The sequence below is a fragment of the Chiloscyllium punctatum genome, chromosome 30, assembly GCF_047496795.1.
Source record: "Chiloscyllium punctatum isolate Juve2018m chromosome 30, sChiPun1.3, whole genome shotgun sequence".
NCBI lineage: Eukaryota > Metazoa > Chordata > Chondrichthyes > Orectolobiformes > Hemiscylliidae > Chiloscyllium > Chiloscyllium punctatum.
In genome coordinates, this window is record NC_092768.1 from 34,030,419 (window position 1) to 34,102,013 (window position 71,595).

A 71,595-nucleotide genomic window follows, 5' to 3' on the forward strand; every position below is an offset into this window, starting at 1 on the left:
ACTGAGTTCTGTAGGCGTTCTCTATTCTGTTCTCTGTGATTCATTGTGAAATTTTGTGAATAATTTTTTACCTGTTTTCAACCCTAGTAGTCAACCTTGCTAACTTACACCTGGTCACTTTCACTGTACATGATGGAAACAATTTGCAAAGTTACAGTCTGGGCTGCTTCCTTAAGAATGTTTTGAGTGTTCTGGCCGAGTCCATAATAAATGCAAATTAAACCCTGCAAACTTAGCACATTGCATAATTAAAAAGTTAGCGGCAAGGGCTCTGTGTCGGTATGCTCCTGCTCCAAAAGCCACCTACATTCTTTTTTTGGGGGTGGGGGGTGGGGGGTGGATTTTGTGGTGTTTTTTCGTTCCTGTTTTGTGTCAAAGTTCACCTTTTCTGAGGCTGCTGTGGAAGAAGATGGTTGCCAACGCCAACTGTAACACTAGCAACGTGGTGGAACCCGACATCTGTTGTTTATGACCACAGTGGCTGTGGTTTTATCGAAGGCTTCATGGTCAGTTGGTCTGGTTCACTCCTCCTGGTGGCGGTTTTAGTAGAAGCTATACTGTTGTGGTGGCTGTACAGTTGCAGTAGCTGTAATGTTGCTGCAAAGTGGGTCCTGGTCACTCCTCATGGCTCTGTCATCAATATTGCACCTTCAGATGGTGACTGAGGTCGTGAGTGCAAATTGGTGGGTCCACTGTGTCCCTCCTTTATAATTTCAGAAATTAACATGGCTAGAATTGTGCCAATTTTTACACACCTCTCTGTATTTTCATAAATACAAGCGATAATAAATTGCTACTCTAATCTTTTGCATCAGGGTCCTTCTTTCAGATCATTTTGCAATAGGAGCCTGAAAACAGTGACTCCAATTGAAGGGCTGTGCGTTAGCTACTTTATATTTATTTCCAGTGGATCGCTGAAAAATTGAGCTCTGTCTCCCACAGATGTGGTACAAATTCCCATTTTAAAGCAACTCCAAAGCCCAGCCAAGCCCCCTTCAGTCATAGTGTCACAGAGATGTATGGCATGGACACAGACTCTTCAGTCCAACTTATCCATGCTGAGCAGATTCTGAGATTAATCTCATCCCATCTGCCAGCAGTTGGCCCATATTCGTCGAAGCCCTCCCTATTCATATACCTATTCAGATGCCTTTTAAATGTTGTAATTGTACCAGCCTCCACCACTTCCTCTGGAGCTCGTTCCATACATGCACTACCCTCTATGTGAAAAGGTTGCCCCTTCAGTCCCTTTCTAATCTTTCCCCTCTCACCCTAAACTTATGCCCTCTAATTCTGGACTCCACCACGTTAGGGAAATGAACTTGTCAATTTACCCTATCCATGCCCCCCCATGATTTTATAAACATCTATAATGTCACTACTCAGCCTCCAATACTCCAGGGAAAATAGCCACAGGCTATTCAAACTCTCTTGAGAGCTCAAACCCTCCAACCCTGGCAACCTTCTTGCAAATGTCTTCTGAACCCATTCAAGTTTCACAACATCCTTCCGATAGGAGGGAGACCAGAATTGCACTCAATATTCCAAATGTGGCCTAATCAATGTCATGTTCAGCCGCAACATGACCTCCCAACTCCTGCATTCAAATCTCTGAACAATTAGGGAAAGCATGCTAAATGCCTTCTTCACTTACCTGTCTCCCTGAGACTCCACTTTAATGGAATTACGAACCTACACTCCGAGGTCTCTTTGTTCACCAATACTCCCCAGTACCTTACCATTAATTATATAAGTCCTGCACTGATTTGCTTTTCCAAAGTTCAGCACCTCGTATTTATTTAATTTAAGTTTCATCTGCTTCTCCTCAGCACATTGACCCATCTGATCAAGATTCTGTTGCACTCTGAGGTAACCATCTTCGCTGTCTACTACACTTCCAATTTTGGTGTAATCTGCAAACTTACTAACAATACCTGCAATGTCCACATCCAAATCATTTATATAAATGATGAAAAGCACTGGACCCAGCACTGATCCATGTGGCACACTACTGGTCACAGTCCTCCAGGCTGAAAAGCAACGCTCGACCACCACCACCACCACCACCCTCTGTCTTCTGCCTTCAAGCCAGTTCTGTATCCAAATGGCTAATTCTTCCTGTACTCCCTGTGAGCTAACCTTGCTAACCAGTCTACCATGAGGAAACTTGTCGAACACCTTACTGAAGTCCACATAGATCACATACATCCCTTTCCCTCATCAATCTTCTGTCACTTCCTTCATTCTTCAAATTTCTGCAGCACGTTAATGTAAAATAGTTTCTTCTTAATATGGTGGGCATAGCCAATATTATACGTTGAAGGAATATTTCACTTTGAATTCAGATAAAGAGCCTTATGCTTTGGCTTTTCACCATTTTTAATTACTCTGCTTCTAGTTTCTACTGCTCTCTTCAGTTTATATTTTCTATCCCTTCCTGATTATTGTTCACCTCTTCACCACCCTGCACCTCTAACATCTCAACTGTTATTTCATTTTTTCAACTTCCTTTCAATTGAACCCTCCCCTTGCGAATTAGTGTAAAAATCTATTAAGCTTGTTATGTAATTGGCCAGGACACTGGTCCCCCCATTGCCTCAAATGAAACCCATTCCAATGGAACAGTCCCCTCATTCCTGGTACTGTGATTAATGCCTGTGATGTAACCCACACTTCTGACACCAATCTTTGAGCCACGTATTTACCTCTTTAACTTTATTCAACCTGTGCTAAACTACTCATAATCCTTCATAAAACCTCTATCCAAATCCTGCAGTTGTCATTCTTACATATCTAGACAAGAATTACTGGATTTTTCTTCTCCCATTTTAAGTCCTTCTCTTGCTCAGAAGAAATTTGCATAATCTGGGTCAATGCAGCCTTTGCAGCCTTCTGTCTTTGCTACAGAGCACAGTATTGATTGTCCTAATGATGCAACACCTGATTAGGGTGGCACAGTGGCTCAGTTGTTAGCAATGCTACCTCACAGCACCAGGAATCCAGAAACTGTTCCTGCCTTGTGTGTCTGTCTATGTGGAGTTTGCGCATTCTCCCTGTGTCTGTGTGGCTTCCCTCCCACATTTCAAAAGGTGTGCAGGTCAGGTCAATTAGCCATGCTAAAGTGACCATAGTGTTAGGTGCATTAGTCAGGGGGAAATGACAATAGACAATAGGAGTAGGAGTAGGCCATTCTGCCCTTCGAGCCTGCACCACCATTCAATATGATCATGGCTGATCATCCTTAATCAGTATCCTGCTCCTGCCTTATCTCCATAACCCTTGATTCCACTATCCTTGAGAGTTCTATCCAACTCTTTCTTAAATGAATCCAGAGACTGGCCCTCCACTGCCCTCTGGGGCAGAGCATTCCGCACAGCCACCACTCTCTGGATGAAGAAGTTTCTCCTCATCTCTGTCCTAAATGGCCTACCCCATATTTTTAAGCTGTGTCCTCTGGTTCGGCACTCACCCATCAGCGGAAACATGTTTCCTGCCTCCAGAGTGTGCAATCCTTTAATAATCTTATTTGACTCAATCAGATCCCCTCTCAGTCTTCTAAACTCAGGGGTATACAAGCCCAGTCGCTCCAGTCTTTCAGCGTAAGGAAGTCCCGCCCTTCCAGGAATTGAACTCGTGAACCTACGCTGCACTCCCTCAATATCCAGAATGTCTTTCCTCAAATTTGGAGACCAGAACTATACACAATACTCCAGGTGTGGTCTCACCAGGGCCCTGTACAGCTGCAGAAGAATCTCTTTGCTTCTATACACAATCCCTCTTGTTATGAAAGCCAGCATGCTATTAGCCTTATTCACTACCTGCTGTACCTGCATGCTTACCTTCATTGACTGGTGTACAAGGACACCCAGATCTCTTTGTACTGCCCCTTTACCTAAATTGATTCCATTTAGGTCGTAATCTGTTCTTACCACCAGTCTGGGTGAGTTACTCTTCGGAGGATCGGTGTGGACTTGTTGGGCTAAAGGAATCAGTTTCCACACTGTAGGGAATCTAATCTCATTCCTTTCTTCTCTTTTATCCAGCCACTTGCCAGTAACATGGTGCATCAGTTTTTCATCTTCCTCTGCAATGTGTGCCTGGTTCCACATAGGGTTCAATAACTTCACTCAGATTTCACAAGGGTATTGATTGAATCTCCTCCAATGCTAAACATTAGATTCCCATACCCGTCTCACTCACAATCATATCCTCTTTTTCATGACCACTTTTGTTATAGTTCATCTATGTGGTTGAGCTGTGAGGTAGCATTAAACAGCATTCAGATAACTCTCCCCGTTGCTTGATGTGTCACAGTGCCTGTAGCTGAGACTCCAGCCCATGAATCTGAGCGGAAAATAGTCAAGCAGCCAATACTCTTGCGGATAAGTTCCGAAAGAACTGCCGGTCCTGGGCATCAAAACCAAAAACAGAAATTGCTGGAAATGATCAGCAGGGCCGGTAGAACCTGTGGAGAGAAATCAGAGTTAAGGATTCGGGACCAATGACCCTTCCTCAGATTTTCCTGTAGATTTTCAACTTGGAACACATTTGCATGCCTCAGCTGCAAAATTCTACAACTGCAACGCATCACCTTCTGGATTAGTGGTGCTGGAAGAGCACAGCAGTTCAGGCAGCATCCAAGGAGCTTCGAAATCGACGTTTCGGGCAAAAGCCCTTCATCAGGGCTTTCGCCCGAAACGTCAAATTCGAAGCTCCTTGGATGCTGCCTGAACTGCTGTGCTCTTCCAGCACCACTAATCCAGAATCTGGTTTCCAGCATCTGCAGTCATTGTTTTTACCTCTGCAACACATCACCTGCCCAGCAAAATCTATTCCATATCATGTAGTAATTAAGATGGTGAATACGTTAATCTAAATTTCCCAACTGAATTTCACACCACCTGATATAAACTACAAAGCCTATCATAACATCATGGAATGAACACACACCAGTTGTCTCCTTGCTTCCTGTGAAGTCGTACTTTCTCTATGACAGGTCAGAACAGGCCATTTTCCTCTTTTCCATCCTTGGGCATCTTTTCTATCCTGTGTTAAGCAATTACCAGTGTTCTCTACTCTTGGTTTTGTAATATAGGATCTCCCTTTCTCCTTATTTCTATCTCTCACAGGATAAAATTCTTGTTGGAAGTTATACTTTGCCTTATGCACCAATGTATATTCATGATGAAGGGCTTATGCCTGAAACGTCAATTCACCTGCTTCTCGGATGCTGCCTGATCTGCTCTGATTTTACAGCACCACACTCTCGACAATGTATATTCATGCATCCCGCACCCATCTATCGAAATTACTATGCTTAATTCTTTTGAACTCAACATAAGTCTGATCTGGTTCTTTCTAAATGTTCCTGAACTTCTGTCTATATGCTCCAGTATCAATTCATAAGCACTCAAAATAACCTGCCTGACCTCTTCATAATTGCTTTACCCTTCATCTGGCAGCACTGCAAATATCTCACTGGTTCTGCCTACCAGTTTTGTCTGAACTAGCATTACCCATTGTCCATCGAGAATTCATCTGCCTAGACAATTGTTCAAATGAAATAAAGAAGACTTCAACATTTTTATATAAGGCATACAGTGTTTTAGCTTTTATTAATAGAGGGATCAGGTTCCAGAACCATGAAGTTATGCTGCAGCTGTACAAAACTCTGGTGCGGCTGCACTTGGAATATTGTGTACAGTTCTGGTCACAGCATTAAAAGAAGGATGTGGAAGCTTTGGAAAGGGTGCAGAGGAGATTTGCCAGTATGTTGCCTGGTATGGAGGGAAAGTCTTACAAGGAAAGACTGAGGGACTTGAGGCTGTTTTCGTTAAAGAGAAGAAGGTTGAGAGGTGACTTAATAAGATATATAAGACATATAAGATAATCAGAGGGTTAGATAGGGTGGACAGGAGAGCCTCTTTCCAAGTATGTTGACGGCAGGTACGAGGGGGCATAGCTTTAAATTGAGGGGTGATAGATATAGGACAGATGTCAGAGATAGTTTCTTTACTCAGAGAGTAGTAAGAGTATGGAATGTTTTGCCTGCAACAGTAGTAGATTCGCCAACTTTAAGCACATCTAATTCATCACTGGACAAGCATATGGACATACATGGAATAGTGTAGGTTAGATGGGCTTCATATTGGTATGACAGGTCGGTGCAACATCGAGGGCTGAAGGGCCTGTACTGCACTGTAATGTTCTATGTTCTATATACATCACTACCTTCTCTGCTCATCTCCAACCTATTAACTTGACTTTCCTGACAAAGTCACAACTTCTGAAGTTCAAATTCTCTCTCTTCTCTTTCTTTTCTTTCCTTTGCTCTCTCCCTTTCTGCTCTCTCTCTTTACTTTGCTAAGAACATTCTCTCTATTTATCCTCTCTCTCTGTTTCTCCTCTCTTTCTTTCTCTCTCTCTTGTCTCCCTCCCTTTCCGTTTCTTTCTCCCTTTGTTTATTTTCTAACTCCATTTTCCTCAATTGTAATTGAAGTTTTTTCTAACTCTACTGCACTTGTCTGTTTCTCTGACACACCTATGTGCTTGAATAACTCCCTGACAATTTCAGCTTCACTTTTGTCGTTGGTTAAAACCAATTCTAACCTATTTGCTATATCTAAAAGTAGGGTCTTTTTCTTTCAGTCTAAACATTCTTGGCAATGTTTGGAATCATCAAAACCCAGAACCTCTTTTGCAATTTTAAGAGCCATTTCTCTCACTTTTAATTTACCCAACCACAAGTAACCGAAATTAAACAAACTGTCTCACTTACATCTTATTTAAAGATCTGGGACACTAATCGGCAAATATTTAAATCTGCTGGGAACATTTACCCCAAATCTGTTCAAACCTGCCCAAATCACAGACTGGATCTGTCTAAACCTGTCCAAATCACCGACCTGAGGTGCCAAACTAGTACGACACAGGGGCTAAGCCTTCTGCTAATTAAACCAAACACACATAAAAACGCACTTCACCTTGTAATCCGTTAAAGTAGGGGTGACCAGCAATTACCACTATTTAAAGAAAAAATATTAATTTTATTCTTTAATTCTAAAAGTGAACATTAAACAACAACTGTTTACAACTCGACGCTTCCTTTCTCTTAAAGGTTTGTCATCTATCTCCCACTCTATAATAACATAACGATCCAATAATATCGCCTATTAAAATTACAGCAACTTAATTTTCAAAACCAGACAGTGGCTGTTGTCTCCAGTGACTGTCTTCCTCTGTCTGTAATCTTCTTGGGTCATCTTCGTTCTTCTGCTGCAAAGATGTTCCAAGTGAAAAAGATACCTTTGATAGAGAGTGTTTTTTAGGAAGATTCTCAACGGTAGTTGGCACTCTCTCTCTGGCTAACTCTCAAAATTCCAGCTTATTTATACCCTAAACATCAAATGATCTCATTGGTTCAATGTTGTCAAAACAATGAAATTGAAATTTGATTGAGTTTTTGTATCCTGGGGCATAACTTAAACTGATTGGTTAAATTCAAATGGTAGTCAAAACAATCGAGGTTTCTACTTTACAGCCAAATGTTACATATTTTCCATTTTCCAGTACATTCTGGGATTGCTGCTCAGTCACATGACAGTTGCCTGCAATCTCTCACTGCCAAAACAGCCTCTACTCTCTCTTAAAGGTACAGTACACGCCTTCAACTTCACAACATTTACAAGAGTCGTAACTGGCTGTGTAGGACCCCTACCCAAACAAAATGTAGGAATCAGTGTTTGTTAACAAGAACGGACATGTCGACTAGATTTCCAGAAGCCATTCCATTATGCAATATCACAGCTAGAAGGATTTTAGAGGAGTTATGCAAGGTTTTCACTAGATACAGACTACCTACAGAGATACAATAAGATCAAGAGTCAAATTTTACACCAAAATTGGTCAAGTGGTATCAAACACTAAAAACCATGTTGAGGACTTACAGTCATAACTATCCAGATGATTGGGTTAAGGAAATTCCATGATTTTTTTTCAAACAGAGATGCAGCAAATGAATCAACCAAATTCAGTCCAATTAAATTAGTTTTTGGGCATGAGGTGAGAGGACTGTTAAAATTGATTAAGCAGAAATTGGCAAGTCAGAATCCAGAGATCACATATTTGGACTTTGCATCAAATTTTTGGAACAATTAAATAGAGTGGGGGAGTTGACTAGACAGCATTTAAAAATGTCACAGCATACAATGAAACAGGAAGCAGACATGAAATCAAAAACTCGTAATTTTGCCATTGGAGATAAGGAGTTAGTGTTACTTCCAGCGATAGGTGAACATTTAAAAGCAAGGTTGAATGGACCTTATCAAGTCGAAAGGAAATTGAGAGAGGTGAACTATTTGATAAGGACACCAGACACCAGACTGTGTGGATGGCACAGTGGCACAGTTAGGACTGCTGCCTCACAGCGCCTGAGACCTGGGTTCAATTCCCGCCTCAGGCGACTGACTGTGTGGAGTTTGCACGTTCTCCCTGTGTCTGCGCGGGTTTCCTCCGGGTGCTCCGGTTTCTTCCCATAGTCCAAAGATGTGCAGGTCAGGTGAATTGGCCATGCTAAATTGCCTATAGTGTTAGGTAAGGGGTAAATGTAGGGGCATGGGTGTGGACTTGTTGGGCCGAAGGGCCTGTTTCCATGCTGTAATATAATCTAATCTTTAAAAAAAAGAAATCTCAGAGTGTGTCATCTGAATATCGTCAAAATGTATTTTGACATGGAAGGAAATCCAAGACGGAAATCCAAAGGCTAGTGTGTTATTGGTTACAACACAGAGGGAAGAATCAAGTTCAGAGGATTCTGAATTGGATATTCCTCAAATTAAATTAGACAATAAGGAAGTTGACAAAAATTGGGTTAAATTATTGCGTTACCTCCCACAGGAAAATTGAAATGACCTGAAAGAGATATTACCTAATAACCTAATTATACATAATGTAGATATGGGAGATGCTGTTCCAATTAAGCAACATCCTTACTTGTATAGTTCTATAAAGTTGGCACAAGTTCAAATGAAGATTGAATGCTTCAAGGAGACATAATCGAAGTGAATTACAGTGACTGGAGCTCACCCATGGTGAATGGTGGCAAAATAAGATAGTACCCAACAGTTATGTGTGGGCTATCACAAAGTCAACGCAATTACTAAGACTGATGCATATCTGATTCCACATTTGGAAGACTTGTTAGGAAAATGGGACAAGCAACTTACATTTCTAAGTTGGACTTTCTCAGACTTTACTGGCTGGTACCCCTGTCAGAAAAAGAAAAGGCAATTTTGGCTCTTGTAATGCTGAATGGACTGCATCAATTTAAATTTGTGCCATTTGGTATGAAAAATGCACCATCCACATTTCAGAGATTAACAAATATGGTCATTACTAGATTACCCAACTGTGTTATATGTGTACCTGTAGATGACCTGGTGATTTTGTCACACAGGGAAAGAATATTTGTAACACTTATCAGACTTGTTCGATTGACTTCAGGAGGCAAACTTGGTGATAAACCTGGCTAAAAGTGAATTTGTCAAAGCGTAAGTCAACTTCCTGGGCCATGGAATTGGATATGGACAAATGGACCCACAGAATGCAATAACAAAGGTTATTGTGGAGTTTCCCATGCCATCAACAAAAGGCAAAGTACTATAGTTCCTGGGATTGGGTGGATTGTTTTTGTACAAATGTTAAGCAGCATGTCTGCTCTGCTTACTGAATTGCTGAAGAAAGGCAAAAAGTTTCAGTAGACAGTGGACTGTCAGAAGGCATTTGACAGCCTGAAAGCTGTGTTAACTACTGTCCCAATATTAAATGCACCTAGTTACAGAAAGCCATTCAAGGTGTCTATCACTGTGAGTGTTGTGGGTGTTGGCACTGTGCTCTTGCAGGAAGACGACAAGAAGATAGAAAGACCCAGTGGGTATTTCTCCAGGAAATTGAACATTCATCAGCAGAAATATTTGACAGTTGAAAAAGAGACTTTGAGCCTGGTGTTGGTGTTACAACTTGTCAATGTTCATGTTACCAGTCATGCACCTGAGACAATCACACACTGATCACAACCCATTGAAGTTTTTGGAGAAATTTAAAGACAAAGATATGGGCGGCACGGTGGCATAGCGGTTAGCACTGCTATCTCACAGTGCAAGAGACCCAGTTCAATTCCTGCCACAGGCAACTGTCTGTGTGGAGTTTGCACATTCTCCCCGTGTCTGCATGGGTTTCCTCCGGGTGCTCCAGTTTCCTCCCACAGTCCCAAAATGTGCATGTTAGGTGAATTGCCCATGCTAAATTGCCCATAGTGTTAGGTGAAGGGATAAATGTAGAGGAATGGGTCTGGGTGGGTTGCTCTTCGGAGGGTTGGTGTGGACTTGTTGGGCCGAAGGACCTGTTTCCACACTGTAAGTAATCTCATCTAATCTAAAACTTGTCACAAAGCTAGTCCCTTTCTTTTTCTAAAAGCTGTTCCTTGGCTCAAGGAGACTCTGCCCTTGATTTTTCTCAGATGGGCAATAAACTGGTTTGGTACAGAGATGAAAAGGATTTGAGAGGTCTTTTGTTTTTATGTAAACAGATGAGACTTCAGGCCAAAGTGGTCATGATTTAGAAGTGACCTGTACAATGCAAGGGGAGTGGTCAGCTCTTTAGCTGGGCTGAGCAGTTTTAGTTGAGTTTGAACTGGGAAATTCAATAGGGAGCTGTGTGGAAACTCTCTCTCTTTTCTGTCCTTCAACTTCAACCTGTAAGCATTTGTTCTATTTGTACTTGTTTGTAAAGGGAGTTTGCTTATTGGAACTTTGTGTGTATTCAGAACAGCACAATTAAGTGTAGCTGGATAGGCTGAGTTCTATAGGGGTTTTTTTATTCTGTTTATTGTGTTTCATTGTGTAGTCTTGTGAATAAACGTTTTTGTCCATTTTAAAATCTAGTAGTCAACCTGGTTATCTTACTCTGGGTAATTTTCACTATACACTTACTGAAACAAATTGCAAAGTTAAGTCCAGGGAAGCCTGCTTACGAATGGTTTGAGTGGCCTGGCCTAGTCCGTAACACACTGTTTAGACAGACCATGTTGTTACAGCCATTCAGTTTGACAATTGTGTAAATGGCAGGATGAGAAAACATGTTTGCTGATGCATTGTCGAGACCCGAGTGAGAAACTGAGGTGTTCGGTGGCAGGAGTAAAACAGGCTGAAACAAAATATAGTAGTGCATGCATGCATGATTATCATCAACATAATGTATATGCTTCTTATAGAGTACTAACTGTTCAAAAGTATGGGTTTTACATCTTTGGGTATTGATGGTTCATTTTTTTAAGAGGAGGAGGTGTGGTGATGCTATCCTTTAACAAAGTTATGTTGACATCGGCTGTTTTTTCTGTGAGGTCATAAAAGAAACAGACTCTGAAAAGTTTAAGTTTAATGGGTTTTTGAACCAATTTGATTATGGCTAACGTACACTGCCTCAGAAAAAAGGCTTTCAAATATTTAAAATAAAAACAGTTGTGCAATGAAAGGAGAGTGGGCCAGTTCTCCCAGCTCAGTTTTTCTCTGGTTTGGCTTGGTTAGCAAGCAGTTGTGAAGCTCCTGGACCCAAGAGACACAGGTCCATGAAAGCCATCTCTCTCTCTCTCTCTGACCTCTCTCCTGTAAGACTCTGTGTTGCATTTTACCTTTTATGCCAAGAGGTGTTTATGGGGATTGTTGCAAGTATTTGGAACATTCAGTTGGGATGCTCTGTTGGGTTTTTGGATAGGTTAAGTCATTTGGTGCTCTGTACTCTTTTGTTTTTGTTACATTCAGTAATCTTGTAAATAAATTCTGTTTCGATCAAAACTAAGTGGTTTGACCAGCTACAGCAACTCTGGGATACCCGTGTTACACCTGCTTAAAGCAAAGTTAGGGTCTGGGCTACTTTCTTGAAATGTTTTGAGGGGGTCTGGCCTGGTCCATGACATGTGAATGTCCAGCATTAGCCCTTTCATGCCATGTGAGGGATATAACAGAGTGGAAGAGACATGTAAGGCCATACAGAACAGAGACAGGAACCACTAAAAGCTATTATTTTTTTGCAAAGAAAGAGTTGGACTGGACTTGTAGGGGACAAGTGAAATGCAATAGAGATAAAGAACATCGAATAAAAGTTTCCCAGTATTAAAATAAATGATCACAATTGCTTGTGAACTTTAGCAATAACCTTCATCATTTCCTTGACTTAAATCAGAATATATCACATTTTTTACACAGCTTGCTCTTGTTCCCAAAGGTGAAGAAGAAAGTGTGTCCTTGCTTCATGACTTCCACAGGGAAATCCTAGCTGTAATGAAAGCTTTGTCCGAGCAGGATCAAGTTCACTTCAGGATGCAACATTAGAGACTCACTTCACTATAAAAATACCTCAATAAGTTCTCTTTATTATCATAGTTACATTAGTTGCCTCTATCAGAGCAGAATTTCACAGTACATGGAAAATGTTTTGGATAGAAATGTCTTCGATATTGTTGATATACTATCCAGTCCTTGCTGCAGTTGGAGTGCCTGGTAAGTACTATCTTCTTGCAAAATCTATTCCCAGTTGAGGTATTGTATTGATCATGAAGCCGATAAGCACTGCTCTCATTTAGGCATCTCTACTACTGAATTTGTTTCCACTTTCAGAACATTTGACTTCTCTCTGACAATCTGTTTTGATTGGTGTTGCCTCCTCGCCAAAGAAATACATCCTTTATGTTGTCAACAAAATCAAATCCCCTTATTATTAGTCATTACCCCTCTTCATTTCTGATTTAATCTCAGTAATGTCATCGCTTTTGATCCCCTTCTATACATGTTATAGTCTACTCTCTTACTCCCATTGACTCTTGTATTATTTTCCAACTTACACAATTTTACTATTGGTTTTATCTATTCTTCTGACATCTCTTATCTTGAGTCCTTCTCCTAATACACTGTTTTATATGATGCATCTCACCTTCCCTCCACAACTCACTTTCATCTCCATTGATGCGGTCCCTCTTCCTTTATTCATTTTGCTCATTGCGCTTGTTTTCTTCTCCTTCCTTTTAATCTGGCTCGTATAAACCAAATACTAACTCACCTTACACCATCTGTTGTTGTTTTAGGCTCTCTCCTGCTGCGATTTAGGTTCAGTGCTTTGCCATTTTTCCTTTCCTACCAGATTGGTGTTGGTGAGAGAAGTTTAACCTAGTGGTTCAAATGAAAAGAGCTTCTGATGTCCAAATATCATTCTTCAACCTGTAAAGACTGTGGGCATCAAGAAGAATCATCAGGATCGACCCGGAATCCCTTCTACAGAAACAACTAAAATGCTTTCCCAGTAATCCATACAGCTAGAAACCACTTTGTGCCCTTTGAACTGTGTGTGTGTAAGAGGAACATTATGGTGCGTTTCGTGTTTTAGTTGGTGGTATTAAATGCCAATGTTTAGAACTATTTACTCATAGCAATGTTCTATTTCTTTCTCATAAATAGTTATCATTAAAAAATAGTCTGCGCTTTCTGTATCTAAAGAACGAGGAATGTTGTGAACATATCAAAGTTGCAACATTAACAAAGCCTTCAGGAATAGGGGCTTGATACGAGCACTGCCCCACTAAATCAAGACAAATTCATTCCACCCAAATGGCTAGAACCTCCAGCAGAGAACAGCAGAACACAAAGAGAAAACAGATGCCAATGCCATACCAGTTGACAGGTTATTGGTCACTACAGCAAGTTCTTCTCGTATTTTCTTAGCTATTTCTCACAATGAACCTGGTGGCAATTGTGATTTTGAGTTGTGGGAAATGTGGTCTCTCTCTAAATGCATCACTCATTACCTGGTGGTTATGGCAAAAGCAGACTTCGTGGTGATTGCCTTCAATGTGACATTTCATCAGATTGCTACAACTTATTGGTGGGACTCTGTTACTGTACACGCCGGTTTGTAGGTTTATTCTGTTCCTGTCTCAGACTGCCATCGATATTTCTGTTTGGTTCATGGTTGTTTTTACCTTGGATCATTTTGTCACCATTTGCTGTCAGAAGCTGAAATCCAATTATTGTACAGTGTAAACAGCTGCTGTGGTGATCTTCACATTGATTTTTTTTCTTCTGTTAAAGAACATTCCTTGCGCCTTCTTGTACATTCTTTATGCTCTCATGAATAACAGACCATGGGGATTGCTTCGTATCATCAGTGATTTAGTTTCAATCTGCAGCCATAGCATTTTCTTGGATTGAACAGGTGTTAACACTGACTCTTCCATTCACCTTAATTTTGTTTTTGAACATCCTCACGGTCAGGCATATTTTAGTGGCCAACCAGGCCCGGAGGAACCTCTGGGTCCAGAGCAGCAATAGTGAAAATGATAAAGACCGGAGATGAAGAATTACAGAAGGTCCATTATTTTACTCTTTGCAATATCCGGCAGCTTTATCCTTCTCTAGATAACAACAGTTGCATATTGCTTCCATTATTGAGTTACAAATACTTTTTGTTTCTCATCTCTGTTTAGCCCTTATGAAATTTATGAAAAGACAGGAATGATGCTTCAGCCTCTGAGCTGCTGTACTAACATGGCCATTTATACAGTGACCCAGAGTAAGTTCAGACAGGAGCTGCTGTGCGCTCAAATATCTCTTTACTTTCATTTAGAAGCAAGCTCAATGAAGAAAAGTGCTGCGTTGAGGACCTTTCCTCGACATCCCAGCTCAACTCCATTTCAAATTGACTGTCTCTCAAAGTGAGTCAACCTTGTGAAGAACAATGCTTCTCTTGAAAACACGTCAAAATTAATCAAATCCTGCAACTGAAACACATTTCAATATTTTCAAAATGGCCACAGAGGCTGTACTGGTATGCTCCTGCTCCAATGGCTAGCCACATTATTTTTTTTCCCCTCTTTTGTGGTGTTTCTTCCTTTGTGTCAAAATTCACCTTTTCATTGGCTGCTGTGAAGGAAGACAGTTGCCACAACCTTACAGTCAAAATGCCCAATCAATTTTATCATGTTTGTTTAGGGCCTAACTCCACGTTCACAACTTTTGCATTTTCCTTGAAAGGATTGATTAACAGAAAGTTAGCATATGTGCCCTTAAAGTCACTAATCCATCTAGAATTAATTGACATTGGTGATGAAATCTCTCCTTTCACTGTTCAGATTTGACTTCAATTCTTAATTTCTGTTCTCACACCGTATGCTCCGAATTAGCAGTTTGAAATTTGAAATTGATAAAAACTGATTTTTTTTTTCCCCAAATTGCAACCCTAGTTCATTTAATTTTTGTATTAAATTGCATGCCAGTATAGTTAGAGCTAGTTGAAATGTGGCAAATACCATTTCCTGAGAAGGTGAGACGTGTTCCTTCTGTTTGCACATTATTCCCAGTTATAGCGGTGTCTCCAGAACGTAGATTAACCAGGATGTTGTAGTTGATCAGAAGGACCGAGTCAGAGGCAAAAAAAAATCCAATTTTGCTTTTTGAGAAAAGTTTATTAATCTTGCAGTTCAGTAAGATATTGTATTTGTTGGATACAGGTAGGCTAGAAACAGTCAGGCATTACAGATTGAATGAACTCTTGAATGAAAGTAATTAGAATAGTTTAGTTTATTGCTCCCACTTTGTCACCCCAGGTGCACTCAAGTGTTTTCCCCAATTTGACACCAACCTAGGGATGTGCCAGTATTAAACAGAACTCAAAAAATAATCTACTGAGAGGAAACCACAGAGAGGGGGGCACCATTATCCCCAACATCATTCAGACAGGGGCAAAAGTAAGGGAACATTTTCTCAGTAAAGGCCTCACTGAAGGTGTAGAGATGAGCAAAGTCAGTAGCATTGTAAAAGGACACTTGGCCTCCCTCGTAGTCCAGGTAAATGCCAATCCGACTGGGTGTACCACTCAGGGGTAGGGGAGTGATAGTGGGGGAGGTCAGAGCACAGTACTGCCCTCCGTTGCTCAGGGAAATTGCCAGGTATCCATTCTCTGGCTTCAAAGCGACGTCCCCCTTCCTGTTAATGGATTCTCTGGCCACACCCAGGTCCCATTTGGACTTGCCGCTCACCTCCACCTCCCAGTAGTGCATACCCATTGTGAAACCTTGTGTGGCCAGGACGGACACGCACACGTCAAACCTGGCCGGGCCATCAGGGAGAATCTGCTTGGTTTCAATGACAGTCACACTGGTCAAGTCGTCCGCCAGCAAGAGCCAAGGGTTTGCAGTTTGAGGATCCAGGGTCAGGCTGTGGGGAACTGAACAACAAAAAAAAATGCAAATGAGATGAACCAAGTGGATTATGCATCAGTGGGAGAAGTGTTGTGGTGGCACAGTGATCACTGTATTATAGATATTCCTAATCAAATCAGTTCAGCAATGGCTGGAGTGGGACTTGAACCCAGACCTCCCGACTCCAATAGGGACACTAGCACAAGACACCACTGTGCATTCTTGTCATCACTAATATCATCCAGTCAAAAATCTACACAGTAAAAACAAAAGAATGGAGAGAGAGTCAACTGCAATAGGGCTATCAATGGATCCAGGAAAAGTAAGGACAGGAAATCCTCACTTTAATTAGTGGTAGTGTTGCTGGGGAAAAGACTCCATTTTAAGTGAAGCACATGCTCTCATAGGTATCAATGGAAAAGCCAGTGTAAGGTTCCTGAAGATATTTCTTGCTCAGAAAAGTCAAATGTACAAGTTGAAATACTGTCATTACCAGACTCTCCATTCTGAAGCTACAGCCTATATTTCTCACCCAACTAAGCCAAGAAAAGAAAAAATATTTACTGAACCTGTGTACAGTAGCAGGCAAGCCAGACTGCAATTGTTTCGCTCACCCACAAACAGTCTTCAAAAGTGAAATCAGCTTGCATCAAGAAAATGCTCTTATTTAAGAGAACCACTCAGACCTGGCCTCTTGCTTGCAAAAGGAGAAAATAAACTCTTGCTTTGGATACTGTACAGGCCGTCTTCCCTCTGAACTTTGGCTCTGGGTTTCTTCAAAGAGCAAAATTGCATTTCAAGTAAAACATCCCTTACTACAGGGTGTGGTCAGGGAGAGTTACGTTCAAAGGTTCCAATTTGCAATGTTGCAGTAAAAATGCAAACAACTTGCATAATATGCATGCAGAAGTGAAGAATCACAACTCAGACAAAATGACAAAACGTGGCAAACATACATTCTTTCAGATAAGGGAAAACAAGTTTAGAATTCTATTGATAAAAGGAGTAGAAATGAAGAACTTTTTTGAAAAAAGAAAGTGCGGTTTTGAATGAGGCCAGGTAGAAAATAGGGAGAGCCAGCTGCATATAGATGTGGTGAAGCAACATTAGGTGAGAGGGGATACTGGCAAATTAAAAAGCCATCAAATCTTTCATACACAAATATAAAGTGAAGACTGGCAAAAGGACGATCAGGGACCAAATAGATGTACACGTGGAAGGACAGCACAGTTGAAGTATTAAAATGAAACTTTTCATCTGCTGTGACTAAAGACCTTGGCCATTGTCAAAAAGGACAAAGTCCATAGTTATGGCTATTTAAAATGGAAAAAAGGTGTCTGGACAGTTTGCAAACAACACCAAGACCAGATGGAATGCATCCAAGGACATAGGGAAGAGAGAATTGAGATTGCAGAGACACTAGTAAATTTAGTTTTGTTAGGCTTTGGACAGTACTGTAGGGCTGGAGGATTGCAAATACTATGCCCTTGCTCAAGAACAGGTACAAGAATGAACCAAGAAACCACAGACAAGTCAAACTTCTATTGTTGAGAAACCATGAAAATAATACAGGACAAAATTAAAAAGGCATGAGTTCATGAATGTGAGCAACTGTGGATTTGAAAGATTAAAAAAAGTTTAAATAATTTATGAAAGTTTTTGTAAGAGAAAACAAATGTTGATAAATCAATGCGCTTCCATGGTGCATATGAACTTCCAGACGACATTTAATGAAGAGCTATAAAGACTTGTGAACAAATTTAAAAGATTGTGGAAAGAAAGAAGCAATGACAACATGGACAGAAAAATTGTCCAAGATCAGAAACAGAATGGATGGCTAATTAACATTTTATAAGCTACAGGAATACTTACAGCAAAGATACTAAGGGCTCAGTGTGGAATTCCTCAGTTCCTGACATACATTAATGAACCAGACCTTGAGGTACAGAGCACAAATTTGAAAGCTTGGGGATTAAAGAAAATTCAGGAGCATTGTAAATTGTGAAGTTCTATACTACCCTCAAAAGTGCATAGACAAGTTGATGAAATTGGCAAATTAAAATTCAAAGTGGAGAAGTGAAAAGGCATATAGGTTTTAAAAGCAAGAACATGGAGACTGAATAAAATAAAAAGTAAATTCACAAGAGGTTGCAAGTGCTGAGGCAGCAGGGTGAAAATCATTTTTAATCATCGTACTCCAAGCAGGTGGAGAACTGTTGGCATATACTATATCTTGGGCTTTCATTAATAAACAATGCAGGAGAGCAAAGGTTATTTGAACATTTAGACAGGAGCTTGACTTCAGCTGGGGTATTTTGAAGAGTTCTGGGAGCTGTGCTTTAGCAAGGATGGAAGAACATGAGGTTTCCAAGAAGTTGCCCACGAGGAGGAATTTCATTTACAGAGACAGATGGGGAGAGGTTGGAACTGCCTTAGAAGGCATAGAGGCAGTATATTTCAAGCATTCAAAGTCACAAGTGGACAGGATAGAGCAAAGAGAGAAAGTATTCCAAGTCATGGTAGAGAACAAGGGGATACAGACATAAAGCAATTTAAAAAGTGGGGCAAAAATTATAATGAGAAGAAGATTCTCTCTACAAGCTGTTGGGGATCTGGAATACAGTGCCCTTAAAGTATTTTAGAGGCAGGTTCATAGAATCCTTGAATCTCTACAGTTGCAAAGAGGCCATTTACCCCACTGGATCTGTACCAACCCTTCAACCAGCACCCATTGAGAGTCCCCACCCCAAATAGCCCTGAATTTCCTATGGCTAACCTGTCTAGCCTGCACATCTTTGGACTGTGGGAGGAAACTCACACAAAGGAGCAGAGAGAGGAAATCCACATAGACCCAGGGAGAATGTGCAAACTCCACACAGTCATCCAGCCAAGGGTGGAATCAAACACAGGACCCTTGTGCTATGAGGGAGCAATGCTAACCACTGAGCTACCATGCCACCCCAGTTAAACAAACACATTCAAAGAGGGAACTAGATTACCGTTTACAAAGGACCATATTATGAGAGAAGGAAGAATGGCAATGATTAAAATGTCCGTTTGGAGAACTGTGCAGCTTTCTCTAGTAATAGTTGCAATCAAAGTCTGGATTACTGGAGGTCTCTGGGTAGTGAATAATGAAATGTGAATGGGGGTGGAAAAGGCTAGGGAGTTGATGCATTTATTTTAATTTGCCAAACCGCCCTCGATTCACAAATAGTTGTTTAGAAAGAAGTTTAGAAAGAAATTTAGAAAGTGTGTCTGATTTTTAAAGAGTGGAGGGGGTGACAAAGCAGGAAATGAGAAGCCAATGAATCACTAGATGTTAAACTAAATATTAAAAAAGAAATATCAAGGCACTTACGCAAGGTCAAGGTAATCAGACCCAGTCTTTGTCAGTTATATACATTTCACAAAATATATTGGAATGCTTACACAATGCTGTTGATAAAGGGGAACTGGTTAATATACTTAGGTTATTGCAGAAGATAAAGCTTATGGAATCTGGCGTGAAAAGGGAGTTGGAGGTAGTGTTTTAGCATGGAAGATTGGCTAGCTAACAGGAAGCATGGAGTGTTTCTAAAACAAAAAGGTTGACAGAACATACCAAATGGTGTGCCACTAACAAGTCAAACCAGTGTTGGGACCACAATGGTTTATAATTAACAAGGTTACTTGGCAGAAGGTTTGGTTGCCAAATTTGCTTATGATAGGAAGATATGAGAAAAGCTGCAAAAGAAGATTTACCTGCCTATCTTCTTTTCCACCTATCCACTCCTCCATCTTCTCCTTGACCTATCACCTTCATCCCCACCCCCACTCACCCATTGTACTCTATGCTACTCTCTCCCCACCCCCACCCTCCTCTAGCTTATCTCTCCACGCTTCAGGCTCACTGCCTTTATTCCTGATGAAGGGCCTTTGCCTGAAATGTCGATTTCGAAGCTACTTGAATGCTGCCTGAACTGCTGTGCTCTTCCAGCACCACTAATCCAGAATCTGGTTTCCAGCATCTGCAGTCATTGCTTCAGGTAGGTAAAAACATTTGTCCATTCCTGTTGAACGGGACAGTCAAACATTTACACTAGCTTCCTTGCTTTGGGGAGAATGCTAGTCAATTTTGGGACGTATTAGAGGATTTATTTAAAACTTTGCTGGTCAACAAAGAGAGACTGTGGGGGGTTCAGAAAGAAAACAAACATTCACAACCAGAGTAACTCATGTGGTGGAATGAACTTCCAGAGGAAGAAGTGGTGGGTGTGGGTACAGTGAGATGATACTATGGTATTAAGAGGTATTTTTTCCAGGGAAAAAAGAAAGGTGGAGTCAAAGATGCTGATTAGTCTACTCAGAGGCAACAAAAGTAAACAGGTCGAAGCCTTGTTTTTGAAAGGGTTGAGTAGAAGCCACCTGAATGGGTGGGGTCGAGCTTCCACAGAACCAAGTTTTTCTCCATTTTGGTTTTTCAGTTTGAAAGCTGGTGTATATCTCTCCCCTCTACTATTCCCAACGCACCCCCCCCCAAACCCCTGATCGGAGAATTGCACAAGGGAATCTATTTTCCTTTGCCAAATGTGTGCTTTAAGAATGTTACTATATCAGAAGAGTTAGTGTTTAGTAGTTTAAAATAAAATCACTTAAATTTCCCAATACAGAAGAGTCATTCCAGTTTCTTATTTTTGTTGTATTTTAACTAGTGTCAGAATAAAGTGTACGTTGCACTTCAGACTGGTAGATTGACCAAATTGTATCTGGCGGAAGTGAGGTTGGAGCGCATAGCTGGGCGGGAAGCTAAGTGATTAGTATTTGAGTGGGTTGCACCTGAACCAGAAGGGCACCAATATCCTGGGGGGTAGGTTTGCTAGCACTCTTCGGGGGGGGGGGTTTAAACTAATTTGGCAGGGGGATGGGATCCGGACTTGTAGTGTAGCAAGTAAGCTAGCTGTGTGTCAGGATGCCCAAGACTGTAGGGAGGCTGTGGAGAAGGTAGCACTGACAGAGACTACTTGCAGACACAGAGATGGGCTCAAGTGCGTATACTTCAACGCAAGGAGTATCAGAAATAAGGTGGGTGAACTTAAGGCGTGGATCGGTACCTGGGACTACGATGTTGTGGCCATCACGGAAACATGGATAGATGAGGGACAGGAATGGCTGTTGGAGGTTCCTGGTTACAGATGTTTCAGTCAGATTAGGGACGGTGGTACAAAAGGAGGGGGGGGTGGCATTGCTAATTAGAAATGGTATAACGGCTGCAGAAAGGAAGTTTGAGGGGGATCTGCCTTTGGAGGTAGTATGGGCTGAAGTCAGAAATAGGAAAGGTGCAGTCACCTTGTTGGGTGTTTACTATAGGCCCCCCAATAGCAGCAGAGATGTGGAGAAACAGATTGGGAAACAGATTTTGGAAAGGTGCAGAAGCCACAGGGTCGTAGTCATGGGTGACTTCAACTTCCCAAATATTGATTGGAAGCTCTTTAGATCAAGTAGATTGGATGGGACGGTGTTTGTGCAGTGTGTCCAGTAAGCTTTTCTAACGCAGTATGTACATTGTCCAACCAGAGGGGAGGCCATATTGGATTTGGTACTCTGTAATGAACCGGGACAAGTGATGGGCTTGTTAGTGGGTGAACATTTTGGTGACGGTGACCACAATTCTGTGACTTTCACCTTGGTTACGGAGAGAGATAGGTGCGCACAACAAGGTAGATTTTACAATTGGGGGAAGGGAAATTACGATGCTGTAAGACAGGATTTGAGGAGCATACGTTGGGAGCATAGGCTGTCAGGGAAGGATGTGGTGGAAATGTGGAACTTTTTCAAGGAGCAGATACGACGTGTCCTTAATATGTATGTACCTATCAGGCAGGAAAGAAATGGTCATGTGAGGGAGCCTTGGTTGACGAGGGAGGTTGAATATCTAGTAAAGAGGAAGAAGGAGGCTTACATAAGGTTGAGGAAACAGGGTTCAGACAGAGCAGTGGAGGGATACAGGATAGCCAGAAGGGACCTGAAGAAAGGGATTAGGAGAGCTAAGAGAGGGCATGAAAAATCCTTGGCGGATAGGATCAAGGATAACCCCAAGGCATTTTATGCGTATGTGAGAAACCTGAGAATGATGAGAACGAGGGTAGGTCCGATCAAGGACAGTAGTGGGAGACTGTGTATTGAGTCGGAAGAGATAGGAGAGGTCTTCAACAAGTACTTCTCTTCAGTATTTACGAACGAGAGGGACCGTATTGTTGAAGAGGAGAGTGTGAAACGGACTGTTAAGCTAGAAGAGATACTTGTTAGGAAGGAAGATGTGTTGGACATTTTGAACAACTTGAGGATAGACAAGTCCCCCAGGCCCGACGGGATATATCCTAGGATTATGTGGGAAGCAAGAGAGGAAATTGCAGTACCGTTGGCAATGATCTTCTCGTCTTCACTGGCAACAGGGGTGGTACCAGGGGACTGGAGAGTAGCGAATGTTGTGCCCCTGTTCAAAAAAGGGAATAGGGATAACCCCGGGAATTACAGGCCAGTTAGTCTTACTTCTGTGGTAGGCAAAGTAATGGAAAGGGTACTGAGGGATAGGATTTATGAGTATCTGGAAAGACACTGCTTGATTAGGGACAGCCAGCACGGATTTGTGAAGGGTAGGTCTTGCCTTACAAGTCTTATTGAATTCTTCGAGGAGGTGACCAAGCATGTGGATGAGGGTAGAGCAGTAGATGTAGTGTACATGGATTTTAGTAAGGCATTTGATAAGGTTCCCCATGGTAGGCTTATGCGGAAAGTCAGGAGGCATGGGATAGAGGGAAATTTGGCCAATTGGATAGAAAACTGGCTAACCGGTCGAAGGCAGAGAGAGTGGTGGTAGATGGTAAATATTCAGCCTGGAGCCCAGTTACAAGTGGAGTTCCGCAGGGATCAGTTCTGGGTCCTCTGCTGTTTGTAATTTTTTATTAATGACTTGGATGAGGGAGTCGAAGGGTGGGTCAGTAAATTTGCAGATGATACGAAGATAGGGGGAGTTGTGGACAATGAGGAGGGCATTTGTCGTTTACAAAGGGACTTAGATATGATGCAGAGCTGGGCTAAGGAGTGGCAGATGGAATTCAACCCTGCCAAGTATGAGGTTGTCCATTTCGGAAGAACAAATAAGAATGCGGAATACAGGGTTAATGGTAGGGTTCTTAGTCAGGTGGAGGAACAGAGGGATCTTGGGGTCTATGTACATAGATCTTTGAAAGTTGCCACTCAGGTGGATAGAGTTTGTAAGGAGGCCTATGGAGTATTATCATTCATTAGCAGAGGGATTTAATTCAAGAGTCGTGAAGTGATGTTGCAGTTGTACAGGACTTTGGTTAGGCCACATTTGGAGTACTGTGTGCAGTTCTGGTCGCCTCACTTTAGGAAAGATGTGGAAGCTTTGGAGAGGGTGCAGAGAAGATTTACCAGGATGTTGCCTGGAATGGAGAATAGGTCGTACGTGGATAGGTTGAGAGTTCTCGGCCTTTTCTCGTTGGAACGGCGAAGGATGAGGGGTGACTTGATAGAGGTTTATAAGATGATCAGAGGAATAGATAGAGTAGACAGTCAGAAACTTTTTCCCCGGGTACAACAGATTGTTACAAGGGGACATAAATTTAAGGTGAAGGGTGGAAGGTATAGGGGAGATGTCAGGGGTGGGTTCTTTACCCAGAGAGTGGTGGGGGCATGGAATGCGCTGCCCGTGGGAGTGGTAGAGTCAGAATCATTGGCGACATTTAAGCAGCATTTGGATAGGTACATGGATGGGTGCTTAATCTAGGTTAGAAGTTCGGCACAACATCGTGGGCCGAAGGGCCTGTTCTGTGCTGTATTGTTCTATGTACACAACACCTGGCACTTGCCTTTAAACTATAAAAAGGTTAGAGTATGTTGTGGTTCTGTTCGCCGAGCTGGGAATTTGTGTGTTGCAGACGTTTCCTCCCCTGTCTAGGTGACATCCTCAGTGCTTGGGAGCCTCCTGTGAAGCGCTGCTGTGATCTTTCCTCTGGCATTTGTAGTGGTTTGAATCTGCCACTTCCGGTGTCAGTTCCAGCTGTCCACTGCAGTGGTCGGTATATTGGGTCCAGGTCGATGTGCTCATTGATTGAATCTGTGGATGAGTGCCATGCCTCTAGGAATTCCATGGCTGTTCTGTTTGGCTTGTCCTATAATAGTAATGCTGTCCCAGTCGAATTCATGCTGCTTGTCATCTGCGTGTGGGGCTACTAAGGATAGCTGGTCATGTCGTTTCGTGGCTAGTTGGTGTTCATGGATGCAGATCATTAGCTGTCTTCCTGTTTGTCCTATGTAGTGTTTTGTGCAGTGCTTGCATGGGATTTTATACACTACATTGGTTTTGCTCATGTTGGGTATTGGGTCTTTCATTCTGGTGAGTTGTTGTCAGAGAGTGGTTGTTGGTTTGTGCGCTGTTATGAGTCCTAGTGGTCGCAGTAGTCTGTCAGTTCAGAAATGCTCTTGATGTATGGTAGTGTGGCTAGTCCTTTGGGTTGCGGCATATCCTCATTACGTTGTCTTTCCCTTAGGCATCTGTTGATGAAATTGCACGGGTATCCATTTTGGCGAATACATTGTATAGGTGTTCTTCTTCCTCTTTTTGCAGTTCTGGTGTACTGCAGTGTGTTGTGGCCCTTTTGAATAGTGTCTTGATGCAACTTCTTGTGTGTGTTGGGGTGGTTGCTTTCGTAGTTTAGGACTTGGTCCGTGTGTGTGCCTTTCCTGTATACCTTTGTGGTGAATTCTCCATTTGGTGTTTTCTGTACCATCACGTCTAGGAATGGGAGTTGGTTGTCCTTTTCTTCCTCTCTAGTGAATCGGATTCCTGCAAGTGTGGCATTGATGATCCGGTGTGTGTTCTCTATTTCTGTGTTTTTAATGATCAAAGGTCATCCACATATCTGACCCAGAGTTTGGGTTGAATTTGCGGTAAGACTTTGTTCTAATCTTTGCATCACCGCTTCTGCTATGAGTCCAGAGATGGGTGAGCCGTTGATTTGTTCATATATTTGGTTGTTGAATGTGAAGTGTGTTGTGAGGCACAGGTCCAGTAGTTTGAGTATGCTGTCTTTGTTGATAGGTTCAATGTCCTGTTGGCTGTTCTGTATGTCCAACAGGTTGGCTATTGTTTCTCTGGCTAGGGTTTTGTCGATGGAGGTGAACAGTGCCGTTACATCGAATGAGGCCATAGTTTCTTCCTTGTCTATCTGTATATTTCTGATGATGTCCAAGAATTCCTGTGTTGACTGTGTAGTGTGTGTCTGGATCCGCTGATCAGGTGTTTCAGTTTCTGCTGTTTTACTCATCCACAGATTCAATCAGTCAACAAGCACATCGACCTGGACCCAATATACCGACAACTGCAACAGACAGCTGGAACTGACAACCGGAAGCAGCAGATTCAAACCACTACAAATGCCGGAGGAAAGATCATAGAAGCACTTCACAGGAGGCTCCCAAGCACTGAGGATGTCACCTAGACAGGGGACGAAACGTCTGCAACACAAATTCCCAGCTCGGTGAACAGAACTACAAATCTTCTCTCAGACTTTGAAGGTTAGAGTATGGGCCATCTTAATGTTTTTGAGGGGGTTTGATCTAGGTCCGTAATAGTTACAATGTTTAAAAGACATTTAGATAGGTACATGATTGGAGGGATATAGGCCAAGTGCAGGCATTGGGACTACTTTAGTCTGTGATCATGGTCAGCATAGACCAAGAATCTGCTTCCATGCTGCAAGACTCCAAGTACTGCAACCTTAGCTCCCAAAAGCTGCTCAAAAGGAGAATCTCCCCGGCTTCTGCTACCAGTCCATACCCACTGGGGCTGTATAAAGACCTCTGATCACTTTCTGCTGTTGTCATTAAATAATGTTCCACATGATGACAGTACAATATATCAGGACAAAAACTGGACCATGTAATCAGGTGAAGCCTACTCTAGCTTCAATTTAATCACAGTTATCACTCAAACCAAAAATCAGCTCAGCCACTTGTCATGAAGTCTGTTCAATGACTGTTCTGTGCTACAATTACATGTTTTGTTGTCAGGAACAAATTTAGAACGAATAAAGCAAAAAAAAACAAAATGAACACCTTCCAAAGACAAGAGTATTGGCTACAGCATTAGATTATTTCTGCCCCTTAGGCAATGAAGGGCTGTGCATGGGAACAGCCAACATACACAGTATACAGGCTTTCAATAGCATTAATGTTCTTACAATGCAGAGGTCGAACCCCTCTGCTAATTAAAATTAGAACACTCAGAAAAGCTCACATCATCTGTTAAAAGTGTGAATGAGTGAGTGAAAGAAAACCCACAATATCCACTGTTTAAAGAAAAACAAAATTTCCAAACTCTAACAGTGAACACCAAATAAAAACCATTAACAAATCAGAGCCCACTTTTTCCTTAAAAAAAGTGACTCCCACTCAAATTCTCTTGTACTGTCCTCCTTCTGGTGTTGAATCTGCTGTCTCCTCCCTCAGCAGACTGTGATCATTTTTTTAAAAACGGAGTCTTTATATAAAATTCCTTGGTACATTAAATAGATGGTGCCTTCCAAGATTTTCTTTGAGAGCTCTTTCGGGTGTCATGTCCTTATGTTTGATGGGTAGTTAGCTCTGACTAATTTTCAAAGTGCCGCTCCCACCCTTCGCAGGAGTTATTTAACAAAGACACCAATGAGGCCATGGTCTCTTTCAACGTGACAGCCCTATTCACATCAATAAACAAGACCCTAGCCAAAGAAACACTTGCCTCACTGCTAGAGGAATCAGGGATACAAACACCCAATAGCGCCAACTCCACCAGCAAGGACAGCATCCTCAAATGACCAGACCTGCATCTCAACCCACTTCACCTTCAATGACAGGACATACAAACAAATCAATGGGATTGTTGATTTGGCATCACCAATATTCAGGACGTAGCAGAAGCAGTTAAGCAGAGGTTAGACAAACAGCCATTCCCACAATCCAGCCTAAGCTTTGGGTCCATTAAGTGGAGGATCCCTTTGTCATCACAAAATGAGATAAACTAGAAGAAATCTGCAAACACAAACACCCTTGCTGCCAAAAAAATTCAAAAAGGAACAATAAATTACTTCCCTTCTTGGATATCATGATAGAACAAGAAGCCAAACAAACCGACCCACTCAGCAAGCAAACCAACAACCCAAACCATGCCCTTACTCTTCATAGCCAAGACTCATTGGTCTGATGTTATCAATATAGTTAATTCAAATGGAGTTGGTTTTTGCTATTTTGGGCATAATTTAAAATTAGTTGGTTAAATTCAAATCCAGATGCCTTAACATCAGAACAACCCCCAAACTAAGTTACGTATTACCAATTCTCATCACCTATCAGACATAGTTACAGACATGTACTGTCAAAATTTCTCAGCTCAAATGAACACTCTCTCAAAGTGGACTCTGGATTAGTGGTGCTGGAAGAGCACAGCAGTTCAGGCAGCATCCAAGGAGCTTTGAAATCGACGTTTCGGGCAAAAGCCCTTCATCAAGAATAAAGGCAGTGAGCCTGAAGTGTGGAGAGATAAGCTAGAGAAGGGTGGGGGTGGGGAGAAAGTAGCATAGAGTACAATGGGTGAGTGGGGGAGGGGATGAAGGTGATAGGTCAGGGAGGAGAGGGTGGAGTCGATAGGTGGAAAGGGAGACAGGCAGGTAGGACAAGTCATGGGGACAGTGCTGAGCTGGAAGTTTAAAACTAGGGTGAGGTGGGGGAAGGGGAAATGAGAAAACTGTTGAAGTCCACATTGATGCCCTGGGGTTGAAGTGTTCCGAGGCGGAAGATGAGGCGTTCTTCCTCCAGGCATCTGGTGGTGAGGGAGCGGCGGTGAAGGACCTCCATGTCCTCGGCAGAGTGGGAGGGGGAGTTGAAATGTTGGGCCACGGGGCAGTGTGGTTGATTGGTGCGGGTGTCCCGGAGATGTTCCCTAAAGCGCTCTGCTAGGAGGACCCCAGTTTCCCCAGTGTAGAGGAGACCGCATCGGGAGCAACGGATACAATAAATGATATTAGTGGATGTGCAAGTAAAACTTTGATGGATGTCGAAATCTCCTTTCGGGCCTTGGATAGAGGTGAGGGAGGATGTGTGGGCGCAGGTTTTACAGTTCCTACGATGGCAGAGGAAAGTGCCAGGATGGGAGGGTGGGTTGTAGGGGGAGGCGTAGACCTGACCAGGTAGTCACGGAGGGAATGGTCTTTGCGGAAGACGGAAAGGGGTGGGGATGGAAATATATCCCTGGTGGTGGGGTCTGTTTGGAGGTGGCAGAAATGTCGGCAGATGATTTGGTTTGTGTGAAGGTTGGTAGGGTGGAAGGTGAGCACCAGTGCTGTTCTGTCCTTTTTACGGTTGGAGGGGTGGGGTCTGAGGGCAGAGGTGCAGGATGTAGACAAAATGCGTTGGAGGGCATCTTTAACCACGTGGGAAGGGAAATTGCAGTCTCTAAAGAAGGAGGCCATCTGGTGTGTTCTATGGTGTAACTGGTCCTCCTGGGAGCAGATACGGCAGAGGCGGAGGAGTTGGGAATACGGGATGGCATTTATGCAAGAGGTAGGGTGGGAAGAGGTGTAATCCAGGTAGCTGTGGGAGTCGGTGGGTTTGTAAAAAAAATGTCAGTGTCAAGTCGGTCATCATTAATGGAGATGGAGAGTCCAGGAAGGGGAGGGAGGTGTCAGAGCTGGTCCAGATAAAGTTAAGGTCAGGGTGGAATGTGTTGGTGAAGTTGATGAATTGCTCAACCTCCTTGCGGGAGCATGAGGTGGCGACAATGCAGTCATCAGTGTAGCGGAGGAAGAGGTGGGGAGTGGGGCCGGTGTAGTTACGGAAGATCAACTGCTCTACGTAGCCAACAAAGAGACAGGCATAGCTGGGGCCCATACGCGTGCCCATGGCTACCCTTTTGGTCTGGAGGAAGTGGGAGGATTCAAAAGGAGAAAAGTGACCAGGCACTCTTTCACCTTCATAACAGGGACTCGGTTGTAACATGAGATTTTACCTGTTATTAGACTCTTAACGCGAATCGTAGTCTAATAAATCCAAACTCAAGGCCCAGTCTCTTCTACTGAAGAGACCATGTGAGTATCCTTTACTGCTAGGTTGCAATAAGTAAATTAATATCACCAGGGCAGGTTGGCACCAGTGAAGCTACCAATAGCATCTCAGCGTTCCAGTGTACACATCCAAAACAGACACCATGCCAGCTGAGATGAATGTGGATTTGATCAATAATACCAATTATTGAAACCAGTTCAATTTTTTTTAAATATTTATGACTTTGTTTCAATGTTGTTTAGTCCTGCCAAGCTTCTGTAATGTTCAAGGCCCTCTCCTGTACTCAAGTAGGACACACTTGTGATAGAAGAGATTTTAAAAATTAGTTTGGAAGTCAGAGCATTCCTTTCCTGTTTGACATACTAGTTATTACACACACACTGGTTCTCTCAATACAAAACACATGTCCATTGCACAATTTGTTATAGTTGCAAGTTAGTGACTAACTGTACACTTGTCCAGTGGACAAACTACATCAACACAAATTGATCAGTAAAGACAATATTTCAAAAATGTTATAAAAAGTGACCAAAAAAAGGGTTTAAATAAAGATGCTGCCACTGACTTAAGGCACTGCCAGCTTAGCAAGGTCATACTGCTATTGCACACATCTCATCTTCACAAGGGATGATTCCTAATCATACGCCCTCAGCCACATCAAACGTCAACTGTTTGAGCCAAACCACTCTACCGCAAAAGCCAAGCAACAGTAGTGACAGAATCACTTATAAAAATTCAGGCAGTTTAATTGCCCCCCATTAACCTAGATACAAGATTACTGGTGGAGCCAGTACATTTATTTACCTGGGTGGATGGCACTCTTCATTTCTCTCCATAGCTTGTACTGTAATGGACCTTTGTATGTTCCCAGGCACACATTCCCAGGCAGAGCAGTAGGCATCTCTTCAGAAACCCTGCGAACACAAAACCAGGTTAGAAAATGCACAAGGGCAGAAGAACACAAGACTAGGAGTGGGAGGCAATACACTCCTTTCAGTCGGCCCTGTGTTGCAACTATACGTTGCGTTGCTATCAGGTACAACAGTTGAGAATAATGACTAAAACAAAAAAAAAGCAATATGAGCATCTTCCAAATGACAAAATTATTTGGCTACAGCAGAAACCTTGCAGGCTGATTGGAGTTTTATAAACTAATGATGCCAGCCAATCACATGATGATTAGCATATACAACTGCAATGGAAGCAGATGAATTTGAACAGTCAAGTCTGCCTGGAGCAGGTGCCTCTCTGAGACAATGGAGGGCTTCAGAACCTAAAAACAAGTGAAGCATTTCTTACGGGAAGAAATATTGTTGCTGCCAGAGAGAGTGTCCTCTGAGGGGACCTGGAATCTACCACTCGTCACCAGCCAAAGGAATCCTGTCAGTTACATTTGATCCAACAGAAATCCCATGGCCAATGGCTTCTCAGTAAACTCAGTCCAGGTAAAGACGGACATTTCAACCTGTGAGTTCAATCTTCCCCGTATCCTGGTTAACTGTCAATTTACTGAAGTACCTTTAAATGAAAACACGTTCCAGAGAAGTATGGGGCTGTACTCAGCAATCCCAGAAGGCAGCTCACCACCTCCAATAGCAATGAAGGATGGGAAATATTTACCCAGTATAAATAAAATAAAAACTCATTCTTGTGTTAATTCCCCCCAAACGAGGCACTTACATTTGGAAGCAGTTAAAATACTAATGAACTTTATAGCTTTGCTGGAATATGTTTGATTGCAATAAATTATTCAAGTTATTTGATTCATTTGAGACTGAACCATTTCACGTTTCAATTGGACATATCACCTCCCTCAAATTTAAACTAGTCAGCCCATTCAATAAATTAAACAGTCAATAGAGTTGCAACCAATCCTCTACCTCACTTTAGGTTTTGTACTCAATCCCCAGGTTTTGAAGAGGATTATCAAAATAACTGCGTAGACTTGTCAAAAGCAGGAAAACGTTCGAGTCCACATTTTTCTCATCTAGTCCAAAATCATTCATCCAGTTGGAACCATGAAGCCTTGTTTTTGACACTGCATTCAAGAACTCAAATCAGGAAGTGAACTTTTGCACTGTGTTTTTAGCAAGGGGACACTGGTAGGAGACTAAATACTTTGCATCATATTCCAGGTGTGATTGCACCAAAAGCTGAATATAACTGAATTTCCTCATGTCTGAAATTCAGTTCCCTCCAATAAAAACCAACTGCAGTAAGGGGGTTAGTACATCAGGATTTAGACCAGAGGACACAGTGGGATGTGAATGTTAATTTACAATTGCTCCAGTAAACAATGCGTACCTGTCCCTCCAAGAGCCAACCTCCTTGAGGAGAGAAACAAGACAAATGTTAGTTTGTCACTGTAGTATAGTGGAACAAAAAAAAACACATTCAAGTAGCAAAAGAACAAAGAACATAGAACAGTACAGCACAGTCCAGGTCCTTCAGTGCTCAGTGTTGTGCTGAACTTTTATCCTACTCTAACCTAGACTAACCTACTATTATAGACTAGGACAGACCATTTAAAACATTCTTCAACAGGGAACCCAGACCATAACATGGCAATTTGTTTTGGTACATGTACAGTGAAAATTACCCAGAGTAAGTTATCAAGGTTGATTGCCAGGTTTTAAAACAGGCAAACAAACAATTAATCACAAAATTGCACAATGAAACAAGGAACAAAATAATGAATTCTTACAGACCTCCATCTGTCCGAATATACATAATCCCAATAAGCAAATCCAATTTTAAGAAACGGCAGACCACTCCCCTCTTATTATACAGGTCACTTCTAAAACATGACTACTTTGGCATGAAGTCTCATACTGTTTACATGTAAACAAAAAGGCTTCAATACCCTTTAATCTCTGTACCAAACCAGTCTAATTGGAACCAGGAGTGTTTTATTACCCCTCTTTTTTAAAAAAAAGGACACAGTAGCCTTGAGAGAAAAATGGAACAAGCTTCGTGACACTTTATACTCCATTGTGCTGAATTCCATGTGCCTATCCAACAGTCACTTAAATATCCCTCATATGTCTGACTCTACCACCACTGCAGACAGTGCATTCCATGCATCCACCATTACCTAAAGAACCTACCTCTGATATCTCCCCTAAACCTCCTTCTAATCACCTTAAAATAGTGTCCCATTGTGATAGACACTTCCACCTGGGGAGGAAAAGAAAAGGTTTTTGGCTATCCACTCTATGCCTCCTATCTTGTGCAGGTCTATCAAGTCATCTCTCATCCTTCTTCATTCCACTGAGGAAAGCCGAAGCTCTCTCAACATGCCTCCAGTTCAGTCCTGGTAAATTTCCTCTGCATCCTCTCTAAAGCTTCCACATCTTTCCTATCATGATGCAACCAGAAGTGAACACGATATTCCAAATGTGGTCTAACCAGGGCTCTATAGAGCTGCAGCATAACCTCATGGCTCTTAAACTCAATCCTCCTGCTAATAAAAGCCAACACACCATATGCTTTAACAACCCTAACCACCTGGGTGGCAACTTTGAGGGATCTATGGAAATATACCCCAAGATCCCAGTGTTCCTCCATACTGGAATGTCAAATATGAATGCACAATACAGAGTTAAAGGCAGGATTCCCAGTGAAGTGAACAACTTCACACTTTTCCAGATTGAATTTCACCTGCCACTTCTCAGACCAGCTCTGCTTCCTATCAATATTTCATTGCAACCAACAACAGCCCTCCACACAATTCACAACTCCATGAACCTGTGTTTTATCAGCAAACTTACTAACCCACCCTTCCACTTCCTCATTCAAGTCATTCATAAAAAGTAAAAGGAACAGTGCATTTTCAACATTTCCACATTCACTGTACCTTACACCAGATTTCAGCATTTCACTCAAAGCTTGGCAGAATATTATCCAATGTTACTTTATTTATATTCAAACAGAATTTGAAGTACAGAAGTGTTAAGAATGGATGACACTATTCTGGTCATTCTATTTAAAATATTCAAAAAATGGTTTGGCAATACAAAGTTTAAGTATCACAAAAAGAAAGCTGTGTCACACCCATAATCATCAGGTCCATTCACAACAAGACCAATTCAAAGGGGGGGGGGGGGAAGCAACGTTGATACTGTACAAGAGGAGAGGACTGATTGGGTGGCTAGTGGACTAACTGGTAAAGACATTTCCATGTTGAACCAGAATCATATCATAGAATCAGAATCCCTCATGTGGAAACAGGCCCTTTGGCTCAATAGGTCCACACCACCCCTGTGAAGAGTATCCCACCCAAACCCATTCCTCGATATTGACCCCTGTCTAATGCACCTAAACTACACATTCCTGAACACTATCGGGCAATTTAGCATGGCCAATTCACTTAAACTGCACATCTTTGGATTGCGGGAGGAAACTGGAGCACCTGGAGGAAACCCACACAGATACCGGGAGAATGTCAGTCTGTATGAAGTTTGCATAGTCATCAGAGGCTGAAATTAAACCCAGCTCCCTGGCACTGAGGCAGCAGTGCTAACCACCAAGTGACTGTGCCATCCATATAACAGTTAATGTTTGACAGTTAACTGCCAGCTGATGTTAAACTAGGTAGGTTGACTGATTGCTTGGGGTATTGCTGCGAACAACAAACCACAAATTATTGGCACCTATTTGGCAGATTTGAAACACGTGCACACACGTTCCTTCTCTGCAATGGGTAAGCCCCTTCATATAATTTTCAGCTTAACAGTCCACACAAGTGCACCACACAGATCCACTGACAAATCGAGTTGTTGGTGAGAAGAAATACACTGACAGTCAGGATTACTTAGCAAAGATGATCCAATTCAAGAGTCAACAATAACTGGTAAATGGAAAAGCCTTGGGGAAAATTGATGCACAGAGAGATCAGAGTGTTCAGTTCCACTGTACCCTGAAGGCAGCAACGCAGATTGATAGAGTGGTCAAGGCAACACATGGCATTCTTTCCTTCATCGGACAGAGTATTGAGTGAAAGGGTTGGCAGGTCATGTTTCAGTTGTACAGGACTTTGGTTCATCCACGTTTGGAATACTGCGTACAGGTTGCCACATTACTAAAAGGATGCGGATGCTTTGGAGACGGTTCACCAGGATATTGAGTACAGGAGTTGGGAGGTCATGTTATGGCTGTACAGGAGATTGGTTAGGCCACTTTTGGAATATTGCATGCAATTCTGGTCTCCTTCCTATCGGAAGGATGTTGCAAAACGTGAAAGGGTCCAGAAAGGATTTACAAGGATGTAATCTTGGGATGTAATTTACTGTAAGGATGTAATTTCCAAGGGTCTGTTTCTGCTCGATACCTCTCTATAACTAAGTGCTGTCCAAATTATAGAACCACTTCTAACGTTGGACGTTGGTGTGGGTTTGGCAAGCACAAATTTGCTGGGCATGGTGCAAGTGGTCAGCACCTTCCTGGTTCTGAGTAAGCAAAACTGTTTAGCACTAGTCCTTGGCACAGACATTTGACACTTGTGGCATCACACTGGGTAAAGAAAGAATGGGGAAGCATGCCAGGGTAGACTCATTAGGCTGCACACAGACTTCAACTGTGCTAGACCACCCCGATTCTCAAGGGAGAAAGAAAAAACATAAGTCACTGGAGGGGCATTAACAGGGCAAATAGTCATGGTCTTTTCCCCAGGGAAAGACAATTCCAAAACTAGAGGACATTGGTTCAAGGAGAGACAGGAAACATTTAAAAGGGACCCAGTTGGCAACTTCTTCACGCAGAGGGTAGTGCGCACACAAGCTGCTAGAGGAAGAGGAGATTGGTATAACATTTAAGAGGCAACTGGTTAGATTTATTAATGGGAAGGGTTTAGAGGAATTTGAGCCAAATTGGACTAGATTAATTTAGGATATCTGGTTGTCATGGACAGGTTGAACCAGGAGATCTGTTTTCATGTTGTACAGCTCTTTGACAGTGCTGATTTTATCTTGTCACAGGACAGTGAGTCCCAAAGTTTCTCAATGGCCAGCTTCTGTACTTCTAGCCATTTAAAAAAAACAGATTGGGGAGCAAAAGGGAAAATCCTGGCTACAACATATGACATATACCCCTCCCAATAAAAGTAAAGTCAAAATGGGGGAAGGGGAAAGCCCAGAAGAGGCACCTGGACAGCACAGTGGCTCAGCAGTTAGCACTGCTGCCTCACAGCACCAGGGACCGGAGTTCAATTCCATCCTCAGCTGACTGTCCAAGTGGAGTTTGCACATTCTCCCCCACCTGCGTGGGCTTCCTTCTGGTTTCCTTCTACAGTCCAAAGACATGGGAGTTAGGGTGGTTTGGCCATGCTAATGTGCAGGAATGTGCAGGTCAGGTGGGTTAGCCACAGGGAATATGAGGGCAAGGGTCTGTGTGGGATGCTCTTTGGAAGGGCAGTGTGGCCTTGATGGATTGCATACACAATAGAATACCTACAGTGTGAAAACAGGCCCTTAGGCCCAACAAGTCCACACCGACTTTCCGAAAAACAACCCACCCAGACCCATTCCTCCTACCCTATTACTGTACATGCACTCTGGCTAATTCACCAACACATCTCTGAACACTAGGGGGGGAATTTAGCACAGCCAATTCACCCTAACCTGCACTTCCTTGGACTGTGGAAGGAAACCCACGCAGAATGTGCAAACTCCACACAGACAGTTGCCCGGGGCTGGAATCGAACCAGAGACCCTGGCGCTGAGGCAGTAATGCTAACCATTGAGTCAGTGCTGCCCCAACTGCTCCCACATTGAATTGAATTTCGCCTTGACTGCAGCATAGAATCAGTCGATAAATGGAAAGGGTAAATAGAGGTAAGACAATATAAACTCAGCTAAACTCTCAGACATCAGCAACACAAAGTGCTTACATTTAACTTTTGTTGTGCTACTAAGCTAAGTTAGAGATGTTCACAAACCCCATGCTATGAAAGGGGATAGATCTCCTGAAACAGAATCATTAGTGGTGTTGGGGGAGTGCAGGAAGAGAAGAGAAGAAGAGGATACATACCTTAAGAGATGCCAAGTCACCTTGATCCAGTTTAGCCTCAATACACACGATGTCCTGCTCAGTGGAGAAGAGCAGTGCCCGCAGCTTTGCCAGGTTCCTTTCCATTTCCGCCAGGTTCCCTTCCACATGAGCCTCCAGCTTCTCCAGGAGCTGCTGCTCATGCTCATTGAGGAACTTGTGCATGTCAGCAAACTGCTGAGCAATGTGGCAGATCAAACTGCAGCCCACATCCTGGAGGGGAAGAGGATGATTAAACACACGTGGAACTCTTCTTTCCACCCCCCATTCAGAGAGGATTGTCAGGAGAGATCAATTGTTTGCATTCAAGCAAACAGGGGCCTCAAAAAAGTGGGGGGGTAGGAAATGCCCAATATTGCCCAAGGTGAACAATTCAATAAAGCGCAGTTTGTTGCATTGGGTAACTGGTTGCTCCTCAGTTCATTCCAGAAGCACAAGACTCCAGGCCAAAATGACCACACAGCATTAAGGTGATGAGAATGTCAGAGGGATCACCTTATGGTAACTTATTGAATTAAGGCCCTTGCTGGATGTTAAAATGCATCAGCAGTACTGAAGAGCAAGCAATTGCCCCATTATCCGAGTCAATAATCTTTCAACCCAACAGCCCAAGAAACAATTGGTTGTCCATTCAGTCCACTGACACATTCAATGCGCCAATCCCTTTGCAGGAGAGCATGCATTTATCCACCTTTTAAAGTTCAGGGACATCTCACCAAACATAGAAGACCATCTGGGAGCAAACTTAAGCCATTTGACCATGGTGAATGAGTTCCTGAACCCCATTCTCCTGCCTTCTCCCTGTAACTTTTGATCCCCTTACTAGTCAGGAACCTATCTTGGTATTAAAACACACTCCCTGACAGTTTCCTGCAGTATGAGTTTCATAGATTCACCTGTGATGGAAGAAATTTCTCCTCTCCTTTGTTCTGAAAGGTCTGACCCCATGCCCTTGTCTCCTTGTCCCTCTTACTAGTGGAAACATCATCTCCATATCTACTGTCAGGCCACAAGAGGTCCCCCTTCCAAAACTCCAATGAGTACAGACTCAGTTGCCAACCGCTCAAAATGACCAGTCCTTCAGCCACAGGATCATTCTTAAACCTCCTCCAGACCCCTCCAAGACTAGCACATCCTTCCTTAGATATGGGGCCCCAAGACTACACAACATTCCAATTGCAGTCAGACTGGAATTGATACAGCCTCAACAGTTAATCTCTGCTCCTGTATTCTAGGCCTCCTGAAATGAATGCTGACACTGCATTTGTCTTCCAAACTGCCAGTGTGCATGTTAACCTGAAGAGAATCAGGAACTATGACTCAAGTCCTCAAAGCCCTTTCCCCCATTAGAAACTAGTCTAAGCCACTATTCTGCTTACCAAAGTGCACAAACACACCTTCCTCACTTTGTAATTCATCTGCCTTTTTGCTCACCTACTTGCCTTCTGGAGCCTCACCATCTTAACACCACTAGTCCCTCCACTTCATCCTGATTTGTAGCAATCACATAGTTACACCACTCCCTGCAGAACTCAATAGTCACCAGCTGCCATCCTGAAAAAGACAACTTCATCCCCCCCCTGCTTTGCTCTGTTAGTCAGTTAATCCTCTATCCATGCCAGTGCCTTTCCCCTGACACCATGGGCACATATTTAGCAACCTCCTGTGCAGTACCTTATCAAAAGGTGTATTGGAAATCCTAATAGATCCCATTCACTGGTCCTCCTTTGTCTAACTTGCTCATTACCTTAAAATAATTCTAACAGATTTGTTAGGCACGACCTCCCCTTGATGAAGCCATGCTGACTCAGCCATATTTTACCTCGTGCTTCCAAATATCCCTACAACCTCATCCTTAATAATGAACTCTTAAATTTTACCAACGACCGAGGTCAGGCTAACCGGCCTATGATTTCTGATTGTCTGCCTCCCTCCCTTTTGAACAGGAGCATTACATTAACCAATTTCCAGATCTCTGGGACTATCCTGACTCTGGTAATTCCTGAAAGATCACCAATGCCTCTGCAATTGCCTCAGCCATCTCCTTCAGAAACCTGGGTGGCAGTCTATCCAAGAGAGCTTTGACAAAGGGTCAGTTAGACTCGAAACGTCACCTCTTTTCTGTCCTGAAGAAGGGCTTATGCCCAAAATGACGATTCTCCTGCTCCTTTGATGCTGCCTGACCTGCTGTGTTTTTCCAGCAACACATTTTTAAGCTGCAGAAATTGTCCAGCATTTTCTTTTTTGGTTTCAGATTCCAGCATCCACAGTAATTTGCTTTTATCCAAGAGAAGTGATTTATCCACCTTCAGATCATTCCTCATCATCTTCGTGATGGTCAATACACTCACCTCTGCCCAGAGCCTCTTAAAATCCTGGTATGCTATTAGTGTCTTCCACAGTGAAAACTGATGCATAATATCTATTCAGCTCCTCTGCCACTCCTGGATCTCCAACCTCACTTTTCAGCCATCCAATGTCCACTCTTGCCTTTCAGATACCTAAAAATATTCTTGCAATCTTCTTTTGTGTTACTAGTTAGCTTAATCTCATTTCACCTACACCCCTCATTGCTTCTTCAGGTATACGCTGCTGGATTTTTTTTTAAATCCCAGTAATCTTCACCACATTTCTTGTTCAGACATGGTTGTCAGGAAAGATCAATTGTTTGCATTCAAGCAAACAGGGGAACTAAAAAGCTTTTTCATTTATGCTGTCCCTTGACTCCCCTCATCACTCATGCTTGCCTAATATTCTCTATCATACATTTCTTCCTCCTTTGAATGAATTTAACGCTGCTCCTCCCAAATTACCACACCCCCCCTAACCCCCACAGAAACCCCTGCCATCACTGCTCCATTATCTTCCAAGGTTCCCCTTCCTATCAACTGACCAGCTCCTCCCTCATATCCTTATACATATCCACACTCAACTATGGCACGGTTACATTGATTCCAGAATTCACCCTACAGTTTGAGGGGGAGAAGTTATCTTAGAGTGGTTACTTCCCCAGAAAAGGTTCATTTTTTTTTAAAAAGTTTCCCAATCGACTCTGCCTCATTACACCTGACCAAATCCAGAACTTCCTATTCCATAATTGGCTATACCACAAGCTGCTCCAAAACAACCCGGTAGACATTCCGCAAATTCCTTTTCTTGAGATTCACTAACAACCTGATTTTCCCAGTCCACTCGCATATTGAAGTCCCAGGATTATTGTGATCATGCATATCAGACAACATATTTTCTCATCTCCCGATTTATTTTCTGCTCTGCGTTTTGACAACTGCACAGAGGCCCGCACATAACCACCATCAGGGTCTTTTCCCTTTGCTCTACCCACACAGATTTTATGCCTTCCAATCCTGTGTCGCTTCTTGCGATCGGTTTAGTGTCATATCAATTGCAGGCAACCCTTTCCCTCCCACCTTCCCCAACCCCCGCCCATCCTTTTTGATAGCTCACCACCGTCAGAGGCATTGCCCAAGTAACAAGACTAGTAAACTGCAGGCCCAGGCCAATTCTCTGGGCATGTGTTCAAACCCCAACACAACCCCAGCTAGTGAAATTTCAATTAAATAACAGTCTAGAATTTGATGCAATTATTTCCGGATCATTGGATTTTTTTACAACATTCATTCAATTCCCAAATATCTTTTCAGGATGGAAACCCACCCAATTTACCTACTCTGGCCTACACATGACTCCATACCCAAAGCAGCTATTTGACTTTTCACTTATCCACTAAGAGGGCCTATTAACGGTACTCCAGGGTGAGTGACAACCAGGGATCCAAAAAAAAAAAGTTTTAAAAACACTAACTCCATAAAAAGAGGTTGCCTCAGATCTTGAATCATTTGCAGATCAGACAGCCTTACCTTCGTCTGTGCAATCTCCAGGACTTGTTTCTGCACCACATCTTTCAAAGAGACCACCTTCTGGTTGAGAGAGTTTAACAGCACATCTCCCTTATTCTGCAGGGGAAGGCAGGAAGAAAACAGTTATTACTAGACGCCAGACTTGCCGCAAAAAAAAAAATCCCTTCACGCATCGTAGATTTCTTCTGTCATACAATCCCTACAGTGGAGACAGCGACCATTTGGCCCATCGGGTCTGCATGGACCCTCCAAACAGGATCTCCCCCTACCCACATTTAACACAATCCACTTAACCTGTAGATCTTTGGACTGTGGGCATGGAAAGTAGAGGAAACCAAGGCAGACACAGAGGTAACATGCAAACTCCACAGAGTGGCCCAAGAGTGGAGTTGAATCCAAGATCCTTGATGTGGTGAGGCAGCAGTGCTAACCATAGAGCTGTTGTGCCACTTGTACCCCCAGCTTCAGCATGGACTCGAATTCCCAGCCTCAAGGCAAAATCCAGCACTGGTTGGGTTGGAAAGTCTTATTCCAAAGTCAAACTTATTGCTGGGCTTTTTAATTATTTTGTTTCAATTTTTGCACCCATGCACACGGATAGCAGTGAATTGAGGAGTGTGTAGGTTAAGCTATTTTATTTTAGATTAGGATTAATCCTCAGCACAACATCATGGACTTGTACTTTTCTATGTCCTATGAATTTGCACTTAATCTGACTAGGAGAAAGCGAGGACTGTAGTTGCTGGAGATCAGAGACGAGGGTGTGGTGCTGGAAAAACACGGCAGGTCAGGCAGCATCCAAGGAGCAGCAGAATTGATGTTTCAGGTACAAGCCCGTCATCAGGCTTCATTTCTAATGAAAGGCTTATGCTCGAAACATCGATTCTGCTGCTCCTTGGATGCTGCCTGACCTGCTGTGCTTTTCCAGCATCACACCCTTGACTTAAGAATCTGAACCTTGGTACCTACAATGGTACTGTAAAGTGGTGATTTGTAAGCTTGTCACTGTACTCATTCTTTTTGTTGTTGCATGTACCTGAAAGTTAATTCTAAAATCAACACAGGACACCTGCTTTTGCAAAACGCACACTTGTACCATTCTTCCCCCATCCCTTCTGGAGGCAATACCTTGCAGGTGGCCAGGAATTCAGCTCGTTCTCTAAACTGGTGCTGCTTGTGAAGCTTGGAATCCCTGCACACCAGGCAGATAATCATGCCGTCCGTCTCACAGATCAGGGTCAGCTTCTCCTGGTGCTCCGGACACAGGCGCCTCTCCTCCTCACTCAGCTCCTGCTGTGGGCTGGTCAGCCGCCGAATCTTATCCACCACGTTCCGCAGCACACGGTTCGGCTGCAGCAGCAAGCGCGGGGTCCTCACACCGCACTGCGGGCAACAGACCGAGCCACCCTGCGCCTCCCTGTAGGACACGATACAGGAGCGGCAGAAATTCCGCTCACAGTCCACCAGAACAGGCTCCACAAACAACCCGAGGCAGAGGGGACAGACAAGGGCTTCCCCGTAATTCCCATTCTCTTCCCCACAAGACATGAAGCAACACTCCCCAACTAACTACAAGTACAAACACTACACTTCTACCCTTCCCCCCTCCTTTTAAAAGGTTGTGAGGCTCAACTGGCTCAGTATCATTCCTCACACCTGAATGTGTTTTACTGGATGCCATTTCCATCTCGTTCAGGTTAATTCACCATCCAGTGCAGCAGCTGAGATTGATCTGGGAATGGGGGAGGAGCAGGAACTCAGTTCCAACAGTGACTGACAGCTCCAGAAACTTCACTGTTAACTCCTTCAGCACCTGTTGACTGGAAGCCTCTTAGATAGAGGAGCGATTCTCCCCATCCCTCCAGTCGAAAAGCTGTGCCCTCACCCTCCCTGCAGTCCATTTGGACTTGATAAATTCAAGCAATAGTCGAGATGTGATCTGACTCATGCAAGGCCCTCTCGTGGGGCAGTGGCAGTGCCCGCACCCCTGGACCGGGAGGACCCAGTTCAACTCCCGCATGCTTCAGAGGTGTGTAATAATTCCTCTGAATAGGTTGTCCAGAAGAGGAATGAGGGTACGATGGAAGTCCCCACAGGAGTAGGTGGGACTTGAACGCGGACCTCCCGTCTCACAGGTAGGGAGGGACACTACTACTGCAATACAAGAGACCCAAACCGCGTAACAGGTCAAGAGCAACATTGTGAGATTGGTGGAGTGTTGATTTTCAAACAGGCATTCGCTAAATGCGAGATGGCGGAATTATGACTGGACTCCTGGAACAGTGACTGTTTGGATACAATGCTGGCCAATGAGGGTGAATTGTCACTTCACAGATCGGATTGAAGTGCTGCGATTGTTTGGGGCTATTATAGCACAGTCCCACCCAGCCCAAAGCAGTGTGAATAAGCTTGCTGAACAGGTTGGTTAGGAAGAATCCAGACTGCGGTAAATGGGCCCATACGGCATTGTGGTAGTGTCTCTACCACCAAGCAATGAGACCCAGGCTTCAGTCCCACCTGTACGTGTTCGAACATCAGTCAGCAGGCTGATGAACATCGCTATCAGACTTCAGCAAAGTGCAACAAGGGGATTATAATCGCTGCTGTGCGATATGAATTTGGCTGACTGCAAAGTATTTTGTAACGCAGAGGTAGTGTCCCAACCTCTGGGCCAAGAAACCCAGATGCAAGTCGTACCTGCTGCAAATGTATGCCACATGACTGAACAGGTCAATTACAAATGTCCACATACTTATGACCAGGAATTAGAGATTGCAGGCATGATTTAGAACAGCAGTATTCCAAAACAGCTGAGTGTAGGTGGTATCTGCTTCAGATGAGTTGGTGTCACATGTCTGCAGCTTGGTTTAGAAATAGCAAGGAATAATCCAAAACTCAGTGGTGCAGTAATAAGCTCACTTATGTGAAGACAAGAGTCAGACACAGGGCAGATCAAATTTAATGTACAAAAGAGAGAAATGCCTCCCGTCCTGCAGGGGGCGCCCTGTCTGCCTCCCGTCCTGCAGGGGGCGCCCTGTCTGCCTCCCGTCCTGCAGGGGGCGCCCTGTCTGCCTCCCGTCCTGCAGGGGGCGCCCTGTCTGCCTCCCGTCCTGCAGGGGGCGCCCTGTCTGCCTCCCGTCCTGCAGGGGGCGCTCTGTCTCCCTCCCGTCCTGCAGCGTGTGCTCTGTCTCCTCCTGTCCTGCAGGGTGCGCCGTTGCTCCGCACCGCCCGCTGTCCCGAGCGTCTCCTCTCGTCTCCCTTTTACAGCGTCTCCTTTTCCGCCGCCCTGACGTCATCGCGTTGGTTCCGTTCTCGCGGCTCCGACGCACTCCGTCCCGGTCTCGGTCTCCGGCCGCGTGGGGTGGGTCCTCCCAGCGTCCCTTCTTGAACGCCCCACCCCCACCCCCGATTCTTGTCAGTCGGGCCCCGCCCACTTCCGGGTTTTCTGCTGGCGGAGGGTGAGGAGCATCTTCACTTCCGGGTTTCAGGCCAGAGCAGCAAGTGGAGGAGGTGGAGGTGGATGGTGTTGCTGCTGCTGCTGCTGCTGCTGTGGAGGGAGGTGGGGGAAGGGGAGCCTGGAGCTGGGTCATCACTGTACCCCTTCCCTATCCTCGTAATATATGGTGGGGGTGGGGAAATACAACACTGCCCTGGCGTTGGGGAGTAGTGCAGATTCCTGGTGGGGATTCCCTCCAGGAGCCAGCAGGGGCTGGAGGGGGTGAGTGGCCTCTGTCCCCCTTCCCTGTAGGGAAGGGAAGCTCTTGCTCCCCAGCCTGTTTGGGGAGACCCTGAGACCAACCTTCTGTCGAGTGGGCTTGGCTGTGGAGGCGCTGCGATGGCCACTCCGGCTGAATATCTCTGGAGCATCTATTGGATTTTGGTTTACTCTGGTGGGGATGGGAAGGAGCACCTGCGATGCCGATTCAGGGTTGGGCGGGTGGTGGTATTCCTACAGCTGTGAGCGTCCCCTCCCACCTGCACCCAAAACATTTTTGAGAGGGGGTAGGGGGAGAAGAGGATTCTGAGCCCTGACTTCATTGCAGGTGGGGGACGTGGGAGGGAGACATAACATTTCCTCTGACGGCCAGACCAAAGGAAGGTGTTGATATCTGACCCTCCCCAGTTGCCTGCCCCTGCAAGTCAGGAATGCGGGAGAAATTTCCTCATTCAGACAGTAATGGGACTGTAGGAACTGTTTGAGGCATTGAACGAGATCCGTTTCTGGTCTTGTTTCTGCTCCCTCCCATCTTCATAATCGTTCCCAGCATTAATCTCTCAAATAGCCAAGCTTCGAGTAAGTTCAGCAATGTAGCCTGCAGAGCAGAGCTCCAAAGTGTAACAGCCTGCTGAACAAAGATGTTCTTCCCCATTTCCATCTCAAGTTGAGACCCCCTTGTTTTGAAGCTGCATCCCTTTTAGTCCTAGATTATCCCGTGAGGAACTGCGCTGCAGGGTTTGAGGCTTGTGTCCCGGAAACGAGCTGTGACGATTCACCTTTTCTGCTCTGCCTTCCAGTGACGGACGTGGCAGCTCCTGGGGAGCTCAGCCTTAGCCTGGAGCCGTCCCTTTGCAGACACCCCCTCCTCCGCCGCCGCCATGAAGGAGAGGGAGACGCCCGGCGCGGGCTCCAAGCGGGCGGCAGCAGACCCACCACCTGGGCCTCCCGAGAAATCGGCCAACCTAGAGGAGTCGGCGGGGAGCTCGGGGGCCAAGGTGGAAACCATCAAACTGGGGAGCGACAGTTCCACGGTGAGTTACACTTTGATTCCACCCGCCCCACCCCCATCACCAAATCAACCAACAAGCCCCTCCTCGCCCGTTAACGAGACTCACGCTGGCCTGGCCTCGGTCAAAAAGTGTGGCATCAGAAAAGCACAGCCGGTCAGGCGGCGTCCGAGGAACAGGAGAGTCCATGTTTCAGGCATAAGCTCTTCATCCACATCCCTGAGGTTATGCTTGAAACGTCGACTCTCCTGCTCGTTGGATGCTGCCTTACCAGCTGTGCTTTTCCAGCGCCTCCCTTTTGTGACTTTGATCTCCAGCATCTGGAGTCCTCACTTTCTCCCAGACTGTGATGTCGATTCGACCTTCCTGCTGACCCCGGATTACCCTTCACGCTCCCCATTGTGTAACAAGAGTCTATCCTTCCATCACCTTTTCCAAGCAGATTTGCCACCCTCTGAGAGAAAAGAAATCTGCCCTGATCTTTGGGTTACCCCTGATTTTTTTTTTATTTTGAATTATGACCCATAGTTCTAGATTTGACTATTACCTCTACACCCGCTCTGTCACTCCTCCGGATCTTGTACGTTTCAATCCAGTTGCCACGTAACCCTTCCAAACTACAGATACAAGACAAGCCAGTTTGAACATACTGTCATAAAGCAATCCACCTTTTAATTTCTGAAATGTTCTCTGAACTGTCTCCAATGCATTAAATCCTTCCTGAAATAAAGGGGCTGATACTGTGCATCGTACTCCGAAAGAAGGCCAATCCCTTGCCCGAGGGGTGGTGACCCTCAGATTAAACCACCACCAGTCGTCTCTTCTGAATGAGAAGAGACAGTCATAGTCACAGAGATGTACAGCACGAAAACAGACCTTTCGGTCCAACCCGTCCATGCCGACCATATATCCCAACCCAATCTAGTCCCATCTGCCAGCACCCGGCCCATATCCCTCCAAACCCTTCCTATTCATACACCCATCAAGATGCCTTTTAAATGTTGCAATTGTACCAGCCTCCACCACTTCCTCTGGCAGCTCATTCCATACACGTACCACCCTCTGCGTGAAAAAGTTGCCTCTTAAGTCCCTGTTATATCTTTCCTTTATCACCCTGAACCTATCCCCTCTCGTTCTGGACTCCCTGACCGCAGGGAAAAGACTTTGTCTATGTATCCTATCCATGCCCCTTATGATTTTATAAATCTCTATAAAATCACCTCTCAGCCTCCAATGCTCTAGGGAAAACAACCCAGCCTGTTCAGCCTCTCTCTATAGTTCAAATCCTCCAACCCTGGCAACATCCTTGTAAATCTTTTCTAAAGCCTTTCAAGTTTCACAACTATTTCCGACAGGAAGGAGACCAGAATTGCACGCAATATTCCAACAATGGCCTAACCAATGTCCTGCACAGCTGCAACATGACCTCCCAACTCCAATACCCAATGCTCTGACCAACCCTATTGTCTGGCAGGACTCTGGTGACCTAAGTCTGGATCTGATCTGACCAGTGCCCAGTGTAAGTTGAAGCATAATCTTCCTTCTTCAGTATTTACTTCTCGTCATGATGAATGACAGTATTTTCTTAACTTTTCTCTTTAGTTGACTTAGCAACGTATTAACGTTTTAGTGAATATGCAGTAACACACCCGAGATTCTTCTGCAACTCTGAGCTTTACAGTTTCTGTCATCAAAGCTCAGTCGCCCATTGTCACTGGGTTGGCTATTTGAAAGAGAAGCTGTACTCGATTATATCGTGAGATATGGTGATCCAGTCCTAATGCTACTGGAGCAGTAACCCAGAGGTTCAGATTAATGATCCCTGCAGCAGAATCTCAGCCTCCAACCTGGTTGCTGGAGGATTTGAAATTCAGTTTGGTAAATTGGGAAAACAGGTTTTGTGTTCGTGTGACTGGATTGTGGTGGCAACCTCTTCTGTCTCATCATTGCCCCTTTACGGGGAAAGTGGGTCCTATCCAAACATGAGCCCAGTTTCTCAGCTACCTGATTGAATCGTATCTACCCTCTGTAATGCCGTAAAAGCCCCTTGCTGGTGCAAGACGGTGGCTCACCACCATCTTCTAGCCTGGGGCGACTATCTGTGTGGAGTTTGCACATTCTCCTTGTGTCTGTGTGGGTTTCCTCCCATGGTCCAGAGGTGGATTTGGCCTCGCTATTGCTCCATAGTGTCTAGGGAAGTGCAGATTAGGCAGGTGAGCCATGGGAAATACAGGGTTACAGGGATAAGGTAGGGGGTGGGTGTGACACTCTTCAGAGTGTCGGTGTGGACTTGATGGGCCAAATGGCCTGCTTCCACACTGTCGGGATTCTACGCGCTGACTTTAGTGCTGACTCCCACATCTTGTGAATCACCGAACGCTCCAGTTACCCATTTATCCCTGTCACCTGACAATTCTTTCCCCCCCACTCAGATCCTTCGCCCAGTTTCCCTGGCCCTAACCCTGTGTTGTCCCTGTCCATGTCCCTGAAATTTTGTTGTGTTATATCTGCTACCGCTGCCTATTCGGGCAATGCCTTCCAGGTCACCACAACCCGGGCACTAAAACCAAATCCGTGCTCCTAACACGACTGGAGGAAGAAAAAGACCATTCAGCCCATCGAATCTGCTCCACCTTTCAATGAGATCACGACTGACCTGATCATTCCCTGAGAGGAGAACATCTCTGTCTTAATCCGATGGCCCCTTTCTCTTGGGATTATGTTCTGTGCTCCGAGAACAGCCTTCCCCCCCCCCCCCCCCCCCCCCCCCCCCCCCCCCACCTACCCTGCCAAGTCCCTCAGAAATGTTTTTGTTTTCATAAGTTCACATTCTTCTCAACCCCAGCGAGTAGAAGCCCAACCTCCGCTCATGAGAAAATCGGCAATCAGCGCAGTGAAGCATCTGGGGTCTGCCTCTGAAGGCAGTACAACTTCTCTCGGATAAATGCCCCCCCCAACTCCCTTCTTATGATCCCTGAGCTGTTACTATTTGATCCGTTACCTCCATTTGTTGACTCTCTCACTGCCACAAAAGGCTTTCTTTCTCATTTATTCCTGGAGCGTTCAGTCAGTCCCTGAAAAATGGTGTGAGTGAGCCCTGAGCCTGTTGCCAAAGTCTAAGCTGAAAGGAATTCACCAATGAAGTGTGTCTGTCTGTGTCCAAAGGGGGAGTACCAATACCGCTCTGCTCTGCTGCCCGTGCACTGGAGCTTACAGACCGCGCCTGACTCTGACCTCTGACCTCACCTGCCCCCCTCTAACTTTGCTACGCCCTACCCCAGGAGGAGCTTGACATCCGGACCCTGCAGAGCAAAAACCGGAAGCTCGCTGAGGTGATCGATCAGCGACAGACCATCGAGGATGAGCTGCGGGAACAGATCGAGAAGCTGGTGAAACGACAAGCCACAGATGACGCCACCCTCCTCATTCTGAACCGCTACTGGTGCCAGGTACAGTGTGGGCACTATCCCCCAACCCTCACCGTCCACTCACCCAAGGCAGGTACTCCCAGGGCAAGATACAAAGGTGTTTCTGCTTTGTCCCATCAAACACTACCAGGACAGGGGCGGCACAGCTTAAAACTCCCTCTACACTGTCCCGATCAAATACGTCCAGGACATGGGCAGAACGGGGTCAGGGACGGGGGGGAGCATGGGGTGAGGGACAAGGGGCAGCGCGGGGCCAGGGACGGGGGGCAGCGCGGGGCCAGGGACGGGGGAGAGCGCGGGGCCAGGACACGCCGGGGTCAGGGGCAGGTGACAGCGCAGGGTCTGGGACGGGTCAGAGTCAGGGTGGGGTCAGGGACGGTGGACTGGGTGGGGTCAGGGACGGGTCAGAGTCAGGGTGGGGTCAGGGACGGTGGACTGGGTGGGGTCAGGGACGGTGGACTGGGTGGGGTCAGGGACAGGCGACAGCGCGGGGTGAGGGACAGGCGACAGCGAGGGGTGAGGGACAGGGCAGGGACAAGGGAGAGCACGGGGCCAGGGACAAGGGAGAGCGCGGGGCCAGGGACAAGGGGACGGGAGACAGGGCGGGGTCAGACGGGGTCAGGATGGGGACGGGAACCAGGGCAGGGTCAGAGGAGGGGGACAGCACGGGGTCAGGAACTGGGGACAGGGCCAGGGGACTGGGTGGGGTCGGAGAGGGGTCAGGGATGGGCGACAGCGCAGTGTCTGGGACAGGGCGGGGACGGAGAGCCGCGCGGGTTCAGGGCAGGGGACAGGGCGGGGTCAGGGACGCGGACAGCGTGGGGTAAGGGACAGGTCAGAGCGTGGTGTCAAGGACTGGAGACAGGCCGGGGTCAAGGGCCGTGTCAGGGACGGGGGACAGGGCGGGGACTCGAGTAGGCTGGGGTCAGGGACGTGGAACAGGGCAGGGACTGGGACCGGCCAAGGTCGGGGACGGGGAAAAATCACGGGTTCAGGGACAGGGGAGAGCACGGGGACAGGGTGGGGTCAGGGACGTGGGACAGGGCGGGGTCAGGGATGGTGGACCGGTCTGTATCAGGGAGGGGGGCAGGGCGGGATCAGGGACGTGGGACAGGGCGGGGTCAGGGATGGTGGACTGGTCGGTATCAGGGACATGGGACAGGGCGGGGTCAGGGACGTGGGACAGGGTGGGGTCAGGGACAGGGAATGTGCGGGGTCAGGGACGGTGGACCAGGCGGGGTTAAGGAGGGGGGCAGGGCGGGGTCAGGACATGGGACAGGGCGGGGCCAGGGGATAGGGTGGGGACGGGGACCAGCGCGGTGTCAGGGACGGGGACAGGGAACAGCATGGAATCAGTGATGGGGTCAGGGACGGGGACAGGGTGGGGTCTGGGACAGTGCGGGTTATGGGGGGTCTGGGGTGGAGGATAGGGCGGGGTCGGGGACAGTGTGGGGTCAGGGATGGGTCACAGCGGGGGGACAGGGTGGGGTCAGGAACAGGTCACAGCGCGGTGTCAAGGACTGGGGACGTGTGGGGTCAAGGGCAGTGTCAGGGACGGAAACAGGGCGGGGTCAAGGGACGGAAACAGTGCGGGGTCAGGGATGGGGACAGGGCGTGGACTGGTACAGTCTGGGGTCAGGGACAGGGGGACAGTCTGGGGTCAGGGACGAGGGACAGGGCGGGGTCAGGGACGGGACAGCGCGCAGACTGGGACAGGCTGGGGTCAGGGAAGGGGGACAGAGCTGGGACTGGGACAGGCCGGGGGACAGCGTGGGGACTGGGACAGGCCAGGGTCAGGGACAGGGGACAGCGTGGGGTCAGGGACGGGGCACACCACAGTGACAGGGACAGCAGAGGGTTAGGGACAGGGGAGAGCGCGGGGTCAGGGATGGAGAAAGGGTGGGGTCAGGGACGGGGACAGGGTGGGGTCAGGGACGGGGCGGGGTCAGGGACGGTGGACCGGATGGGGTCAGGGAGAGGGGACAGGGACGGGCGACAGCGCGGGGTGAGGGACAGGCAACAGCGAGGGGTCAGGGACAGAGTGGGGACTGGGCACAGCACGGGGTCTGGGACAGGCCGGGTTCAGGGACGGGGGACAGTGTGGGGTCAGGGATGGGGCACAGCGCAGTGACAGAGACAGCAGAGGGTCAGGGACAGGGGAAAGCGCAGGGTCAAGGTTGGGGACAGGGTGTGGTCAGGGACAGGGCAGGGTCAGGGCCGAGGGACAGGTCACAGCATGGGGTCAAGGATGGGTACAGCGCGGGGTCAGGGACAGGGGAGAGCGCGGGGTCAGGGACAGGGGAGAGCGCGGGGTCAGGGACGGGTGAGACCACGGGGTCAGGGACGGGGCACAGCGTGGGGTCAGGGACAGGACAGCGCGCGGACTGGGATAGGCTGGGGTCAGGGAAGGGGGACACCGTGGGGACTGGGACAGGGACGGGGGACAGCGCGGGGACTGGGACAGGCCGTGGTCAGGGACAGGGCACAGCGCGGTGACAGGGACAGCAGAGGGTCAGGGATAGGGGAGAGCGCGGGGTCAAGGATGGAGACAGGGCGGGGGACCGTGCGGGGTCGGGGCAGGGGACAGCGCGGGGTCAGGGGCAGGGTCAGGAAACAGCGCGGGGTCAGGGGCGGGGGAATGCACTGGATCGGGGATGGGGCACAGCGCGGGGCCAGGGACGGGGGAGAGCGCGGGGCCAGGGACGGGGGAGAGCGCGGGGCCAGGGGAGAGCGCAGGGACAGGACACAGGGCGGGGTCAGGGACAGGACACAGGGCGGGGTCAGGGACAGGACACAGGGCGGGGTCAGGGACAGGACACAGGGCGGGGTCAGGGACAGGACACAGGGCGGGGTCGGGGCACAGGGCGTGGTCGGGGGCGGGGTCAGGGACGGGGCACAGTGCGGGATCAGGGACTGGGGCAGGGCGGGGTCAGGGATGGGGGAGAGCGCGGGGACAGGACACAGGGCCGGGTCAGGGAGAGGGGTCAGGGACGGACGACAACGCGGGGTCAGGGACGGGCAACAGCGAGGGGTAGGGGACAGGGCGGGGACGGGAGAACAGCTCCGGGTCACGGACAAGGGAGAGCGTGGGGTCACGGACAGGGGAGAGCATGGGGTCACGGACAGGGGAGAGCGCAGGGTCAGGGACCAGGGAACAGTGCGGGGTCAGGGACCAGGGAACAGGGTGGGGACAGGGACCTGTGCGGGGTCACGGACAGGGACGGGGAACAGCACGGGGACAAGGCGGGGTCAGGGATGGGGGACACGCAGGGTCAGGGGCGGGGAAAAACACGGGGTCAGGGACGGGGGCAGGGCGGGGTAAGGGAGGAGTCAGCGACGGGTCAGGGACAGGACAGGCTGGGGTCAGGGATGGGGCACAGCGCAGGGACAGTGGAGAACACAGGGTCAAGAATGGAGAAAGGGCAGGGTCAGGGATAGGGGCAACGTGGGGTCAGAGACGGGAGAGCGCGAGGTCAGGGACAGGGAGAGCGTGGGGACAGGACACAGGGCGGGGTCAGGGGCAGGAGACAGGGCGGGGCCAGGGACGGGCGAAAGGGCGGGGTCGGGGACAGGGTGGGGACGGGGAACAACGCAGAATCAGTGACGGGGGACAGGGCGGGGTCAGGGATGGGGAAAAGCGCGGGATCAGGGATGGGGACAGGGCGTGGTAAGGGAGGGGTCAGGGACGGGTCACAGGGCGGGGTCAGGGAAGGGTCACAGGGCGGGGTCAGGGAAAGGTCACAGCGTGGGTACAGGGTGGGGTCAAGGACTGGGGACAGGGCGGGGACTGGGAAGGCTGGGGTCAGCGACGTGGGGCAGGGTGGGGTCAGGGACAAGGGAATTTGCGGGGTCAGGGACAGGGGAAGGTGTGCGGTCAGGGACGGGTCAGAGCGCAGGGTCAGGGACTGGACAGCGCGGGCACTGGGACATGCTGGGGTCAGGGAAGGCAGACAGGGCGGGGACTGGGACAGGCCGGGGTCAGGGAGGGGGGACAGCGCGGGGTCAGGGACGGGGGCAGGGCAGGGTCATGGATGGAGAACAGGGAGGGGGACAAGACGGGGACAGCGCGGGGTCATGGACAGGGGACAGCGCGGGGTCAGGGATGGGGGCCAGGGAGGGGTCAGGGATGGGGGCCAGGGAGGGGTCAGGGAAAAGGGACAGGGCGGGGTCAGGGAAAAGGACAGGGCGGAGACAGAGACAGGGGACAGCGCAGGGGTCAGGGCGGGGTCAGCGCAGGGAGACAGCCCGTGGACAGGGGTCAGCGCCGGGTCAGGGACAGGGACAGCGCAGGGTAATGACAGAGCCCCATCACAAAAATGATCTGGACATGACCCTGGAGGGGTGAAAGGTCAGCCATTGATACTGAGCCTGGGTCTTGCTCCCTCAGTTTGATGAGAACGTGCGGATTATCCTGCAGCGTTGGGATCTGGAGCAAGAGCAGGAAAGCCGGGATGTACTGTCTGAGAAGAAGATGTTGGTGGTATCTGACCCTGAGCCTGATTCCGATAGCAACCAGGAACGGGACCGTCGTGAGGAGAGAGAGAAAGGTAATCTACACGGGGAGCCGTTAATCCAGAACAATTCACTTGTCATCTTCCAGATCTGGGTCCTCCATTTCCTGGAACCAAGATCTGGAATCTCTCTCCAACCATCCAACTCTCCATTCTCTCTCTATCTTTCTCTCTTTCTGACACACACACACACACTCTCACTCTCTGACTCACGCTCAGTCGCTCATGCTGTAACTCTATTGCTTGCTTGTGCTGTGTCTCTCTCTCTCTCCCCCCCCTCTCTGCCTCTCTTACACTATGAATATTCCACTTCTCCCATTTCTGCCTGTTCATGCCGCTGTCTCTCTCTCTCACTCACTTTCCCTAACTACCTTGTTCTCTCTGTTCCTTTTAAGATGCTCCTTAAAGTCTACCTCTTTGCTTCTGATCACTCCTGTCCTGTGCAGTTTGTGCTGATGTGGAAGACCTTTACTCTATATCCTGTGTCCCTGTAACTGCACAGTTAGTGATGTGACAGCCTTGTGCTCCGTGTCCCTGTAACTGTACAGTTACTGATGTGACAGCCCTGTGCTCCGTGTACCTGTAACTGCACAGTTACTGATGTGACAGCCCTGTAATCTGTGTCCCTGTAACTGTACAGTTGCTGTACTCCATGTCCCTGTAACTGTACAGTTACTGATGTGACAGCCCTGTGCTCCATGATCCTGTAACTGCACAGTTGCTGTACGCCGTGTCCCTGTAACTGTACAGTTGCTGTACTCCGTGTCCCTGTAACTGCACAGTGGTTGTTGTTATTGTGTTGCAGGGCTAGGTGATGGACATTCGGAGGGGGTCTTGGGGGGGTGGGGGGGGGAGGTGGGATGGGATGGGACCAGTGTAAAGTTCCTATGGCACTGCTGCCTTTTCGTGTTCTGTCTCCAGCGTGCAGGGAGGGCCAGAGTGAGAGCGCGTTGCCGTTCCTGGCCATGTTGGCCAGTAGCACCAGCGAGGAGATGGAGCTCCAGCTCCAGGATCGGGTCGCCTATTCCCGCCAGGCCGTGTCCAGCACCGCTGATGTCTTTGAGAAGCTCCGTCTCCGGATTGACCAGCTGGCCGAGTGGGTCACCAGCAAAGGTGAGCAGCTCGGCGGGGGTGGGGTGGAAAAACGCACATACGCGTCATTTTATACAGCATGAGGGGATTGGCTGAGCCACCATCACCACGGTGACACGGAGGGCGCAGTTAACTGTCCAGCTTCGCTCTCCAGCAAGGCGAGTGGACTCCCATTGGTCAGCGTGTTGCCAAGGGAATGCGGCCAATCGGAGTCTAATTGCGTAAAGCGACGAACAACGGTTAACTGCTCTCTCCATGGCAACAGTGCCCAAGCAATCGTTAAGGTCGGCAATGGCCTGGCAGTATTATCGCCAGACTATTAATCCGGAGACCCAGGTCATGTTCTCCGGACCTGAGTTCGAATCCTGCCACGGCAGATGATGGAATTTGAATTGGATAAAAGTCTGGAATACGGGCTGTTACGCTGAATCCATTGTACATTGTTGGACAACCCCATCTGGTTCACTACTATCCTTTCAGAAGGGAAACTCCCATCCTTACCTCGTCTGACCTATGACTCCAGGCCCACAGCAATGTGATTGACTGCCAACTGCCCTCTGGGTAATTAGGGACTGGGCAATAAATTGTGGTACTGCCAGGCACCCATATTCATCCCGTGGATGAATTTAAAAAGACCATCTTCTCATTCTGTGTAAGTTGGTATCCCCTTTGTCCAACTGTTTCTTGCACCCTAGTTTCGATGAGAGCAAAAAGAAAAATCTTCCTGTAAAGAGTTATCTACTCCTGCCTCAGGAATATTCAATTATTTCATATTTATCACTCTGGGGAAGTGAGATCTAAGAACTCGCAATCCTGGGAGAGAATAAATTTGTCCTCGTGTGTATTATGAAGGTAAGAGCCTCTCCACATTTAAACAGTGAACCCTTCATTGTAATCTCTCCTGTGAGGAGAAACATTTTATTCAGCATCCCCCTCTGTCAAGACCTCTCAGGGTTTTACATTGCAGTGAGATCACCTCTCGTTTTTCTAAACTCCGATGGACACAAGCTCAAACTGTGAAATAACTGCACATTCCTGCCAGCCTCCCCAAACCTACGAGAGAGTTCAGCAAACCTTCTCTGGGCCAGTTCTGTTTTTATTCATTGTCCCTGTGGGACGTGGGCGTCGCTGGCTGAGCCCAGCATTTATTGCCCATCTCTCTGTACCCCCTTGAGAAGGTGGGGGTGAGCTGCCTTCTTGAACTGCTGCAGTCCACCTGTTCTGGGTTGACCCATGATGCCCTTGGGGAGGGGATTCCAGAATTCTGCCCCAGTGACGGTGAAGGAATGGCCATATATTTCCAAGTCAGGGAGGTGAGTGGCTCAGAGGGGAACTTGCAGGTGATGGTGTTCCCGTGTATCTGCTGTCCTTGTCCTTCTAGATGGGATTGCTCTTGGGTTTGGAAGGTGCTGTCTGAGGAGTCTTGGTAAATTCTGCAGTGTGTCTTGTGGAGAGTAGACACGGTTGCTACTGACCGTCGGTGGTGGAGGGAGTGGATGCTTTCGGATGATACTGCTAATCAAGCTTTTGGTGTATTACATAGAGTCATAGAGATGTACAGCACGGAAACAGACCCTTCAGTCCAACCCGTCCATGCCAAACAGATATCCCAATCCAATCTAGCCCCACCTGCCAACACCTGGCCTATATACCTCCAAAACCTTCCCATTCATATACCCATCCAAATGCCTTATAAATGGCAGCTGACTCCATACACGTACAGTATATCCTTGAGTAATAATTGATCTCTTGTAAAAGTCAACCCCCTATTTTTGACCAAATAACCTTGAACTTTCCACATAGCCTCATGTAAAAGTCAACCCTAGCTCTTCACAGGTAACAGATCAGTGTTTATGAGTCAGAGTACTGGCCGTCACTTCCCGCTCCAGCTTTCCAGTCTGCCAGTTGTTCACCTCTGCTCCAGGTCTTCCAGTCCGCTGGCTGTTGTGCTCTGCTTCGGGTTTTCAGAATTACCGCCAGGATACATGAACATCAACTAGCCACAAAACGACATGACCCTGTCTCACTAGTATCCTTACATACGGATGAGGAAGGACACAATTTTGACTGGGAAAACACATCCATCCTAGGACAAACCAAACAGAGATACGTACGAGAATTCCTAGAAGCATGACATTCCAACCGGAACTCTATCAACAAACACATTGAGTTAGACCCCATTTACCACGCCCTGAGAAAAACAACAGGAAATGACGTCACTACTGGAAATGGCATCACCAGGCCAAGGAAACCCAAACACATAAATGGGAAGTGGGTGACACCACCAGTGCTTCATCCAGAGGCTCACTGAAAATATTACCCAGTGTGGTGACGAAACATCTGAAAATTAACTTTCCAGCTCACTGAGCAAACATACATCCAGAACCTCAACCTGAACTACAAATCCTCTCAGAACTCACTAACTAGAGATGAACTTTAAATCATTGAGGCCTCGACATTGATTTCCTTAAAACTAGAATCTGGAATTCAGAATTTAATGATGACCATGAATCTGTTGTTGATTGTCGGGGAAAACCGTCTGGTTCACTAACATCCTCAAGGGAAGGAAGCTGCCATCCTCGCCTGGTCTGGCCTACATGTGATTCCAGGCCCACAACAATGTGGTTGACTCTTAGGGATGCTGGCCTGGCCAACGATGCTTGCATCCTGTGAGTGAATAAAAGACACTCCATTTATCACGTCAAAAACTTAAGTGTCTTGTGCTCTGCTTTCTATTAGCCAGCCAGTCTTCCATCCCTGACAGTATGTGCTTTTGTTCCCCCCTCTCTCCTGCGCGCCACCCCCCCCAACCATGTGCTTCTGTTTACTGCAATAACCTTTGCTGTGCCACGTCATCGAATGCATTCTGGGACCCCTTAAGTCCAGTGCATCCATCGAATTGGCCGTTTAGCCATATTACTTATCACCTTTGCAAATAGTCCAATAAGTCCCTAATATTCAGAGGGGAATTGAGAAACAAACTTGTAAGGAGATCTCAGCTATCTATAAGAATAATAGGGTAGTTATGATAGGCGATTTTAACTTGTCAAACATCGACTTGGACTGCCATAGTGTTAAAGGTTTAGATGGAGAGGAATTTCTTAAGTGCGTACAAGGCAATCTTCTGATTCAGCATGTGGATGTACCTACTAGAGAATGTGTAAAACTTGACCTACTCTTGGGAAATAAGGCAGGGCAGGTGACTCAGAGGTCAGTGGGAGAGCACTTTGGGACCAGCGACCATAATTCTATTCCTTTTAAAATAGTGATGGAAAAGAATAGACCAGATCTAAAAGTTGAAGTTCTAAATTGGAGAAAGACCAATTTTGACGGTATTAGGCAAGAACTTTCGAAAGCTGATTGGAGGCAGATGTTCGCAGGTAAAGGGACGGCTGGAAAATGGGAAGCCTTCAGAAATGAGATGATAAGAATCCAGAGAAAGTATATTCCTGTCAGGGTGAAAGGGAAGGCTGATAGGTATAGGGAATGCTAGATGACTAAAGAAATTGAGGGTTTGGTTAAGAAAAAGAAGGAAGCATATGTCAGGTATAGACAGGATAGATCAAGTGAATCCTTAGAAGAGTATAAAGGAAATAGGAGTATACTTAAGCGGGAAATCAGGAGGGAAAAAAGGTGACATGAGATAGCTTTAGCAAATAGAATTAATGAGAATCCAAAGGGTTTTTACAAATATATTAAGGACAAAAGGGTAACTAGGCAGAGAACAGGGCCCCTCAAATATCAGCAAGGTGGCCTTTGTATGGAGTCACAGAAAATGGGGGAGATACTAAATGAATAGTTTGCATCAGTATTTACAGTGGAAAAGGATATCGAAGATATAGACTGTAGGGACATAGGTGGTGATATCTTGCAAAATGTCCATGTTACAGAGGAGGAAGTGCTGGATGTCTTGAAACAGTTAAAGGTGGATAAATCCCCAGGATCTGATCAGGTGTACCCTAGAACTTTGTGGGAAGCTAGAGAAGTGATTGCTGGGCCTCTTACTGAGACATTTGTATCATCGATAGTCGAGGTGCCAGAAGACTGGAGGTTGGCAAACATGGTACCACTGTTTAAGAAGGGCGGTAAAGACAAGCCAGTGAGCTATAGACCGGTGAGCCTGACCTCAGTGGTGGGCAAGTTGTTGGAGGGAATCCTGAGGGACAGGATGTACATGTATTTGGAAAGGCAAGGACTGATTAGGGATAGTCAACATGGCTTTGCATGGAAAATCATGTCTCACAAACTTGATTGACTTTTTTGAAGAAGTAACAAAGAAGATTGATGAGGGCAGAGCAGTAGATGTGATCTATATGGACTTCAGTAAGGCGTTCGACAAGGTTCCCCACGGGAGACTGATTAGCAAGGTTAGATCTCATGGCATACAGGGAGAACTAGCCATTTGGATACAGAACTGGCTCAAATGTAGAAGGCAGAGCGTGGTGGTGGAGGGTTGTCTTTCAGACTGGAGGCCTGTGACCAGTGGAGTGCCACAAGGATTGGTGCTGGGTCCTCTACTTTTTGTCATTTACATAAATGATTTGGATGCGAGCATAAGAGGTATTGTTAATAAGTTTGCAGATGACAGCAAAATTGGAGGTGTAGTGGACAACGAAGTGGATTACCTCAAATTACAGCAGGATCTGGGCCAGTGGGCTGACAAATGGCAGATGGAGTTTAATTCAGATAAATGCGAGGTGCTACCTTTTGGGAAAGCAAATCTTAGCAGGATTTATACACTTAATGGTAAGGTCCTAGGGAGTGTAGTTGAACAAAGAGACCTTGGAGTGCAGGTTCATAGCTCCTTGAAAGTGGAGTCGCAGGTAGATCGGATAGTGAAGGAGGTGTTTGGTATTGGTCAGAGTATTGAGTACAGGAGTTGGGAGGCCATGTTGCGGCTGTACAGGACATTGGTTAGGCCACTGTTGGAAATTTGCGTGCAATTCTGGTCTCCTTCTATCGGAAAGATGTGAAACTTGAAAGGGTTCAGAAAAGATTTACAAGGATGTTGCCAGGGTTGGAGGATTGGAGCTACAGGGAGAGGCTGAACAGGCTGGGGCTGTTTTTCCTGGAGCGTCGGAGGCTGAGGGGTGATCTTATAGAGGTTTACAAAATTATGAGGGGCATGGATAGGGTAAATAGACAAAGTATTTTTCCCTTGGGTCGGGGAGTCCAGAACTAGAGGGCATAAGTTAAGGGTGAGAGGGGAAAGATATAAAAAAGACCTTAGAGGCAACTTTTTTACGCAGAGGGTGGTACGTGTATAGAATGAGTAGCCAGAGGATGTGCTGAAGGCTGGTACAATTGCAACATTCAAAAGGCATTTGGATGGGTGTTTGAATAGAAATGGTTTGGAGAGATATAGGCCGGGTGCTGGCAGGTGGGACTGGACTGTGTTGGGATATCTGGTCGGCATGGACAGGTTGGACCAAAGGGTCTGTTTCTATGCTGTACATCTCTATGACTCCGAATCGGTCAACCGTGATTTACCTTTCGGAAATCTGGGATTGAAGAGTCTAATGGTGACCATTGTCAGAAAAATCCCATCTGGTTCACCAGTGGCCGTTAGGGAAGGAAACTGCCATCCTTACCTGGTCTGGCCTAAATGGGACTTCAGACACACAGAAACGTGGTTGACTCTTAACTGCCCCCTGGGCAATTGGGGATGGGCAATAAGTGTTGGCCCAGACAGTGGCACCCTCATCCCGTGAGTGAGTTTAAAACAAAAACTGTTTTTTGGTTCAACCTGTTTGCGTTTGGATTTTGTCAGTGCCCTACTGTAGCCTCCATCATCGTCCAGCCAAATGCTTTCCCCGTGACAGACCAGTGTTAGGCCGACTGGCCTGTGTGTTCCTGCTTTGTCCTTTCTTCCTCCCCCTTTGCTGTTTGCCTCCTGTTTTGAGGAATTTGCGCTCCCAGGCTGTGTCTAACTGTGTGACTGCTCCCCGGCCCAGGTTCACCCCTGCTGGAGGATGCCCTGAGGGAGTTGAACTCGCTCCTGTCAAAGGAGAATCAGAGGTTGCTGGAGCTGACAGACTGTCTGCGAGAGAAGCATCACAAGATGTCACAAGAGGCAAGATCCAGGGAGGTGGGGCGGAAATGGGGAGTGCTGCATGGGTGGTGGGGGGGGGGGGGGGGGCGGGTGCGGATCTGGATTGGGGGAAGGGGGGGAAAACTGTTGTGGGACTAGTTAGATTTAATGTGGGGTCACCGTTGCTCCATCCTGCCCCCTTTGTGCTGATGGACCCCTTTCTCAGAAAAGCATATTCTCAACATCTTGTTTTTGTACCGATGAGTAAATATATGATCACTCTCTTCCCCCTTTTCTCTATCCTCACGCCTCTCTCCTTTACACCCCTGCTCTCCCCCCCTCTCTCTCTCTGTTGCACCTCTCTCTCGTTCTGTCACTGCCCATGCCCCCACTCGCGCTCTCACTCTCTGTGACTCTCTCTCTCTCTCTCTCTCTCTCTCTCTGTCTGTCTGTCTGTCTGTCTGTCTGTGTGTCTCTCTCTCTCTCTCTCTCTCTCTCTCTCTCTCTCTCTCTCTCTCTCTCTCTCTCTCTCTCTCTCTCCCCCCCACCCATTTCCCCCACTCCCTGTCTCCCCCTTGGTCTTTACCCCCTCCTTTCCGTCTCCCTGCTGCCAGTTCTCGGAGCTCCAGGGGAAGTTGGAGGAGGCAGAGAGTCGCCTGTCGGACATGCAGACCACCATCGAGGACCTGCAGTGGGACACTGACAAGATTCGCAAACGGGAGCAAAGACTTAACAGGCACCTGGCAGAGGTGCTGGAGAGGGTGAGAATACAGAGTGAGGAGCTCCACTCGGAAGAAAACAGTTAAACCTGAAATAATTGTACACAGGCCAATATCCGTCACCACGTCACTCTGTATTCACACAGGAGCAATCCTGCACTCTAATACAGCCTCAGACAGTGTAAGGTACCAGAGGGTCAGTGTTGCTGACACCCACCCTTTTTGTGTCAGCCGGGGCTCCCTGACTGGATCACGGAAACAGCCCCAATCAGGGAGCTCGTATTTGATGAGGTGTACCTACCTGACCTTGTTACAATCACGCCAATATTGTGGAGCACTTTATACCCAGTGTCAGCAATGTGCTCTCCCAGGACAGGGATAACTCAGAATCGACAGCGTGTAAAGTTTATTCTACACTGTCCCCCATCAAAGACTCCCAGGATAGAGGCAGCACAGGGTTAGATACAGAGTAAAGCTCCCTCCACACTGTTCACTGTCAAACATTCCCAGGCCGGGGACAGCACCGGGTTAGATACAGAGTAAAGCTCCATCTACACTGTCCCCATCAAACACTCCCAGGACAGGGACAGCACGAGGTTAGATACAGAGTAAAGCACCCTCTACACTGTCCCCTTCACTCACTCCCTGGATAGGGACAGCACAGGGTTAGATACAGAGTAAAGCTCTCTCTGCACTGGCCCCTATCAAACACTCCGAATTCAGGGAGAACACAAGGTTAGATACAGAGTAAATCTCCCTGACACTGTCCCCATTGAATACTCCCAGGGGTATATAACATTGGCTGCAACTGTTTGATGAGTTTGACTCATCCCCCTTTCTATCTGCTGCTCCAGGTCAAATCGAAAGGTTACAAAGTTTACGGAGGATCGAGTAATCTGTACGGGGGGACTGTCACCATCAACGCCAGGAAGGTACTGTTCCCCAGGGTCGCAGTGAAACTGGGGCTGGGGAAGGACGGGCAGGGGTCAGGTCCTGTATCCTGATGCCGGAGGGTCAGTAGTGACGGCGTGCCGGAGGGTCAGTAGTGACGGCGCGCCGCACTGTCGGAGGGTCAGTAGTGAGGGCGTGCCGCACTGTCGGAGGGTCAGTAGTGAGGGCGTGCCGCACTGTCGGAGGGTCAGTACCGAGCGAGTGCCGCACTGTTGGAGGGTCAGTCTGTCAAGATAATATCAGTGCTGCCTGTTTCCTGTAGTTTGAAGAGATGAACTGTGACCTGGAAGAGAATAAGGAGTTGGCCTTGAACCGTCTCTCGGAGCTCGAGAAGATGCGGCAGGATCTCCAGATGGTTACCGGGGACAACGAGAAGCTGAGGGTGGGTTCTGATCCTTCACCTGCCCCCACCCCCCGCCGCAATGTTCTCTGCGCGCTGTTCGGCCTGCTCCTGTCTTCACTGCTCACCCTCTCTCTCTATTAACCCTTTCTCACCTCCTCCGGCTCTTTTCCCCCTCACTTTTGAGAGTGGCACAGTCTCACTGAGTGGAACGGCCTTTCTATGTCCTGCTGTTACAGACTCGAGGGGCAGAATGGCCTTCTCCTATTCCTGTGTGCGCTCTGCTTTGGCATTGTGATTTTGGACAATGAATATCCCCTGCTGTATCTCCCCCCATGTGCTCGCTCCGTCACCTTGCTGTCTGTCTCTCTCTCTCACTCACTCACTCACTCACTCACTCACTCACTCTCACACACACACACACACACACACACACACACACACACACACACACACACACACACACACATGCCCTCCCTCCCTCGCCCACCCAGGGATTAATCATGTCCCCCTCCCTGTTTGCTCCCTGCCCAGGACCAGTTGAAGTCTCTTGCCAATGAGATGGTGAAGGATTCCCCGGAGTTCCGGTGCCTGCAGTCTCAGTTCTCCGTACTGTATAATGAGAGCCTGCAGCTCAAGGCCCAGATGGACGATGCCCGCAGCCTGCTCTTCACCACCCGCACCACCCACCAACGCCAAGTGGAGCAGATGGAGGTGAGCTGTGGTACCTGCTCCGTCCCCAGAGCCACGCCCCTCGCCCCTCACCTCGTGCGACGCCTACCCCTTCCCCAAACTGCAAATGTCAATGAGACTTCACTTGGGCGTGAAGGTCAGGGGTCACTGTACGACCCTAGGGAAGGTCAGGTCGGGGCGGGGGGGGTCACTGTGCAACCCTGGGGAAGGTCAGATCAGGGTCACTGTGCAACCCTGGGGAAGGTCAGGTCGTGGGAGGGGGTCACTGTGCAATCCTGGGAAGGTCAGTTCAGGGGGAGGTCACTGTGTGACCCTGCGGACGGGGCAGGTGGGGGGTTGGTGACTGTGCAACCCGGAGAAATGTCCATTCAGGGTGGGGTTCACCGTGTGACCCGGAGGAAGGTCCGGTTGGGCGGGGGTCACTGTGCGACCCAGGCGAAGGTTGAGGGGGGGGGAAATCACTGTGCAATCCTGGGAAGGTCAGTTGTGGGTGGGGGGGGTTAGGTGGGGATCACTGTGTGGCCCTGCGGACGGGGCCGGTGGTGGGGGGTGACTGTGTGACCCTGGGGAAGGTCAGGTCAGGGGAGAGGGGGGGGTCACTGTGTGACCCTGGGGCAGGTCAGGGTCAGTGTATGACCCTCGTGAGCTTGTATCCTTTGCGAGGAGGCGGGGATGGAGGGTGGGGGGTGGTAGCGAGGGGAATGAGGTCAGCACCGGGGAATGGGTGGGGGGGGAGGAGGGGAGGGCGTCAGGCCTAGGTGGGGGGTTAGAATGGAATAGACCTGTGGGGGTGGGGAGGTAAGGTGCTGGGTTAAGGCCTGTGAGGGGTTGGGGGTAGGTGGAGTGGGACCTTTGCCTGGGTGTTGGCGGGGAGGATGTGGTGGCTTGGCGGAGAGAGGGTGCGGCCTGTGGAGGGGGGAGGCTGGTGTGTGGCGGGGTGGGTCGTGAGGCCTGTTTTGGGGATGTGGGGGCTGGGGCGGGCGTGGGGAGGAAGGGGGGGGTGGTGAGTGCAGTCTGCGTGGGGGGGGAAGGGTTTATTGATGAGGACTGTGCTATCTCCAGTCTGTGCTGCTGCATGTGCACGTGTGTGTGTGTGTGTGTGTGTGTCGCTCCGCAGGGCGATGAGGTGGGCCTCCAGAAGAAGTTGCGCACCGAGGTGATGCAGCTGGAGGATACCCTGGCCCAGGTCCGCAAGGAATACGAGATGTTGCGGATAGAGTTCGAGCAAACCCTCGCTGCCAACGAACAGGCGGGTGAGAACGGGTGGGACGGGGACAGCTGGGAGTGGGGCGGGGCAGCGAGAAGGCATTGGAACCACACTGGGAGGAGGGAGAGAGGGGTGTGTGGGCGATGGGAGGGGCAGCGAGGGGGCACTAGGAGGGGGGCGACTGAGAGCAGTGCGTGGTTGATGGGACAGGAGCTAATGGATGGGGAGGGAGCAGAGGGAATGGGGGTTGGGGGAATGGAGTAAGGAGGGAGAGAAGGAGGCGGATAAGAGGCTGAAGGTGGGAGGGAAGAGCTTTAGGAGGTTTGAGGGTGGGAGGGAGGAGATGGCGGGGGTTTGAGGGTGGGGGGATGGAGTGGGGGCTGTTCCTGGGTGTTAATGGGGGGTTGGTGTGGGGCGGCGGGGACGATGTGGTGGATTGGAGGAGGGAGGGTGAGGCCTGTGGAGTAGGGAGGCCTGTTTTGGGGGTGGGGGTGAGTGCAGTCTGTGTGGGGGAGGGTTTGAGGGTGTGGAGGAGGAGACGGAGGAGGTTTGTGGGTGGAGAGTTAGATTTGGAGAGGGGAGTAAAAAAGGGAAGATGGTGAGGGGAGGAATCGGAGTGAGGGAAGGGGAGAAAAGGCGACCGGTGGAAATGATTGATGGGGGAGAGAGGAGGAGGTGGTGTGGGGAAAGGAAGAGCTCTCGCTCGTTCCCGTTCGTCCAACACCACGAGGTGGGGTGATGGCTCTGTCCTCCGTCCGGGATCTCTGACTCCTCCTCTCTTCCCAATCCTCCGTCCCTTGTCCAGGGCCCATCAACCGGGAGATGCGTCACCTGATCAGCAGCCTGCAGAACCACAACCACCAGCTGAAGGGCGACGTGCAGCGTTACAAACGGAGGCTGCGAGACAGCCACACGGAGCTGGCCAAGGTGCGGCGGAAAGTCTGGGAGACCCACAGCGAGCTGGGCCTGGTGAGTCAGGGTGGACGGTGGGGGGGGTGTCTGCCAGGCAGGGCTGAGTGGGGGGGGGGTCACGGGGTCGGCGAGGGGCGGGGGGAGAGCTGTACATTCACTGGCAATGAATACCGTGGCGCACGCTGAGGCCATTTGGCCTATCAAGGCCCCTCCCCCCTCTGTTGAGGAACAGCATGTGTTTGACCTCCCTTCAACCCAGCATCCCTCCCTGGAAACTCATCCTGTTCGAATCCATGGCCTCCTCCCCTGGGAACCTTCTTTTTTCTCGACTTTACCCGTCACTGGTGGTCCTTTCAGCATCACAAATCACAAACCACCCGCTGCGTGTTAATGAAGAAAAAGAAAATTTTCTTCATTTCCTCCTCCTTTGACTGGAGTGCCCGAATTTCCAACTCCACGGTCACTGAAAACCACTTCTCAACTCTCCCAGCTCCCCGGGTTAATGTCGTCTTGAAAACCCTCATTTACGGAACGTGAGGGTGTCGCTGACTCCTGGGCCGGCCTTCATTGCCTGTCCCTAAACTGAGTGAATAGCATCGCTACAGGTCTGTAGTCACATGTAGGCCAGACTGGGTCAGATTCCTTCCCTTGAGGACGTCAGTGAACCCGATGGGTTTTTACTGACCGTCGGTGACGGATTTATGGTCGTCACTAGATTCTTTAATTCCAGATTTTTATTGAATTCAAATCTCAAACTTTGCAGTGCCAGGATTTGAACAAGGGTCTCCAGACCCCGGATCTCTAAATTAACTCGGCCATCACCTCCCAGTATTTCTCACTGTCAGCTGCGGTCGCAGAGTCATACAAATGTACAGCACTGAAACAGACCCTTTGGTCCGACTCGTCCATGCCGACCAGATATTCCAACACAATCTAGTCCCATTTGCCAGCACTTGTCCCTCCAAACCCTTCCTATTCATACACCCATCCATATGCCTTTTAAATGTTGTAATTGTACCAGCCTCCACCACTTCCTTCGGCAGCTCATTCCATATACGTACCACCCTCTGTGTGAAAACGTTGCCATTAGGTCTCTTTTCTATCTTTCCCCTCTCACCCTTAAACTACACCCACTAGTTCTGGACTCCCCCCCCCCCCCCACCCCAGGGAATAGACTTTGTCTACTTACCCTATCCATGCCCCTCAACGTCAGCCTCCAACGCTCCAGGGAAAAACACTGAGCTGACTGTGGCCAGGCTGTTCTGGCAATCTGCCAGCACAGGCCCCAGCTGAAGGCTGGGCCTTTCCTGACCCTGTAGTGGGAGTGAGTGGGGAGGGAATTAGAGACATTGGACGGTGCAGGTTGACAGTCACAGCCCCTTTCCATTCCCACCTTCCAAGGTCCGGTCGCGGGGATCCAGCGGGTCGCAACCGCAGGCCGGAGGCACTGAGCAGGTCAAAGAGGAGGCCCCAGACATCAAGCAGGAGCCCGAGGACAGCAGCAGCAAGAGGGAGAAAGAGGAAGCCGAGGCTGCCAAGCAACGCCGACAGCAGCAGCAGCAGCAGGAAGAGGAGAAGGAGAAGGAGAAAGAAAAAGAGAGAGAGCGGGAGAAGCGCGAGAAGGAGAGAGAACGGGCCAGGGAGAAGGGGAGGGAGAAGGACACCGAGAAAGATCGGGACAAGGACAAGGCAGACAAGGAGAGAGACAGGAGTAAACCCGAGGACACCAAGAAAAAGGAGGCGGAGATGGTCAAACAGCTACGAGGCGAACTGAAGTAAGTTGATGTGTAAGAGCAGAGCACAGTGCTCACAATGTGAAATAATTCAGGTATACAGAGTCAGGAACTGTGCACAGTGCTCCCAATGTGGAATAATTCAGGTAAATAGGGACAGGAACTGTGCACCATGCTCCCATTGTGGAATGAATCGGGAGACAGAGCGAATAACTGTGCACAGGGCTCCTATTGTGGAATAATTCAGGTATACAGAGACAGGAACTGTGTACAGTGCTCCCAAAGTGGAATAAGTACAGGTATAATGAGACAGGAACTGTGCACAGCGCTCTGTGTGGAATAATTCAGGTGTACAGCGACAGGAACTGTGTACAGTGCTCCCATTGTGGAATAATTCAGGTACACAGTAACAGGAACTGAGCACAGTGTTCCCATTGTGGAATACGTACAGGTATAATGAGACAGGAACTGTGCACAACGCTCTGTGAGGAATAATTCAGGTATACAGTGACAGGATCTGTGCACATTGCTCCCATTGTGGAATAATTCAGGTGTACAGAGGTGGGAACTGTGCACAGGGCTCCCATTGTGGAATAATTCAGGTGTGCAGAGGCAGGAACTGTGCACAGTGCTCCCAGTATGGAATAATTCAGGGAGACAGTGTGAGGAACTGTGTACAGTGCTCCCGGTGTGGAATGAATCGGTGCGACAGAGACAGGAACGGTGCACAGTGCTCCCAATGTGGAATAATTCAGGTATACAGTGACAGGAACTGTGCACAAAGCTCCCGATGTGAAATAATTCAGGTATACCGGGACAGGAACTGTGCACAGTGGTCCCAGTGTACAATAATTCAGGTATACAGAGACAGGAACTGTGCACAGTGCCCCCAATGTAGAATAATTCAGGTATACCGTGACAAGAACTTTGCACTGAGCTCCCAGTGTGGCATAATTGAGGAAGACAGTGACAGGTACAGCGCACAGTGTTCCCAATGTTGAATAAATACAGGTATAATGAGACAGGAACTGTGCACAGCGCTCTGTGTGGAATAATTCAGGTGCACAGTAACAGGAACTGAGCACAGTGCTCCCATTGTGGAATAATTCAAGTATACCTGGGCAGGAACTGTGCACAGAGCTCCCAATGTAGAATAATTCAGGTATACCATGACAAGAACTCTGCACAGTGATCCCAATGTGAAATAATTCAGGTATACAGAGACAGGAACTGTGCACAGTGCTCCCAACTTGTAAGAATTCAGGTACACAGTAACTGGAACTGAGCACAGTGCTCCCACTGTGGAATAATTCAAGTATACAGGGCGGGAACTGTGCACAGTGCTCCCAATGTAGAGTAGTTCAGGTATACAGTGACAGGAACTGTGCACAGAGCTCCCAGAGTGCAATAATTGAGGAAGACAGTGACAGGTACAGCGCACAGTGCTCCCAATGTGGAATAAATCGGGAGACAGAGACAGGAAATGTGCACAGAGCTCCCATTGTGGAATAATTCGGGTGTCCGGGGCAGGACCTCTGCACAGTGCTTCCAATGTAGAATAATTCGGGTATACAGAGACCGGAACTGTGCACAGTGCTCCCAATGTGGAATAATTGAGGAAGACAGTGACAGGTACAGTGCACAGTGCTCCCAATGTGGAATAAATACAGGTATAATGAGACAGGAACTGTGAACAGTGCTCCCAGTATGGAATAATTCAGGTATACAGAGACAGGAACTGTGCACAGAGCTCCCATTGTAGAATAATTCAGGTATACAGTGACAGGAACTGTGCACAGCGCTCTCACTGTGGAATAATTCATGCGTACAGAGACAGGAACTATACACAATGCTCACAATGTGGAATAATTCAGGTATACAGAGAGAGAAAGTGTGCACAGTGCTCCCAACATGTAAGAATTCAGGTATCCAGTGCCAGGGAGTGTGCACAGTGCTCCCAATGGGAATAATTCAGGTATAGTGACAGGAACGTTGCCTAGTGCTCCCAGTGTGCAATAATTGAGGTATACAGAGACTGGGAGCACTTTGCACAGTTCCTGTCATTGTATACCTGAATTATTCCACATTGGGAGCACTTTGCACACTTCCGATGTGGAATAATTCAGGTATACAATGACAGGAACTGTACAAAGTGCTCCCAGTCTCTGTATACCCCAATTATTGCACACTGGGAGCACTGTGCACAGTTCCTGTCTTTGGATACCTGAATTACTCCACAGTGGGAGCACTATGCAAGGTTCCTGTCTCTGTATACCTGAATTATTCCCATTGGGAGCACTGTGCAGTCCCTGGCACTGGATACCTGAATTCTTACACTTTGGGAGCACTGTGCACACTTTCTCTCTCTGTATACCTGAATTATTCCACATTGCAAGCATTGTGTACAGTTCCTGAATCTGTACGCGTGAATTATTCCACGGTGAGAGCGCTGTGCACAGTTCCAGTCTCTGTATACCTGAATTAATCCACATATGGAGCACTGTTCACAGTCTCTGTATACTTGAATTATTCCACATTGGGAGCGCTGTGCACAGTTCCTGCCTCTGTATATAGGAATTATTACACATTGGGAGCACCGTGCACAATTCCTGTGACTGTATACCTGAATTATTCGACATTGGGAGCACTGTGCACAGTTCCTGCCTCTGTATATAGGAATTATTACACATTGGGAGCTCTGTGCACAATTCCTGTGACTGTATACCTGAATTATTCGACATTGGGAGCACTGTGCACAGTTCCTGCCTCTGTATATAGGAATTATTACACATTGGGAGCACTGTGCACAATTCCTGTGACTGTATACCTGAATTATTTCACATATGGAGCACTGTTCACAGTCCCTGTCTCTGTATACCAGAATTATTCCACACTGAGAGCGCTGTGTGCTGTACCTGTCATTGTCTTCCTCAATTATTCCACATTGGGAGCACTGTGCACAGTTCCTGTCTCTGTCTCCCGATTCATTCCACATTGGGAGCACTGTGCTCAGTTCCTGTTACTGTACACCTGAATTATTCCACAATGGGAGCACTGTGCACAGTTCCTGTCTCATTGTACCTGTACGTATTCCACAATGGGAGCACTGTGCACACTTCTTGTCTCTTTCTCCCGATTCATTCCACAATGGGATCATGGTGCACAGTTCCTGACACTGTACACCTGAATTATTGTACATTGGGAGCACTGTGCACAGTTCCTGACACTGTCTCCCTGAATTATTCCAGACTGCGAGCACTGTGCACAGTTCCTGTCTCTGTCTCCCAATTCATTCCACAATGGCAGTACTGTGAACAGTTCCTGTCTCTGTCTCCCAGAATAATTCCACATTGGGAGCACTGTGCACAGTTCCTGTCATTGTATACCTGAATTATTCCACATCAGAAGTGTGCAAAGTGCTCCCAATGTGGAATAATTCAGGTATACAATGACAGGAACTGTGTACAGTGCTCCCATTGTGGAGTAATTGAGGTATATAGTCACAGGAATTGTGCACAGTGCTCCCAATGTTTAATAATTCCTATATACAGAGGCAGGAACTGTGCACAGTGCTCCTAATGTGGAATAATTCAGGTATACAGTCACAGGAATTGTGCACAGTGCTCCCAATGTTTAATAATTCCTATATACAGAGGCAGGAACTGTGCACAGTTCTCCCAATGTGCTATAATTTCGGGTGTCTGAGACAGGAACCGTGCACAGTGTTCCCAATGTCGAATAATTCAGGTCTTCTGAGACAGGAACTGTGCACAGTTCCTTCGATATGGAATAAATCAGGTATACAGAGACAGGAACTGCACACAGTGCTCCCAATGTGGAATACCTCTGGGTGCCGGAGACAGGAACTGTGCGCAGTGTTCCCAACGTGTAAGAATTCAGGTATACAGTGACAGGAACTGTGCACAATGCTTCCATTGTGGAATAGTTCAGGTGTACACGGACAGGAACAGTGCACAGTGAAATAGTGCAGGCATACAGGGACAGGAACAGAGCTCCCAGTATGGATTAATTCAGGGAGACACTGACAGGAACTGTGCACAAAGCTCCCGGTGTGAAATAATTCAGGTATGCAGGGACAAGAACTCAGAACAGTGCTCCCATTGTGGAATGAATCGGGAGACAGACAGGAACTGTGCACAGGGTTCCCATTGTGGAATAATTCAGGGTATACAGGGACAGGCATTGTGCACAGTGCTCCCAATGTGTAATAATTCCTATATACAAAGGCAGGAACTGTGCACACTGCTCTCATTGTGGAATAATTCAGGTATACAGTGACAGGAACAGTGCTCGCAAAAGTATGGAATAATTCAGGTATACAGTGTCAGGAACTGTGCACAGTGCTCCCAGTGTGGAATAATTCAGGTATACAGAGACAGGAACTGTGCACAGTGCTCTCAATGTGGAATATTTCAAGTATACAGAGACAGGAACTGTGCACAGTGCTCCCAATGTGGAATAATTCTGGGATAGTGTGACAAAAACTGTGCACAGTGCTCCCAATGTGGAATAATTCCGGGTGACGGAGACAGGAACTGAGCACAGTGCTCCCAATGTGGAATAATTCAGGTATACAGAGACAGGAAATGTGGGATAGTACACGTATACAGAGTCTGGAACTGTGCACAGTGCTCTCCATGTGGTATAATTCACGTTTACAGAGACAGGAACTGTGCACAGTGCTCCTAATGTGGAATAGTTCAGGTACAAAGAGATTGAAACAATGCACAGTGCACTCAATGTGGATTAATTCGGGTAAGCAGGGACCTGAACTGTGCATAGTGCTCCCAATGTGGAATAATTCACGTATACAGAGACAGGAACTGTGCACTGTGCTCCCAATGTGGAATAATTCACGTATACAGAGACAGGAACTGTGCACTGTGCTCCCAATGTACAATCATTCCGGTATACAGAGACAGGAAATGTGCGTTGTGCTCCCAGTGTTGAATATTTCAAGTAT

At 47.2% G+C, this 71,595-nt stretch overlaps 2 protein-coding genes across 6 annotated transcripts in view; one reads left to right on the forward strand and one right to left on the reverse strand.

Annotated features, from left to right (window-relative positions):
• Positions 1–15,487: 15,487 nt before the first annotated feature.
• On the reverse strand, positions 15,488–41,908 carry LOC140455404 (zinc-binding protein A33-like). Its single transcript, XM_072550228.1, has 6 exons — positions 41,398–41,908; positions 40,270–40,365; positions 36,374–36,604; positions 31,652–31,674; positions 30,152–30,261; positions 15,488–16,269 (listed from the first exon to the last, which is right to left on the reverse strand). The coding sequence occupies exons 1-6, from the start codon at positions 41,815–41,817 to the stop codon at positions 15,725–15,727; spliced, it is 1,425 nt and encodes a 474-aa protein (XP_072406329.1). The 5' UTR covers positions 41,818–41,908; the 3' UTR covers positions 15,488–15,724.
• Positions 41,909–43,568: 1,660 nt separating this feature from the next.
• Positions 43,569–71,595, forward strand: part of LOC140455403 (E3 ubiquitin-protein ligase BRE1A-like) — a 42,761-nt gene continuing 14,734 nt past the window's right edge. Inside the window, exons 1-13 of one of the 5 annotated variants that reach the window (XM_072550224.1) lie at positions 43,569–43,727; positions 44,785–45,018; positions 48,276–48,443; positions 52,810–52,969; positions 53,855–54,046; positions 59,980–60,098; positions 60,671–60,817; positions 61,630–61,707; positions 61,989–62,108; positions 62,601–62,780; positions 63,877–64,012; positions 64,772–64,935; positions 66,280–66,653. In XM_072550224.1, coding sequence (XP_072406325.1) covers positions 44,866–45,018; positions 48,276–48,443; positions 52,810–52,969; positions 53,855–54,046; positions 59,980–60,098; positions 60,671–60,817; positions 61,630–61,707; positions 61,989–62,108; positions 62,601–62,780; positions 63,877–64,012; positions 64,772–64,935; positions 66,280–66,653 — 1,991 coding nt within the window. In that variant the 5' untranslated portion in view covers positions 43,569–43,727; positions 44,785–44,865. The other 4 variants (XM_072550223.1, XM_072550227.1, XM_072550225.1 and 1 more) reach the window with 4 other exon arrangements.

Excerpts from the sequence above, each read along its gene's own strand:
- LOC140455404 (XM_072550228.1), bottom strand. The coding sequence starts at position 41,817 with ATGTCTTGTGGGGAAGAGAATGGGAATTACGGGGAAGCCCTTGTCTGT. Across the intron at positions 31,675-36,373 it reads GTGACTTGGCATCTCTTAAG|GAGGTTGGCTCTTGGAGGGA; the intron begins GTATGTATCCTC and ends TCTCTCCTCAAG. Across the intron at positions 30,262-31,651 it reads GTTGGCTCTTGGAGGGACAG|GGTTTCTGAAGAGATGCCTA; the intron begins GTACGCATTGTT and ends TTGTGTTCGCAG.